This window comes from Cryptomeria japonica, chromosome 2 (assembly GCF_030272615.1).
Source record: "Cryptomeria japonica chromosome 2, Sugi_1.0, whole genome shotgun sequence".
Lineage (NCBI taxonomy): Eukaryota > Viridiplantae > Streptophyta > Pinopsida > Cupressales > Cupressaceae > Cryptomeria > Cryptomeria japonica.
The window spans coordinates 236655167-236727255 of record NC_081406.1 but is presented as its reverse complement, the minus strand read 5'-3'; the positions used below and the strand labels follow the sequence as shown (position 1 = coordinate 236727255).

The window sequence follows — 72089 nt, the reverse complement described above, 5'->3', positions numbered from 1 at the left end:
GAAGGGTTCTATTTTTTGAGAGATTTTATCCAAGGGAGAAATCCAAAATTGCAGGTTCCAAATTTGCAATGAATTTTCTAGTTCAATAATGTTTTCAAAGTTTTAGTTCTATATGTGGGTATTTTGCATAAGATTATAATTGGTTTAGTTGTAGGTCATACATGTGCAAGGCAGGTGTAAAGTGCCATAGAGTTGTGTTCAGGCATTTGTTGTCAGTTTCAATATGATTCAATTTTCAAGGGATCTTGAGTTTTTCCTCTCCAAGGGGGAGTGAAATTCTTGTTCTTAGGAATCTTTTACAGAAAGGATTTAAATTCTTGGAGCAGAAATTGTGGAACTGAATCATTGTTTGGATTATGTATGGTTCTATGAATGAATGTAGAATGTATTAATATCAGGCATTAATGCATGGATATTTTGGTAAGCCATATTTGCAACTTGGTTATCTTATAATGTTATGTATTTGACTCCATGCCCAGGTTAAGGCACTAGTCCATTACAACTAGAGGTTACCTACAAAACTTTTAAAATAAAAAATCAGAATATCTTTTGCTTCTTGTTCTGTGGAAATGTTCCACCTATCTCATGTTCAAGCCCATTGAGTTGTAAATGCAAATTTAGCCTATCTACAGTACCCTCCTTGTTTTGAACCTCTTATGAGATCCATCTGTGTTTATTGATGCTACCATATGTGTGTAGTGGGTCTGAGTAAATGCATCAAAGATATACCCACCTAGGTTTTGCAGAGCTTGAAGAGTAGAAGGATTCATGTCCTTGTTATGTTGTCCAAGCCTTGAAGTTTTCATAGATTGAAATTGGCTATTTCATAGATCAATTGCAGGTGTATTTGGGTTAGCCAGTTTTGGTGAACAACAAAAATGACGATTTTGCTGGGGAAAATGATGGAATTTTTTTGTCAAATTAAAGCCAATTAGTCCAGCCATGTCCATTTGAGGAAAGAGTCATAAAGGGGTTTTAAATCTGTTGTCCTTTTATCTTTGTGGAAGTCCAAATCTATTCATGTTTTATAAATGATTCTATAAATTCTCACAACAGTGAGTGGCGACTCTGAAAGATCTCTGCATCAGTGTGCATTGTGGTAAAATTTTTAAAAGATTTGGTGAACTTACAATAAAGATTTAGCAAATGCTTGGATTTGTAAGATTGAAGATCCCAGAAAATTATTGAAGATATTTTCCTCCGTGAAGGAGGTGGCGACTCTGTATGAAGATCAGTGTACAATGTTAGAAGATCTCAAAAAGATCTTACCAAATAGCAGCAAATTTACTACAGGTATTCCTCATTGTTGAGGTAATTATTTGTTCCTTATTAGGTGAAAAGGTCACAATAAAAAGGAAAAGAAATTCATACTTCACATATTTCCTATTTTGAAAAGTTTCAGTTAAAGCATGGGTGAAGTATTCTGAATAATAGAGAAGATAAACTCTAGCTACAAATAAATTTTATTGGTTGAAAATAGTGAATGTATTCAAGCAAGGTTGCAGTTAGTAATGGATTGCTGTACAAATTTCTCTATTAAAGGTTATGTGCCATTCTGTTTTGATGGCATACCTGGTTACTCGAATCAAATTCCAAGTGACATTAGGAAGCATTTACCATTGTTTAATGGGGACCAGTTACAATCAACAAGAATGCATGTGCAAAACTTTGTTGATTTAATGAATGACTATGATATCTGTCATGAGGATATTTTCTTGAGCAATTTGCTGAGAGAATAAACTTTAATGATGCACTGAGGAAGTTGATGGAGATTAGAGTTGAGGAAGGTGAGTTAGTGCCAGCCTTCAATGTCAGATTTTCCAAAGCACTGGCTGAGATCCCACAAGGGTATAAACGAAATGACGAAGTGTCTTTAGTGATTTATTTGGATGCCTTTGGAAGTAAGATGAGTTACAGGTTGAGGGATAAAGATCCAAAGACATTACATCAGGCATTTGTGACAGCCATGGACATAGAGAAAAATTTAAAATATGACATTCCAAAAAGACTTGTATCTACCGGTGTCTGTTGTCATAGTGTTTGTAATGCTGCAACTAAGTGTGAAGTGAGAAGTAATGTTCAGAGTTTTGGTGTTCATACTTGTGCTAGCAACCACAATAATTTAATTCCCTATGAAAATCAAAGTTATTTGGTGCAAACAGTGGTTGATCCTCACTTAGATATTGATAATGTCAATTGTGTTGAAGATGAAGTAAGAGTATTTTCAGATTTCACTTCTTATAATCATGTTGATGATATTTCTAATATAAAAGTTGTACACAAAGTTAATTCAAAAAATCTTAATGGTACACATGATTGCAATGAAAATATAGCACACATTGATGAACAGTTTTTTAAAGAATGTCACATGGAACAATGAAGTGCAATGCAATTCCAGAATACTGTTGAACTTAGGAAAGCTCTTGAAGTTGTGGACAAGAAGGTTCAAATGTTGGAGAGCCTTAGAGTTACTAATGAATACCTTCTGCAATATGGTGAAGAGGATTCTTCAGAAAAGGAGTGTGAACTGAATGCTTATACATTTGATGAACAACATGCTGATCTAACAGATAGTTTTATGATAGAAAATTTAAGTGAACATGTTGGATATTCATCAGATGAAGTAAATGGTAGTGATATTCATCTTTATTCTTTGACTGATGATGAGTGTTTTATTGGTAAAAAAGATCAATTATGGCAAGATAAGTATGACTATATTGATTTTCAGAATGATGGTCATAGGATGAAATTTTGTGGTTATGAAACATGGAATGTTAAGGATAGTTCCATCCTAGTTTCAATTTCTTCTTTGTCTGATGAAGATGATTATGATGATAGGGTGGATGGTATCTTTAGCAAATTTTCTAATGTTGTATTTGATGTCGATATAGATATGGACCAACCACTTCATTGTCACACTCTTCATAAGGGAATTCTTCATTTGGTCTCTAACCCTTTATATGAAGAAATAATTGATCAGGCAGATGTTGTAAATGATGAACCTTTTCATGATCTTGATACCGTTCCATGCAGCAGTGACATGTGTCAGGATGAAGATGCTTGTAATGCATTGCTTGCTAGTGTGTTTGAACCCCATCTTGAAGTTTTTCATGCGAAGATGAGTGAATGTGAAAATCTTAATTCAAATTATATGCTTGAGCTAGAGGTATGTTCATTTTTTCAAGAGTGGGATATTGAAAATGCTGATTTATTGCACTTAGTAGATGATGAAAAGAATGGATATGTTTCAGTAGTTGATCATGAAAGTAAGGTTTAAAATTATGTTCATGATTCGTATGCATATAATGCTGATTGGAAAAGCATGCTGAAAGATGTGTGCCATAATAGAAACATTTATTTGATGATCAGTGTTTGCTTCAGATTGTTTACATTATTAAGTGATGAGAATCATATTTTTGAAAAGGGAAAGCGTTGGTTGCAACTTTGGTGACTGGGAGCCATTTTATAAATAAGTTATATATTTTGTATAGTTGCTTTGCTTCAGTTGCATGGTTTTCAATAAGGAGCCCTGCTGTTTGGGCGGAATAAGGAGCCCTGTTGTTTGGGCAGAATAAGGAGCCTTGTTTTTTAGAAGAGAAGAGAAGTGTTTTCCATTTTTTGGGTGGTCTGCTCAACCATAGATTCTGAATTCTTGTGTTGACCTTGCAATCAACCATCCCCAGTTAGAACCACTATTGGGACTCATTAAATTTGGTGAATTTGAGAGGCCCATTTCAAATTTTTGCATCTGCACTTTCAAATGACCACCTAACAAATCAACCTAATAAGCCTACTTTGAGGGCATGTAAAATGGAGCCAGTTAATCATCAAGAGGTAAATCTTTGAAACTTGTTGTACACCTTTCATTTGGCCTATGAAGTGTTTTTCAACTCTCAGAATTTAGTTTGGATCAATTTATCAGGTACCCTTTTTAAGGGGTGAGCTAAAAGTCCACATTAGGTGCAAATGCAGATTTTATTAAGTAGCCTACTTTGAGCGCTTATATCTTTTGATCAGTTAATTGTCATGGTGAAATTCAAGGTGTATTGAATTGTATGCATATATGTGAGCCAACACGCAAAATTTCAAGTCCCCATGAATCCATTTGCTTAGTTCGGTAAGCTCAATCCGTTTGCAGTTTATGGTTTGCACAAGTCTCTATTTCGACAACTAGTTAGAGCCTCACTTTGCACGTGTAAAAGTTGCCCTGGTGAGTGTCATATTAGAATGTTTATTCCAAGCTATTTTTGATATAAAAGACAAGCTATGTTTCAAATTTTAAGCTCTTGCCAATCCGTTCGATCAGTTTTCAAAAGGGTTTCTTGAGCCACCTTATTCAGTGTTTCGTATTTTCATTGCTACATCAGTTAAAGTGGCCATTTTCATGAGTGCACTATTTGTACCCTATCAGCTTCCTGGTCGAACTGAGCATTCTAAGTTTTGATCTGTACTTCAAGGTACCTATGCCTAAGCTTTGAGGGTCTATGAAGATGATTTGATATTTTTTAGAAAGGCATCATAAGTTCCCTGCACATTGACTTTATCAGGTCTGCAGTGCTGACAAAGCCAGTTGGTCATCTTTGACCATTAATATTTCTTCACTCAGGATTCATCTTGAGAAACCGCTTGGTAGAGTTCATGTTGGTGTATAAGAGTACACGTCTATCAGTTGGTGAAGTCCAAAAAGATGTTTTGACTAGTTTGAAACTTACATCTTTGTGATTAAATGCGAAAATGTGGCGCAAGCGCCTGAAAGTCGTGAAACTCAGTTTAATGATCAGAAAATGGCACTGATCGATTCCAAAGGCATGTTTAAGGTTCCTGAGGCATTTTGAATGGTCAGCTGCATGAAAATGATTTTTTTTTTGGCTAGACCCACTTTGGGGCCCGATCTGACTTGCCACTTCATGCATCTTTTCAGGCAAAGTTTAAATTATTATTTTGCAATCATATGTTTATATGATTTAACTATGAAGGAATGACATTTATATCACTAAAAAGTAGATATTTGTGGAGTTTGGGATGAGTGTTCAATGATAGTGTTAAAAAAGGAAATGTTACCAGAAGGTGAAATGGTAGCTACCAAAAGAACTCAACAGGGCTCATTGGTTTTTGCATCGAGCAACGAGAACAAATGTTGGTACTTCATGTATATGTCCATCAAGTTTGTTACATATACAACAACTATAGAAAGGGGGCAATGTGAAATGCATATTGGCAGGCATTAAGCCAAATCCTTTGGAGTGTGGCGTGATGGCTAGAGGAGAGAAAATAAAACTTCAAACAAATGAAATGGGCAATTTTAACTTCCAAGCAACATCCTCCTGGAGTAAAACATGGTGTTTGGAGAGGCTTAACAATTTTAAAGAAAATGCAATTTGAAGGTGTGAAGCCAAGTGAAAACCCCAAACAATTGTAATGGTAGGTGAAATCAACTCCTTTCCTGTAGGCAGCGTGGAGTTGGGAGGCATTAAATCTTTCTACAAATGCAATGATGGCTGGTATAAAGAAAATGTCTTGCTGTGCATGAGGTGGAGTGTGGCATTGAAAGCCAATTAAACTGTTAGCAAATGCCAGCCCAACTCCTCCCTGCGTGGAATTAGAAGTGGAGATGAAAGGGCTTTGTAAACATTCAAGCATATGAAATGAGCAGCTACAGATAGACATCCTCCCTCAATGTGAAGCCATCAAGCAATTGCATTGCCAACAAGTAATTTTCCCCTATTGTGGCATGTAGAAAAGAATGTTGTTGGTGGGTCTTTTTTTAAAAAAAAATTTAGGCAATGGATGGCAGGTTTGAATGCCAAATACTCCTCTTCTGCGTTGTGTATGGAGAGGTGACTGGTAAGTTGAAAGGCATTAAAACTTTCAAACAAAAGCATTGGCAGTTGTAATGCCATTAACACTTGCAAAAAATGCATAGTTTCAGGCTAAGAAGTTATCCCACATTCGCTGTGGAGTGGATATTTTTGACATTTAAATATAAGAACACACTCATCTATAGTGTCAAAGCCTTGAGGCTTTTGATGCAAGGTGCAAGATGGGCACCCAGTGGACCCCATGTGTGTGCGTGCGATTCTCGAGGTGACCGAGGAGGCTAGCTGGTGACTAGGTGGACCTCACATGTGCATGGTTCCCAAGGAAAATTTTGCAGAGAAATGGCGAGTTAACTAGTGAGCAAGTTCGCAGTAGATCTACAATGCGCGCTGTTTCACAAAGTGAAGGTGCTCTCCTGTTACCCATCGTGAAGTGGAAAAATGTTAAAGATCATGCAAGTTCGTCGAAGATCTATGGTGCACGATGTTTCGCGAAGAAAAGATTCTCACTAGTTACCCATTGTGAAGCAACGAAAGGTGATGTGCAAGGTCTGAGTGGCAATCCGGCTGGCGGGTCTGAGTGAGGTGGCGATGATGTGATCGACAAGTGGTGGACAGGTGGCGGTCCACGAGGCGGTGACATGGCAAACACGTGGCTGACAGATGAGGTGCCATCCTAGGTGGCGAAAGGTGGATTCATGAGAGAATTACAAGCTACCACGTGGCAGGATGCATGGCCAAAATCAGGCAAAAAATTAAAGTTAAATGTATAGTTGAGACTATAGAAGAAAATTTGAAAAATTTAAATGATGTTCTACATTCAAAGTTTAATTTGCTCAAAGGGTATTTTTTGCCCGAAATAGGAAGTATCATATACTATTGGAAATCTCTCAAGATGAGGAATCTATTTATGAAGTTTGTTTCAACAAACATGAGATATTTTGAGAGTAGTTTCCATGGGAATAAAAGGAGATATTCTTGCACTTATTAAAAAAGGACACTTGGCATGTTCTAATGGATTCTGATCTTTTTCCCTCTCCTTCTTATTCCCATTTCTTCTCTTTTGGAAGGGTTCTAGTTTTTGAGAGATTTTATCCAAGGGAGAAATCTGAAATTGCAGGTTCCAAATTTGCAATGAATTTTCCAGTTCAATAATGTTTTCAGAGTTTTAGTTCTATATATGGGTATTTTGCATAAGATTGTAATTGGTTTAGTTGCAGGTCATACATGTGCAAGGCAGGTGTAAAGTGCCATAGAATTGTCTTCAGGCATTTGTTGTCAGTTTCAATATAATTGAATTTTCAAGGGATCTTGAGTTTTCCCTCTCCAAGGGGGAGTGAAATTCCTATTCTTAGGAATCTTTTACAGAAAGGATTTAAATTCTTGGAGCAGAAATTGTGGAACTGAATCATTGTTTGGATTATGTATGGTTCTATGAATGAATTTTGAATGTATTAATGTCAGGCATTAATGCAGAGATATTTTGGTAAGCCATGTTTGCAACTAGGTTCTCTTATAATGTTATTTATTTGACTCCATGCCCAGGTTAAGGCACTAGTCCATTACAACTAGAGGTTACTTGCAACACTTTTAAAATAAAAAATCAGAATATCTTTTTCGTCTTGTTCTGTGGAAATGTTCCACCTATCTCATGTTCAAACCTGTTGAGTTGTAAATGCAGATTTAGCCTATCTACAATACCCTCATTGTTTTAAACCTCTTATGAGATCTATCTGTGTTTATTGATGCTGCCATATGTGTGTAGTGGGTCTGAGTAAATGCATCAAAGGTATACCCACCTAGGTTTTGCAGAACCTGAAGAGTAAAAGTATTCATATCCTTGTTATGTTGTCCAATCCTTGAAGTTTTCATAGATTGAAATTGGCTATTTCATAGATCAATTGCAGGTGTATTTAAGTTAACCAGCTTTGGTGAACAACAGAGGGAAGAAAAGCTTTCCTCTTGATCTCTCCATCATTCACCTTTTTCACCATTACAATTATATTATCAAGTAATTATATATTTGGGCTAAATAATGCAAGGGAAGATCTCAAATGACACAAGTTATCATTTTTCATGAAATTCTACATGACATCATGGATCTTGATTATGTAGATAATATATTAGCTAAATTCACAATGAGAGAGGACCACTGAAAATATTTTGAGCATATCTTTGATAATTTGAGAGAATACCAGGTGTGAGTCAACCTTGAAAAAATTATCTTTGGTGTCATATCAAGGATAAATTTGGGCTTCATTATCTCCCAATGAGGAATAGAAGTGAATCCTACCAAAGTTATAATCATAGAAATGCCACCTCGTAGAAAGCTAAAATAATTATACATTCTCTAGGGAAATATTTAGGCCATTGAAAGGTTCATCTCACAAATAATAGAAAAATGTCAAACAATCTCCCATTACTCAAGAAAAATAACACATTCCATAAGGAATAATCTTCTAAAAATCCTTCAATAAAACTAAAGAATAGCTTGCATCGACACTAGTACTATGGCACACATATTAGGAAACCATTTCTTCTTTTCATGCCCATGACATTACTCACTTGGGAAAACTCCTAACACAATATGCTTAAGAAGTTTGTGAATGGACAATCTAGCACATGTTAGTAGGAATCTAGTGAGGTATAAGCTTAACTATACTCTAATGGAATGTGCATGCCTAGATATTATTTTCAAAACTTGAAAGTTTTGAAACTACATTCTAAGTAATAAAACTAAGATATTGTAAAAAATTGACACGCTAAGTATCTTCCATCAAGGACTTCTCCCACAAGTCATATGACAAAATTGGTTATACTACTAAGTGAATTTAACATTGAATGTGTAATTCCTTGCCAAGGAAACTTAGAGGATAAGTGCTAAATACAAAAGAAATGCATGGAATTTTTTTTTAACTAATAAAGTGTCATTATGCGTAACATATATGTATAATGTTGAAACCTTAAGATAAGATTAGATTGTCGATAACCAACAACGCTCAAGTGGAAGACCAAACAACTAGAACTCTACATGAATAAGGGAAAAGGTCTAAAAGGTGTTTAGGGTCACACATGAACATGCCAAAATTTATTGAGCTCCAAACAACAAATAGGATAAACTGCTATGTCCTAGGTGTCATAGATGGGCTCTGGTGAGAACCTAACTACAAGAACATGCCACTGAAGCCATCTAAACTCACTCAAAACCTACTAAATACCCCTCTAAGGGTTCTCTGACATCACTACCTTCACAACACATTCAAAACTAGGTCAAACTATGATCCTAGCTCCTATAAACATCACTGAACTAAACAATAATGCAATGGCTCCGAACTTGAAATTGATGTAACAATTGGACACTAGTGTGCCATAAGGACACCATCACAACACACCAGTGTCCTCTAATTATGTTAGCATCCCTTGAATAGGTAATTCATTCTAACATCCCTAAGATGTGCATTCGTAAAAAAATAGACAGATCCTTGGTCAAACTAAGCAAAGTACCAGACACCCTAAACCCCTTAGTGAAGTTGAATTGACCATAAACCACTTGAATCAAAATAATTGGGCAAAAATGTGAGAAATTGAGTCAATAATGGTGTCACCAAGTCATTGGGTGGCACCTACAAGGTTCGCTGAGAATTGGGTGCACTCAAAATATTACTTAATGCACCGATGATATCCCAAAATTGACTTAACATAACTCAAGGGTATTAAAAAATATCAATATAAAGGGTAAAGATACCTTGAAACTTCCATGGTGCCCCAGTTGAGCTCAAAATGACTCCAACATGCATAAAACTATGCTATAATGGTTAAGTACTTTTGACCACAAGAGGACATGGCTAATTCAACCTCCAATATTGATAAGCCACATGTTCATTTTAAAACACCAATTGAAGTTTTCCTATGATAACAACATCATATAACATGAATGCAATTCATATTGGATCAAGGTTGGTGGCTAGTTCGAACACTGGTCCACATAAAGATACACCAACTCATTAAAATTAAGTTACATTCCATTCAATTCCTCTTGGAGTAATCATAAATACATAATTCATCAATAAATATAATGCCTATATCAAATTACATAGATTACAACCTTGCAATAAATGAAGAAAGAAGAAGTCAAGTGTTGAGGAAAAAGGAAAAATTATTTAGGCTTCTCATAATCCAAGTCCTCTGGTCCCCAATGGTGGTTAGAAATGCTACCTAACCATGTGGGACCTCTAGGTCCACCCTACAATGCTTGTGGATATAGTCACACATGTTGAACACACATGAGGGCTGAGAGAGGGGGGTGGGGGGGGTTGAATCAACCCAAATCTCTAACACAAATTTATATTTGATCTAATAAACTTCAAACCACTACTAGCATTTTACTTTAACAAAATCATGAAAGCACAATACAAAATCAGCTCATGAATAGTAGATTTAAGTGGAAAACCCAAGAAGGAAAAAACCACAGTGAGATTCACACTCACAATATAGATATAAATGATTACAATAATTAGTCCATAGGCTAGGAAGCTTACTACTTTGAATTTTCTAGCTAAGGTGCACAACCTTAGGGCAAGATACAAAGGACTTGCACAATTGAAACCCACTACTTCAGGGAAAGATACAAAGAGTTGCCAAGAGAGACACATTGTATTCTAACAAGAATAGCTGAACTAAAAAAGAATAGGATCTCCTAATCATGAAATTTACCTTGAATCACTATGGCAAGTGTCCAATATCATGGTAAATACATATGGCTTCAAACTCCATTACTGAACAATGCAAAGATCCTCTTAGCTAAATGTTTGCATATCAATCACATCCACATCTTATCAGCTTAGACACATCCCATACTTCTATACATCTCAACACACACATTTTCTCTTCCTTATATAAAAATTTATTCATTAAAATTCTTAACTAGTTTTGCCCAAAGCAAAGTATATAAAAATTACATAAACTAGTCCATCTGAACCAATAATATCGAATGAGGTCCACTCCAAGAGAAAGAGGGGACCCCAAAACAACACCACACATATTTCTAAGTTGATTGTAGTGAGGCACATACCCTAACACATCTTCCAAAGATGGTTCCAAATGAAACATGTAGATAAATAATAAAACTCAACAACCAATTGGCCCAAAATAATCTTCTAATGCAAATTACCTAATGTGGATCTTCACACACCGTGATGTGACCCAAAACAGTATTTCAAATCAATGTCCAATGCATATCTAGACCAAAAAACATTATCCAAGCAAGATAATCCATCTGGGCACACTGAGACCCAACACAGTTGACCATACCAAGCATAGACCAACATAAATCACATTTAGAACAAAAATAAAACTAGAGATTCAAACTGGAATATTGTATGAACCAAATAAGAATGTCTGACAAACTAAAATACTTGAATTCACATATCTTAAAGCCAATAGGAAAATTTTGGACTAGTCCGATAGACACTCTCACTGATAGAGAACAACAAGAACTAATCTCATCGTTTGAGAAACTAGAGGATCCACAAACTTGATAGTACACCATTCACAAAACATTAACATAATATCCAAGTATGCACACCATACTCTTCATATTCTGAAATGGAGCATTCTTCTATTGGGACATTAAAGCTTCTGCTACACTGATCTTCCAGAAACTTCCTCATGCAAGCACAACATCTTCACTATACAATGTGACAACATTTAAACACTTAATACCAGATCAAATATACCACTAAACATATGTCACCAACTTTATATAATCTTACTATAACATCAATGACAACACAACCTCAACTAAGATACTAATCTAACTGAACAACAAAACCAAGCAACATATGTTGATATCATACATCTCTAATCATCTTCCACAACAAACTTCAACTGAGGCATCAATCAAACTCAACAACACCAATTTATGACACTCTTAAACAACAATTCAAAATAGAGAAACCTTCATATAATTGTATGACAACATAATAATAGATCACTTGTCACCAACTGTAGCCAAAATTATTTTGCACAACACAAGATAACTCACTTGTCACCAACTATCACCAATAGTATTTGCATAACACATGACTATATCTGGACTAGACCGCATCCAAACCAATAGGTTTGACATCAATGAAAACATACAAGACTATATCTGGACTATACCACTTCTGGACCAAGAAGACATCCAGACTAACATATTTTACATCAATGACAACTCTCAAATTTCCAATAGTCTCCCCCTTTGTCATTGATGGCAACACTTGTACCATCTTCTATTGAAATCTCTCCCCATTTGAAAGTAGTCACCTTCCTTGAAAGCTCTCTCCGCCTTGTAATATTCCTCTGAACTCTTTTATCTTGGCACATTCTCTTTCTCTTATACATGCAATACTCCCCCTGAAAAGGACACCTCTCATTTGCAACCACTTTCTTGAAACCTAGAAAACATATGCTACACTACTCCCCTTGAGAGAAACCACAACATCAATGTACGAGATAGAAGATAAGCTTTGAGTCTCCAAATTAGTGCTTCATATCATGATCTGAGTACCACAAGGAACAACCGTAAAATGTTATGCTTCTATAGTAGATAATGACATTGAATTCTGCACCATTTAAACTTCTCTTGTTATCTGTATTTTAGATTGATTCCATATTCAAATCACCTCTTCTACATCTTCATATAAGATTCATATTCCTAAGCACTTTTTATTAGTCAATAATGCTGAAGACAATTTAGCATCAAAATATTTGAGGGGGGGTTTCATAAGATTTCTAGGAAGATCTCTCCCCATACACAATATTAAGCCTAGTTTCCAAAAGAATTAATACCAACTAAGGGTGCAGATCTAGTCATAAATGTATCTTTATTTAATTTCTTCATCCACAATATCTTTAACTTCTCTTTAAGATCAATCTTGTTTTTTAGATCAGTGGACCTCTCATTCCTTTCTTTGCAATACTTAACAATATGTCCAATCTTGTTAGGGTTATAGCATACCAAACCTTACTATAGCCCACTTCCATTCATTTTGACATCACCAGTCTTTCTAAATATTCTATTAGACCTATACTCATGTGCCTTGTTCCCATACACACTAAAAGTATAGTAGTATCATTTGAAAGACTAAACATTCCTACCATACCCTACATTCATATTTTCATTCCATATTATTCTACTTCTTCACACATTAGCTTTATGAACAAACTTTTTACAAGCATAACATCATTGGTTAATGAATTCGATCCCTTTTGATTTTTACACTCATTTTATGTCCAAATTTATTACATGCAAAATCATTACCATTGGAAGATGATGAGTACCTATTTTGAGCAGGATACTTCCTAAAATTCCTTTTGTTCTAGACCATAGTAAGTTCATCTTGATTTAATTAATTTTTGATCCTTTCTTTTTCTTTATCATCTTTATTCAACTTACTCATGATTTCTATCACTCTTATTTACCACTTCAAGTACATTATGTAATCTTTGAATTTCCTCTATCTGATTTAGATCCTCTTCAACCATATCTATCTAACTTTTAAATTCTAGAGATTTCCCTTCTTCTGCAACAACAAGAATTACCTCATTCTTAGATTTAGGTGCAGTCTAAGTCTAATTTCATTCTCCACAAACTTGCACCATCAAACAGTTGCTTCCACTATTATCTTTCACATAGTAGACATTTCCATCCATTCTCATATCTTCTGCAACTAATCTCTTGGCATCTCCTATTCTAATTTCACATTCAGACTCTTTAAATATGACCTTATAATATTTATTACACATTTGACTTACACTCAACAAGTTATGTCTCATATGATTGACATAGTAAACATCATTAGCCTTATGCTTATCATCAATTGTAATGATTCATTTTCCACAGATAGGTGCAACTTCCTCTCCTACAAATTTCACCAATCCTCCATCATACTTCTCATGTTTAATAAAATTCCCTTTGTCTCTTGTCATGTGATTTGAGAAACCAAAGTCAATGATTCAAGCCTTTGGTTCAACTTTATCATGCAAAGCGACCTTTCCTTTTACAAGGTTTCCATTGTTCTTCATATGTTTTGGTCTTCCTTTATCCTTCTCACTTGTAGCTAATAAAAAATAATATTCATTTGAATCATCACCATCTTCATCTTAAAATATGTGTGTCTCCATTGAACAAAATCCCCCTTTCCCTTTATCTCTACCATCTATCTTCTTATTTTTTGTCACTACTTTTGTATCTATCCTTCCTTTCATCATCAGATCTTTTGTAATCTTCCTTATACATAGATATAGAGGCAAAATGACCAATTCTACCACAATTAAAGCATTTTAGAGGTAACATAACATTGTATTTTCTATTTCCTCTTTTTAGTCTTCTTACAAATTTTGCTTCAAGATCATCCATCTCTTCTCTTGCTTTTAGTTCATCTTTAGGATTCTTTGAAACATAGAATGCAACTTCTCTCATTTCCTTTTCATATCATCCATTTTAGCATTCTCAAATGTAGACAATGAACCAAGGATTTGGTCTAGTGTGTACTTATCCACCTCATGACTCTCCTCAATGGAAAACCTCTTGGGCTTGTAGGGATTAGGCAATGTTAGTAACACTTTTCTTACAATATCACTTTCTTATATTTTTCCACCAACACCTTTGCTAGCATTTAAAACTTCATTTACCCTCTGTACATAGCCTTTAGTGAGTTATTTATTAGACATCCTTACGTTCTCAAAATTGTGCTTCATATTTGTTAATTTAGCTTGCTTTGACTTCTGTTCACCTTCATATACACTTTTCAACTTATCCCAAATTTATTTAGCAGTCTTCAATCTAACCACACTACAAAATAATTCATCACTTAAGAAACTGACATTAATAACCCTATCCTTTGTATTATTCTCAAAATATTTCATCTTATTTGGGGTCTGTGAAGGACTATTCTATGGAGAAATATAAATAGTCTTGATAATCTCCCATATTCACTTTAGTAGAAACTCCAAGTGAAATTCCATTCTCTCTTTCCAATAAGAGTAATTTTTACCTTGAAACCTTAGTGCTTTTAAATTCAAATCCAGTGCCATTCTAGATCTCCTTCAAGCGATTAAGCTTCTCAGGAAGGCACCAAGTTCTGATACCAGTTATTGAACACACAATAGGACTGAGAGGGACAAGTGAATCAATCTGGATCTCCAACACAACTTTAGCTCTGGTGTATTAAACTTGAAACCATTGCTAACATATTACTTTAATAAAAACATAAAATAATAAAACACAATCAACTCATGATTACCAAATTTACGTGGATAACCCAAGAAGGGAAAAACCATGGTGAGATCACACTCATAATATAGATATAAATAAATCTTACAATAATTAGGTCATAGGGCAGGGATCCCACTTCTTTAATTTTGTTAGCTACGGCACACAATCTTATGGCAAGATACAAAGGACTTGTACAACTAAAATTTACTACATCAAGGAAAGATACAAAAAGCTACCAAGAGAGACACACTATCTTCCGACACAAGTAGTTTAACTGAAAAAATAATATGATATCCTAATCATGAAATTGGCCTTGAATAAATATTTCAAGTGTCCAATATCATGACAAATAAATTTGGCTTCAAACTCTATTATCGAAAACTTTCAAAGCTCTTCTCAACAAACTATCACACACCTTTTCAATCAAATCTGTCTGCATATCAATCACATCCACATCTCATCATTTCAAACACATCCCATACTTGTGTAAATCTTAGCACACATATTTTCTCATCCTTATATAAAATGATATTTATTAAAACTCTCAATTAGGTCAGCCCAAAGCAGAGTATAAAAAATTACATAAACTACGCTATCTAGACTAATAATATCCAATGTGATCCACTCCAAGAGAAAGAGTGGACCCAAAAATAGTACCACACATCCTTCTAAGTTGATTCCAATGAGCCACATACCCTAATGTGTATCATCCAAAATCTAGTTCCAAATGAAACGTGCAGATAACTAATGCCATAACAAGGTTGAAACACCAATAATACATCACTTGCAACATAGAGAAAATTTCAAATAAAAATAGGCACATGAGAAATAATAAGTAATATCAAAAGGGGTGGAGTCATCCTCAGATGACAACAATGAAATCAAGGAGGCACCATCAAGAGAAACATCAAACTTTCCATTTGGAATATGTCACAATGAAATAGCCAATCACTTAACAATAATAATACCATGATACTCTACTCATTGTTGTATGTTCTTATGCACAAGAGAACTGAGAGGGGGGGTGGTGAATCAGTTGTACAAACAAATCCAAAACTTTTCCATTAATCAAATCCATAGTAACCTAACTTTATCACTTAATCCATAGAAAGATATGAGCATGAAAGACTATGAAATGTAGAACACATCATACATAATGAAACATCGGATTTTGCGTGGAAAACACTATTAAGAGAAAAACCACGGAGAATGATATTCTCAATATATGAAACCCTATTAGGGTGACATTGATTAAGGTGATTTTTACAAAGAAAGGCTCACTACCTGAAAGAAAGAAAGAGAGGCTCACTACTGGAGGGCTCACTATCTAGATGAAGAAGAATAAAAGAGAAAGAATCCACCAGTGATGCACCTTTGCAACTGTAAGATCTATAGATACCTTCAGCTCACTACTTTTGGTAGCTAAAACATGAAAGTCCACACTGCTCAACACTTTTCACCAACTCAAAAAACACATCAAAACAATTAGGGAGATACATCCTCTTTCACACACCTTCATCACATACAAATATGCCATGACTCACTTCCTTTCCATCTCACATTTCACACACACATCACATATGTCATCCTCAACAAATTATCCTTTATTTATATCATCCTCACAAATGCAAAATCTCCCAAGGTCGGCTAAGTATCTTAACCAAACACAATTATAATTTGGTTGGCACTAAATATTCCTAAGGTAGAAAATAATGTAAAGTGAACCACAACACATCTTAACTGAGACTAAAATAAACATCATACATGTTACAAAATGATCCATAATCATCGTAGTAATAACATGAAATGTAAACACCCGAGGCTGACCAAACTTAGAGTAAAGACCATCAAAATTTGAAACCACACTTCCAAAGCCCAAGAACTTGTGTCAACTAAATAGAATGAAGCTAAGAATATTATCGACTTATCTCCAAAACTGCAACATCATAAAGCATAAAGTGGAGAAAATGTCAAACATCATTACACACTGGTAAATGCAACTTACTTAGCATAATGATCCGAAGAACCAAAATTTGAATCTAGCATCTTGAAACACTACTTAACAACATATCTAAACCACATGATTAGATGTACAATATAGAAAATATGCAGAGAAAATCTCACAACACAACTGTACAATGAAACTCAACAACAACTATACCAACTAGTCAATAATGATAACCAAAGCATATGAACATCAATGATATCACATCAATAGCTCATTCAAACCAAACTTTCAACACTTGTATCTATAGGGATATGTACATAGATAACAAGAGCGAGGAGTGTCATCATGTAGTTCAAAGGGATGACTCACATAGAACTTAGTAGTCCTCTCATATAGATGAGGAGACTCTATCTTTCCAAATCAACACCCCATAGATGATTAGGCCTTCCCAACTCATCCTTAGTCTATACGAGAACTGAAGGCATGAAAGTAGAATCAAATTAATATTTTTGAATGTTCTATCCAAACCCAAGTTTTAATTACTATTTTCACTTGGTTACCCAAAATGCCCAATAAGTTACCCTGACGATCCCTTTGTGTCTTGACCCCCATTGGACATCAATACCATCATTGACCCTATTACCTACCATAGGATCAAGAGATCCAAACATGAAACCAAATGATAAAGATAACAACATGCAAGACCAATTACTTCATCAATTGAGCCCAACGATTGACAATACACATCAAATAACCATATTCACATTGTCATTTTACATACAACCACAATACATTTAATTGACCATATTGCCAAAAAATATATTTGAATCAATCCAGTAATAAAATTTACTCATATAATATCAATACTCCACATAATAAAATCTTATTTAGAACATCAAATTATCACTTTTACAAAATATCCAATTTGGCTAAAAACCAGTCATGGAGGCCATCAACCATTGATGGACCTCCAAAAAGCTTAAAAATTCAAACTTCATAAATTAAAAATCTGAGAAAACATATTGGTTCTCTACTACACAAAACAAAATAAAATAAAATTTTCATTTCACCCATCTAGTAAAATTTGGGCAGAGTTTTCTCATGCAAACTAATGTTTTCAAATTTGAAAGCATAAATTTTTTAAACTCAAACAATAAATTCAAATACCTAATGAAAGATTAAATTGAAATAATAGAAGTGTTATAAATCATCTCATAAAATATTTCCAACAATATTTAAGCACTCAAATTGAATAACAATGGAGAAATTAAGAACTCATACCTTCAAATTGGAGAAAAATTTAAAATTAAAATGAAAGCCAAACCTGCCAGAAGAGGGCCATAAAAATAGGATATCCCAAAGAGTTCACCAACATGATTCAAACGATCCTCTCCCCACAAAATTCCATGCATCCAATCTCCTCGAAAGAACAATTTGACTTTCACATGTAGGGTTTTGGGAGCAAAATTCATGAAAAATAGACGAAGTGCTGAAAATGAACTCCAAAATACAAATATAGACATATATTTTGAAGTGGGAATATAAAAATATTAAAACAAAATTAGACTAATAAAGCCAACTAACTCCCAAAAGACGCCAAATATAAAATCATGCATTCTAAATTAAATCAAATACATATAAGCCATATTTCATAATTAAATATCAATTCAACTTAGCAGCATAAAAATATAATTAATATATGCACATTAAATGACAACAATTCACATATGACCGACTATGCACAAACAATTTTTACTAGTCATTACAAATATGCATTAGGGTAACCTAACATTACCAAATTGGTAGCCAAAGGTATAATCACATGACTTAAGAAAAATCATCCAAATTAGGAACGATGGCTATGGATGTTAGAATCAGTGATCTATCGGAAAACAAATCTACAAACTTATTCTTTATCCACCGGTTAGCTATGCATAACAAAAAACAACATAAACATGCAACAAGGAATCCACAAATCCACAACACTAGAATTTTTACGTGGAAACCTAGAAAGGGAAAAACCATAGTGGGGTTGCAACTCACAATATTCATATACTATGGCCAAGAGTACATAAATATTACATAGATGGGGAATGCACTTGCATTCAGGCTCACTGCTCAAATATAGTTGCCCGAAAGGTTACAACCTTCAGGGAAGTCTCACTAACTTACAATTTGATTACAATGCGAAAATACAATGAAATGAATTCTCAAGTAGCATCTAACTATGCAACAATGAGTTTCGGTTAAGCACTGAATCTCTGACTATCTTCTCTCTGTAGAATACTCTTTTTCTATCTCATTCAACTACCAGATTGTCTGAAAGAAAAGTGTGTAGGTGAAACTATTCTCAATCACACCAAAATAGATCACCACACCATTATTACCACAAAAAACAACCACCAATTCGATCTTATATATCCGGTCTTAGCACAAAAGCAATCTCCTTCAAGCCGGCTTCAAGAAGTGTAACGTGTAGCTCCAAGTTGGCTTTAATCTCGAACAAAACATAGCACAAGATCAAAAGAGTGTATTCACATGCTTCCTAAGGATCTTCCCATTCACCAAGATCACAAAAATAATCACCAAAAACACCGCAATCATCAGAAATCATTCCGAACCAAAACATTATCGAGATACCCTGTTTTACCGGTTAACTACCTACCAGTTAAATCTAGCTTCTGAATAAGATGAATCATGACCACCGGATCGAATATCCAAGAAAAGTTTCCATCAATGACAACCCTAAACCATAAATCAAGCATCAAAGATCACCGAATGAGTGTCAATTGCCAACAATGGATGGGTAACATTAATGCCCAACCAGTGTGCTATCTCTTGAAACCATTGTTTGGGATATGGGCATGCTCAGACCTATGTAGCTAGGTGATGTCAATGCCCTATACTTGTAGGCACTAAAATATTCACGCGTCAAGTGTACCTACTTGTACATATACATATATAGAAAAATAATCAAAGTAATTAAAATCACTAGAAGGGGATTCTAACATTGCATGCATTCTAATATATTCGAATGATGCAATACCATCCCTTTCACATCTAATCATAAATTAAATATCAATGATAATAATCTCATCTAATTTATTTCACTAGTTAACAATATCAATATTATTTTAATTACAACAATAAACATATAATTATTCCCTGAATGGTTGGCATTATAACATCATCTTCATTATAACCATCCACTGAGTCTAACATGAATATCATCAATTCTATTAATAAGCATATAATCTCTTTAAAAAAATTAAATAACATAAACATAACTTTCTACTTTTAATTCAACTAATCAAGTTAGCATCACTTGTTACATTCCAATCATTAATCAAATTAGCATCTCACACATAGTAGTTCTGAATCACTACATCAGTTTATCATAATCATCAAAGACATGATATACAATCACATATCTCAATAAAACTACATAATTACAAATCACCATAATGCAACCCAACACATCACATGTATAGAATGTAATCACGAACCACATATTTCAAACAAAGCATAAGATATGCACTCAAGGCCATACACTGCAATAAAATGATGCATCCATAGTAAGATCAAAGAATCATAGATAGATTTACATCCAAATGTAAATGACACAATAATAGGCACATTGTAGTACCCCTACCCTATTTAGACCCTTTTTGGCCTTGTTGACCAAGGTTGACTTTTCAGTGGATTATGTGGATGGTTTATTGTGACTGTGATGTGTATTCTGGTATTACACTTTGGAGTGTGTTTGGTGAATATGATTATGCATTATATTTCATTGAGGAATAGATATTGAATATACATTATTTCTTATTGATGAGTAGTTGTTAACTTTTCTTCTACATCATATTTTATTAATGAGGAAATGTTAAGTTTATTTATGCGTTACTAATATTGGACTAACACATTTACTTTATGTGCGAGCTGCTTCATGTATATGTCGTCAAATTGTGTGGAAGTGTATGGGGTGCAAGGAGATGATTTTCTGTCACTCATTTTGGTGAGACACAGAAGGTCACGATTCTCCTTGACCAGTGTGTTTATCATGTTTGTGTATATATATGTATGCATGGGTCGGTGATGCAGGGAATTGCAGGTACAAGGTATCATCTCCACCTAGCTCCACAAGTCTGAGCATACCTAATTAACCTAATGGAAGTGGAGGAGGTAATTCTAAGGTCCTAATGTTAACCCTAGCCTTTCTCAATTGTGAGCATCGTTAGTCTTTTGTTTGCCTTGTCAGTTCACCAAGCAGGCCACTTTTTCAACGTTGGTATGTGTGTCATGTTCTATTTTGGTTTGAGTTGAGTGTTGCGTGTTATGCATTTTGTGTGTTCAATTATTATCTTCTTGAGTAGTTAATAAGAATTTAATATGTTTCATGTTGATTAAAGAGAATTAAGAATAAATTATATTAGAATCATTTTTGTGGTTAATTAATTAATCGATTATTTTTAATTGTCTAAGTTAGAGTGAATGTTGAATTATTAGTGAAAGTTAAATTATATTTCGCTTGAGTATTTGTTTAAAAAATAAATAAAATAAGACCATTGTTTTTATAAATTGATAAATCAAATTCTATTAAGCTAGCAAAATTAGAGTATTTATTTATTACCATATGGTGGAATAAAATATATGTTATGCATTTTTGAACAATGAGTATTATTTTCCAAATTTTGGAGATTTCCAACCCTACAATGGATTTTTGAAATTTTGATTGGGAAGGATTTGCTTGGAGAGAATTTGTGGGTAGGATCTTGTTGGATTCGAGTGGGAAAACTATTGTTGCTACTTGGTTTGCGTGAGTTCTTTCAGAGTCTTTGGCTCCATGTTTCATTTTGAAATTCTTCAACTTGAAGGTGAGTTTTATTTGATTTCTCCCTTGTTTCTTAATGAAATTATGTAATTCTTGTTGTAAATGGATAGCAAATGGATTTAGAACCTTTCTCCAACTTGAATTTTGGATTTTAGTTTAGATAAGAATTTGTCTGTTTCAATTTTTAAAATGAGAGCTGCTTTAGGGAAATGCTGCCCAAATTTTTATGTATGCCCAGAAAGTGAATTTTTTTCCAAAAGTGTGATGTTGTTCACCCATAAACCAATGGGTTTTAAGGAATTTTTGATTTGGCAAGTTTTAATTTATTGAGTTTTTGGAGGTCCATCAATGGTGGATTGCCTCCAAAACCTGGTTATTGGTCTCCTTAGACTTTTTGAAAAATGTGAATCTGATGTTTTAAATATGAAATTATTATGTGGAATAATGATATTATATTTAAATATTTCATTTGTGGATTGAATCTGATCTATTCTCCTAGCGTTAGCGCCAATTGAGTAATTGAATACATGTGCTGGAAATGCATTGCTACCATGAGTTATTTGTGTGAATTTAAAAATAAATAAATCAGTCAAACAAAATCACAGTAAATGTTATTGAATATTAGTGCTTTAAATTTGTCATTCTCGTATCATGATGGCCTGTTGTTGAATATTAGTTTATTGTGCAAGTTGATTTGGTTAAGTTTTGGGTGTGGTCGTTCTTGCCTTATTGTGGTTTTGGTCTTGTTTTGTGGATAGAACTGTTGTTTGTTTCAAACCACCAATTGATTTAACCTTGGTAGAAGTTTTGTTTAATCAGGTTGTCCTTTAGGTTTTCTTTTTGAACTCCTTATGTTGGTTGGATTTTGTGATTTTCCTTGCGGTTCTTTGGAGGTTGTGTAGTGTCATAAGGAAGAGTGGCTTTTGAGTTGGGGCCACACCCAAAGAGGTAGCAGGATAACCCATCGAAAGTTGAGTAATAAGTGATAAATTAATTAAAAAATGGGGGGTTGGGTTTTACAAACACTAATCAAGATAAATTGTACCCCGCTCATGGTTGAGTGCTAGTACAGATTCAAGATGTAGTGGGAAGAATTGGAATGGAAAACCAACTACCTTGTCTTCACGAAAGGTTTGTTGGGTACTGTATGAGACATGGATGGGGGCCGGAGGTTTGGGAGAGGCTACCAGGGTAACCCAGGATGGGAGCCGGGGCCTATGGAGGCCTGCCAAAGTCCATACCAACTATGCAATGACACTCTTCCCTTATGTTCACTAGTGTATAGTCATGTGTTGGATTTAATTGGAGCACTCTTGTGAGAGTCATGCTTGTATGCTTATGTCTTGTGTGAGTTCCTGATGTACATGTGAGACCATGTGATTCTTTTCTATGGATTGCTTGAGGGCCTTAATTCTATTTCCTAACATGGAGGGTGGTTCCTTTTTGGACCACATGGTCGAGTGGCAGTGCACTTTCGATTGGGTATTTTGTTCTTGCCTTCTTGTGATGGATTAGCTTTGCAGGTGCTCCAGTTGTTATTTTTGTATTTACTCCATTCTATGTTTCAGATGGATCCTTTTGTTCTTCTCGGATTATTCATGTATCTCTTGGACCCTATGTGGTCATATGCATCATTTATTTATGTATGCCTTGATGGTTGGTTGTAATTGATTTAAACTTTATGTATTTTTCATCTTTTATTTATTAGAATGGTCTTGCACTTGAAGCGGACCTGGAGATGTAGCCCATTAGGGGTGAACTCTGATATCAATTGGTGTTGTATGGTGTATGTGTTCATCTGGTTCCTTTTTATTTTGGATGTATGAATGGTATAATGGTTAAATTGTATAATTTAATTTAGGTGATATTAATCTTAACTGTATGTATGAATTTATTAATTTAAATGCAGTAATATGGATTATGATGAATGTAGCTTTAGTGGCGTAATGTAACAATTGACATATGCATATATTCAATCATGCTTAGTTTAATCTCTTATGGAATTTAATTGCTATGTTCATGTGGTAATCATTCAATCCTGAGTAGGTTTAATAAATCTCATTTTTAATTGGATTAATACACCTTAATGTTCATTGGTTAATCGAGTAATCTTCATTGGAAACCCTTTAGGAGTTTGTGTTAAGTCTTCCACTTGTGCAACTTCTATTGCAATGTATATCAAAAAAAATTATTGGCACTCTTTTCAAGTGTTTATAGTTGTTTCCCTTAGGGTTTCTTGGCGGGGCATTACACACATAGCCAAATCCACATCAAGAAGCAAGAATGTAGAAGAGCACATTGGAGGGGCATTACAAAATGTATAATATAGGAAAGAAATCAAAGGACAAATAATAATAGATTACCTAGAAAATGCAACCCTTGTAGATAATCACCCATTGATCATATAATTTCTTAATGGATTTATGTTTACTTTAGATAATCCAAAATCTCTTTGGTGGTTCCTACAACAATGAAGGATCAAGTGCTGGAATCCTATGAGTCACTCTATAAGGAGATCTCATTCCTAGGGCTTTTAGACTATGTTTTCCATTTATAGAGAGTATAAGATATAATATCAAACCCTAATCAAATAAATCAAAATAAAAATCAAATAGAATATCCAAAATCTCCTAATCTACAAAGATTTTATATTCATCATTTTTTTAGATATCGAGGGTATCCTCGTGACCCAACCCAGTGAACAAGGTGAGCTAAGGTGAGACTAGTCCTTGGGGATAGGATCCATAGCCCACAACCAATGCCCCCTCTTAAACCTGGGAGGGAGATGAACTAGAGACCTTTGGGGAGAAAACCCACAACCCAAGCCAACTCACCTAATAGTTAGTATCAAATTAAGGATAAAAAATTGATTCCCTATAAGTGGATTTCTTTCTTTTCAATTGCATTTATAAGATACAAATAATATATCCAATTATTACAAGAAACTTTAACCTTACATAATATATTAGTTTATGATTTATCAATTTAGTTGATATTAATAAAATAGAATCTAATCAAGTGATCCATACACATGAATGTCTTGAACACCACATCAATTTCAATAGCTATATGAAATCATGAATTTACTTTGTACACCATTATTTAAATTTTTAAATACATAATTGAGTAGTCCAATTCTTTAGGAAGTCAAATGCAATATCTTAGTTATATTTAATTTATGATATTGATTATTAATTATCATGATCAAAGAAACCATATAATCTAAGTATTAAATATTATATATAACACAAACTATTGTAGAGTTAGATTGGTTATTCAATCCCAACTTGACTATATATATATGATATATAGGAACTTTAGCTTAGATTTTTTATTTGTGATTATATTGGTTGACATGAACACAAAATGTAGTAACATATAGAAGTAACATAAGGATATTGATTACTAATTTAATTTTTTATGTTTTGAAATTGTATTCAAGAGTGAATGTGTGCATAAATGACCCTTTATATTATTATTATTATTATTATTTTTGTACATGTTTTTATCAATGAAATGGTATTTATAATTATCATATCTTATAAAAGGCACTTCTTACTACATGTTTTTTATTGATGTCCACCCCAACTTACAAAGTTATGATATGAGGAGAAAAAGTTTCTAAGGCCTCTTTAACAAACCCATGTTTCTCAATATCTAAAATGTGGTGGAAATGGGGTCTTAGCATGAACCAAGAACTTATTCATTTCAACCATTTCTAATTTTGATCATTTCATTGCGGAACAACCAACTAGGTTCAACTTTTGTCCTAAAGGAGAGCTGAACACTTTGGTTGATTGTTCCTTTTTTCATTTTACTTGATTAAATATGATTATGATTATGCAATATGTAAGACCTAGGTAAAGTGATAGGAAATTGATAACATTCAACATAAATAGTATTGTAATGCCACCAAAATGTAATGGTGGGTGAAAAATGTGTGAATAAGAGATCAAGAGGAAAACTACCTGTTCCCTCCAAGGAGAGATGATAGTTTCACTATGGATTTCCCTTCAAACACTTTTCACCTATACATTGGAAGAGGAGAGGAAAATTCACTAGATTCAACCTCCAAAGAAGAAGATGGAATTATGAATGAAATGAGAATGATAAGTTAATCCCCTCTTCCTATTTGAAATGGAAAGGAATTGATTGAATTATGTAAAGAGACTAAGTGCAAAAGTGACAAAGAACTTATTATAACTTGAAATTGGAGTATGGGATGAAGCTGTGCACTTGGATCTGGCAGTAATATGTCGAGATGAAGTCGCCCTGCGAATTTGAGGAAAAGTTTCCTGAACCATGGTGGGAATGTACACAGTCCTCCAAAAAATCCACTAAATGAAAATGGTTTTTTTGCCTCTGCAAATGGAGTCCAAATCCGAAAGTATAGCTATGCACCTACAATCTACACATAGAAAAGAGAGGAAAATGGGTTGGGATTGGGGGTTTGCCTTCAAGTCAAACCCCAGTTTTGGAATTAACCAAGTAATGAAAGAAAGTACTTGGAAGTAAATGTAAATGAAAGACTAATGTAAATCACCTCAAGGGAGGTTGTGATAGCAATGTTGATAGAAATGCTTGTATGGAATTGAATGTTGGAATCAATCTCCTCTTCAATGGTTGATTCCTTGACTTGAATGCAATACCTAGCCTTGAAGGGAGACTTGAGATGCTCAATGCTTGAAAGGGCTACTTGAATGCTCTTGAATGCTTGATCACAAATTTTCACCTTATTGAACTTCTCCTCCCAAAAATGAGAGGGAAAATGCCACTCAAATACATATCAATTAGGGTTAATGAAACTGATTTTCGTTAGAGGCTGACATAGGGAAAGTTTTCCCGCTCACTGCAGAACCTACAATGCAATCTCAAGAAAGGGTCTTTCCCCAAAATAGGGTAGGGACAGGGGCACCACACTCCTATCCTGGGAAAACAGGGGCGCCATGCCCCTATCCTAAGGGGGACAAGGGCACGACAAGGGTGCTACGCCCCTATCGTACCCCTTTCTCTAGGGAAGAGTGCATATAGGGTGGTGCAGAGGCCAAGGGAGAAGCAAATTCAAAGGGTTGAGCAGTCTCTAGTCTTTGACCAGGCTAGAGGATTTGATGTCACATGCATGAGGACCCTAATGTGGTAAACAATTGCTAGGGTTGCAATTTTATGACACTACAAGTACATATAAAATTAGAAGCCAACATAAAAGTACAAATCTAGAACTAGGAGACAAAGAAGAACCTATGATAGCAATCTAGAGTACAATATGCTAGACTGTGGAGAAAGGAACCGTAGTCTAAAGCTAGCTTCATCAATATTAACTTTCATATTTTGGATTAGGAGGCTCTATAGACCTCTCTCCAAAAACCAGCCTAAAAGTTCCAGTAGCTAGAGAAATTTGATATAGGCTAGGAGTTTTTCCTTGTTCGAGGCCTGAGAATGTTTGTCACTATCTTTAGTGTGCAATTTTGTAACTCTTAGTTACATTGAATATGTAACCACACACACAAAAAGATAGAAAAATATTGTGATGTATGGGGGCTTTCTTAAGTCAAAACCTGTGTTGGTGTTTCCACGTCCACTACAATAATCTTAGAGGAAAAGAGAGGTTATCCCTAGTAGGGTAGAGGTTGAAGACCTTATTAGAAATTGTTGAAATTATAAAGATACCTTTTATATGAAACCATTGCCTTGAATTCTCACACAGTGCTTGATGTTGCTTGATGGATTTTAATGTTTTCTTTCATCATGGAGGAACACATAAAACTTGATCATGATTGTTGAAACTTGAATGTTTGAATCCTTTATTGCATACTTGTGCTCAATTGGATTGAATATGCTTGATTGAATTTTTAATAGATGTGTGAGATATGATAGATATGTTCAAATGAGAGAGGGAGTTCTTGCGTGGATCTCAACACCACAGCTTTGGGTTTTTGAATTCTTCGCCTACATAGATATGGCGTCTCTTCAGGTGATATCTGCAATCATTAGTATCATGTTTCTAATAACCTTACCTATAATAACCTTTCAATCTTATTAATTGAATATATGAACACACTAAATTTCATATTAACAAACATTGATATTAGATATACTTTAGGTTATATTAACAAACGATAAAATTGTTTCTAACTTGTTGTCATATCAGGTATGTTGCAACAATTCAAAAGTAAAGATGGACACTTTTTTACTCAGACAATCAATCAAATGAGGAGGAGTTAAGGAGCATTCTAAATTTATTTCGAACTTCACTCATTGAATTTCCTAAGGAGCAAGCTTTGGATAATGCCAAATCCTTTTCTACAACATATCTAAAACAAGATCTACCGAATATGAATAATACTAATATTTCAAAAGAGGTATCCATACCCATTAGTATTCTCTTCATATTAAGCCTATGAATCCATTTATTGATTGTAATTCTAATTTATGTGTTATAGTAGATAAAATTCAATCTAGAGTCTCGTTGGCACACAAATGTGCTTAGGTTGGAAGCAAGGACATATATTGACATATATGGAGATATCCAATCAATTCAACAACACAAGCTTCAAATTCTCTCAAGGTAAAAAATTCATATTATGCAAGATTTTCTAATTGTTTGAAGAATAAATTATTTATGATAAAATTTAAATTGAAATAGTTTAAAAATTAAGTTGATATAGTAATGTGTGTGTGTTTTAGATGGTGGACAGAGTCTGGTCTAGCTAAACTAGAGTTTTCTCACCATCGCCATGTGGAATTTTATTTTTGGGCAGCTGGATTGTGTATTGATCCAAAGTATTCTACTTTTAGAATTGGGTTTGCAAAGATGGCTACCTTTGTCACTTGTTTGGATGATATTTATGACACTTATGGAACTTTAGATCAACTTGAAATATTCACAGAAGCCTTTAAAAGGTACTCATTTACTTATATTCATAAAATGGGGTGATATAAATAAAGATATTAAACCATATTCATGCTAATTTTCTACTTGTTTTTGTAGGGATCATGGCTTCCATGTAAGTAACTAACACATTGATGATAATACATTATAATTTCTATTTGGTAGATAGAAATTGGTTTACCTCTCCATATTTATCATATACTTTCTAAAAAATGTTTCTATTGATATTAATAAATAACAAATATTCCGATTTATTAATATATTGATTGATAGAAAGATAGATGTAGATATTGTGTTAATATATTATTTTGTGCTTTATGAAAGGTGGGATTTACCATCTATGGAAGGACTTCCAAAATTTATGAAGTTGATATTCAAAGCATTTGATGAGGGTGTGAGGGACATGGCTCAAGAGGCTGAAAAAAATCTCAAGGTAGAGACACACTTGACTATGTGTGTAAAGTTTTATGGTTTTATAATATTTATTTTTGATATGTATAATTAAAATTCTATTAATCAAAGTGTATAGAAAATGATTAAGATATTCACTTCACTATGTTTAAAATTTTTAAATGCAACTTCAAGGCTATTTATATCTCATTAATTCATTAAAAAGGATGATAACTATTAAAAAATGAGAACGTAAAATGTATATCTTCATTCAATTATAAAATAAGTTACAAAATAGCTTATGTATAAAAACAATCTTCTCTCAATTCTATTGATCTATTGACCTCTATTTTTCTTGTATATAAAGAGAATATTTTTATTATTATTTATTGTACTTGTTAATCATTATTGATAATAAAAATCTATATTAATCTAGAAATTCATCATTTATTTATTTATATTAGGTTAGCAAAAAATTATTGTAAATGATTTCATATATTGAGTATGAGGGCCTTTTCCTATTAGTGTGATCTAGGACTTATCTTTTATTTTTATTATTTACTATTCTAAGTTTGTTTCATTTTTAATTTTAGCTTTCTAACCTTAGATTTTTATTAATCTTAGAATTATAGGTGTATATAATAGAAGGTTTACAATGAAACAAAATTGGTAGGTGTGCATGACCTACCAAAATATAATTGATTAAAAACTAGAATCAAATAAAAACAACTAAAGTAAGGAGTACATCACCCATCATATCACTAAGAACATGCCAGTGCACTAGGAGGAGGGAGAGATCTCTCCTCCTACTAATGTAGAATTCAATAGGGTGACACTTTAAAATGAATGTTAGGGTATTCCGAGCCATCTTGAGGGTATTGAACTACAATAAACAACAATATTTCTTAGGTAGGTTAATAAAGAAAAAGTAACTCCTTGATATGACCTCACATATTACTAGAATAATTTCTTAAGAGGAAGTAATCCAACCCCTCCACTAAGGAGATGATGATAAAAAACAATTATTGTGCGAGTGGTTCCATTAATCATAAAATGATGGTAGAATTATTTGAGAAGTACTTTACTAAGAGTACAAAAAAAACTCATTTTATTGACTAAGTTTGTTAAACACATAAAAATTATAGTTCCAATTAGTTCGTTTGTGACTATTTATAATGATAAAAATAAGTAAGCATGAAAAAATTTATTATGAAAATAAAACATCCAGCACTTCCATTAAAATAATTCAATTTATACTAATCTAGAGTTGAAAACAAAATAGAACATCTATTGAGAAACTATAAATTATAACCATGTAATTAGGTCAAGGTGTTGTGGCTTCAAATAAAATACATTGGCAGGAAATTGATACTAGATTGAATAAAAAAAATGTAAAATAAATCTAGTTTGAGAACTCCATTAATATAGGCAACTCCAAATGAGGTGTTTGAATGATGCCAATATCTAAGAAGCTAGGAAACTATCATGACCTAAATGAATGCCATGAAGAAAAAAATCTCAATGAAAGAGAAATTATAGAGGGTGAGAAAATAGGATAACAATGGATTAAAAAAATATTTATTCTACAAACCCAAGTGAACTAGAGATATTTATTTCATATCACTTGTCTAGTTATAAAGGATGGAGAAAAAAGGACATCATCTCCATCAATCTCCTGCTGCCATTGACCCACCCACCACAATCCTTTCTTTTTTCATTGGTCATTCTCCCAACTCCATCCTCTATCACCCATTTATCATCATCCAAACCAGCTCAGGTCGGAATTGAACTTAGAACCCAACATTAAGACTAGGCGGACAAGAACCATTGTAGTGCAGGGTCATCCCCAATTTTTTATAGATATTTGATTTAGTATTCATTTTGAATATTATTTTCTATTGTTCTTAGGAATTTAATCAATTTAAAGTATTAATATCAACTTGGAATATTGTTTAAATACAATGGGAAGTTTACATAGATGCTTACTTTCAAGAAGCAAAGTGGCTTGCTATGGGTTATATACCATCTTTGGAGGAATATTAAGAGAATGGAAAAGTAATCTTTGGGGCTCGTGTTGTGACCTTACAGCCTGTACTCTTATTAGATGTTCCCATTTCTAATGATTCTATTAAAGAAATCGATTATCCATCAAGGTTCAATGAGATCTTGTGCTTAACCCTTAGATTAAGAGGTGACACAAAGAATTTCAAGGTATGCTATAAGTTTAGATAATTTATCTTTCAAAACTTCATATTTGTTCATGCATATGATCAATTGGTTTTATTTAAAAAGAATTATATATGAAAATTTATGAAAAATATGATATTATTTTTGAAGGCTGAGGCAGATCATGGAGAAGTAGTATCATGTATAACCTGTTATATGAAAGACCATCCAGGATCTACAGAGGAAAATGCATTGGAGTATCTGAATTATTTAGTTGATGAAAAACTCAAAGAATTAAATTGGGAATATTTTAAAATTGATAATGTTCCAATAATTGCCAAAGATCATGCATATGCTTTATGAAAAGGTCTCTAGCTTCTCTACAGAGAAAGAGACAGATTTAATGTTTTAGGCATTGAGACAAAGAATCTTATAACTAAAACCATGATTGAACCTATTCCTATGTGAATTTTTAATTAGGTTACATATGTGTTATTAATAATGGTGTCCTTTGCATGAGCAAGACCAAAGGTTTTCTTTGCCTGGTTCTTTCCTACTGGTGCTCTTTGAACCAAGATTGTAAAATTTATATAATTAATAAAGTTTAGTGGTATTTTCCACTTTTATAGAATAAAATAAAATAATGGTATCCTTTGATATATGCAATATATCATAATAATTATGATTTATTCATCATCTATGTGTACCGAATGATTGTATACACTTGTGTATGTTTCTCTAAGAAATAAATAGCCATGCAATTTTCATAAGATTTTTTTCCCATGTCTATGTTTATATATATATTGAACATAATTTCATATAATTAAACTTAATTTCATTTATTTTTTTAGTTTCAATATATATACATATATAAAAAATTAATTCATTAGTAAAAGGAGTAGGGTTAAGAAGAACTCAGATGGAGGCTACAACTGGTTGGACCTTCAGAGTCTCTAGGTGGACATGCCATAGTTCATCATTAGGTACATTACCCTCGATGGGCACTTTGCTAGTGTTTTTTGTTACCATTTCACTATTTTGAATCATTTTAGACATGGCAAGAGAATTTCTATTCTGTTTTACTTATTATCATCCCTAGAGTTATCTATTAGAAAGCATGCAAAGAATGAGGATAACCCGATTCTTCATGAAGATTTAATAATCTTAATCATGTATAACCTGTTATATGAAAGACCATCCAGGATCTATAGAGGAAAATGCATTGGAGTATCTGAATTATTTAGTTGATGAAAAACTCAAAGAATTAAATTGGGAATATTTTAAAATTGATAATGTTCCAATAATTGCCAAAGATCATGCATATGCTTTATCAAAAGGTCTCTAGCTTCTCTACAGAGAAAGAGACAGATTTAATGTTTTAGGCATTGAGACAAAGAATCTTATAACTAAAACCATGATTGAACCTATTCCTATGTGAATTTTTAATTAGGTTACATATGTGTTATTAATAATGGTGTCCTTTGCATGAGCAAGACCAAAGGTTTTCTTTGCCTGGTTCTTTCCTACTGGTGCTCTTTGAACCAAGATTGTAAAATTTATATAATTAATAAAGTTTAGTGGTATTTTCCACTTTTATAGAATAAAATAAAATAATGGTATCCTTTGATATATGCAATATATCATAATAATTATGATTTATTCATCATCTATGTGTACCGAATGATTGTATACACTTGTGTATGTTTCTCTAAGAAATAAATAGCCATGCAATTTTCATAAGATTTTTTTCCCATGTCTATGTTTATATATATATTGAACATAATTTCATATAATTAAACTTAATTTCATTTATTTTTTTAGTTTCAATATATATACATATATAACAAATTAATTCATTAGTAAAAGGAGTAGGGTTAAGAAGAACTCAGATGGAGGCTACAACTGGTTGGACCTTCAGAGTCTCTAGGTGGACATGCCATAGTTCATCATTAGGTACATTACCCTCGACGGGAACTTTGCTAGTGTTTTTTGTTACCATTTCACTATTTTGAATCATTTTAGACATGGTAAGAGAATTTCTATTCTGTTTTACTTATTATCGTCCCTAGAGTTATCTATTAGAAAGCATGCAAAGAATGAGGATAACCCGATTCTTCATGAGGATTTAATAATCTTAATCATGGAGTATGTGAGGGCCCATGAGGTAAAGCCTTCCCCCTCTCTGAAAAACCCTAAGTCTTTAGCCAGCCAAGAGGTGCATGATGTGTCGCATATGGAGTTTGATGATACATAGGGTGGGAAAGCTATGGATTAGAATGATGTCCAAGTGTTAGAGGATTCAAAATATAAACCCTCGAAGGATGAGGGTCCCCTAATAACCACCACCCTTGGTACTAGTAGCAGTAGAAAAACTCCTCTGAGATGGGCTGCTAAGCAGAAAACCCCTTTTTCACGGACCCACATTGTGGGACCACAAAATATGAAAAAACAAAAGACTGGTAAGGCATTGATTTGTGACAAGGAGGCTAATGAAATAAAGCTCGACATCCCTCTCAATGTGGACCCAAATAAGAACAAAGATAATGAAAAGGATGTTGATTTTCTTCTGGGGAAATCGCAGATGTATCAGGAAAAATATTTTTGATGGTTCTTTGGGGAAATTAATATTCTGAAACAGTAAGATCTCATAGCCATGTTCACTGAGATTCCTACACTAGATAAGACTGAGGAACTTTTTCTTTCCCAACAAATTGTGAAGGACATCGAGACTATGAAGACTGAGAATGAGGTGAAATTTGACAAGATGGAGAAAGAAATTAAAAAATTGAAGAGAAAATTAAAGGGTTTGGTGGAGGTCAGTAAGGAAGCCATGCACAACAGTGCCGATTTCCTTAAGAGAGTCAATGATGTAACTACCTTGTAGAAGGAGAAGATGGTTAGAGATGAAACATCCCCAGATACCAATTTAAATTTCTCATTTAATAAATTTAAAAAGTTACTCGAATTAGAAATTATATTCTTCTTTTCTATGCAATCTTAGACACTTGATAATTTTTTTTTTTATTTAAAAAAAATAAAAAATTGAGTTATGTTGTTTAGATATATTTCATGAAATTCAAATGAGTTAAATGGAAAGATCCCATGTGTTTCAATCTAATATCATATTAATTAAAAATTGTAAAAGATTGTAATTAGACTTTCTTGTGTACATTATAGTTTGTTACATGTTTCTTCATGTTCAATTTTCCTTATTCTATTGCGCTTTTCTTTTAACTCTATTTGTGTGGAAGCTAATAAAGAAATAGTGGTTATTTGAGGATTTTATCTTCTTGATCAAGTTCTAATTTTATCACTACAAAATAAGCTCTCTCCCCCTCTCTCTCCCTCTCTCTAGGCCATCAGGTAATATCTGTTAGCTATTCTCAATTGATAAACATTTCCACATGTCCTCTTTCCTGTTGCAATCACAGTTCTAGACCTTTTTATGATCTCACACCCATCATCCAAAAAAAAAGGATTATATCCATTTCAATACATTTGACCAAGACCTCTGATCTCATTTACCACAATATCCATCTTCTGTAGGTATCTAGTTATATTGTCTTCTTCATCCATCTACAAGCATTCATATTTAGTTTTAGCATTTTGCAACTTAGCTTGTTTAATTGTATCGTCTCCTTCATAAGTCTTTTCTAATTTATTCCAAACCTTATGAGTAGATTCTAAAGATACAACTTTTGTTCATTCAGTCTAAGAAAGATAACTAAAGATAGAAAATGTTGCCTTTTCATTGTCTTCAAATAAATTTATCTCATTTGGAGTGTTCACGAGAGTCAACGACTTGATATTATTTTGTGTAACAAAAATCCAAAATTTAAAGCCAAGAGAAATTAGGTAACCTTGCATCTTCATTTTCTAGAATGCATAGCTGGGTTCATCAAACATAAGGATTGTCAGTTTGTGTGCCATCAAGATCTTCTCAAAGGGTTAAGATCTTCTCCAAGGAACCAAAACTCTGATAGAAATTGTTGAATGTTCTTACGCACAAGACAACTAAGAGGGGGGGTGAATCAGTTGTACAAAGAAATCCACATTTTTTCCTTTAATCATATCCATAGTAACTTAACTTTATCATCTAATCCACAAAAAAATATACATGAGAATGAAAGAACATGAAAAACATACCATATCGTACATAATGAATGACTAAATTTTACACGAAAAACCCTATTAAGGGGAAAACCACAAAGAATACTATTCTCAATATATGAGCACCTATTAGGGTGACACCTGTTAAGGTGATTTTTACAAAGAAAGGCTCACTGCTGAAAACAAAGAAAGAGAGGTTCACTACTCTGATGGAGAACAATTAAAAAAGAATACACCACTGATGCACCTCTGCAACTGTAAGATCTGTAGATACCTTCAACTCACTTCTTCCGGTAGCTGCCACATGAAAGTCCACACTGATAAATACTTTTCACCAACTCAAACAACACTTATCAAAACAATTAGGGAGATAGATCCTCTTTCACACACCTTCATCGCATACACATATGCCACGACTCACTTCCTTTCCATCTCACATTTCACACACACATCAAATATGTCATCCTCAACAAATTATCCTTTATTTATATCATCCTTATAAATGCAAAATCTCCCAAGGTCAACTAAGAATCTTAACCACATACAATTCAAATAAGGGTGGCACTAAATATTAATGTGATGGGAAAGAATGTAAAGTGGACCACAACACATCTTAACCGAGACCAAAACAAGAATCATACATGTTAAACAATAATCCATAATCATCGTAGCAATAACATGAAATGTAAACACTCGAGGTCAAGCAAACTTAGAGTAAAGACCATCAAACTTTAAGACCACACTTCTGAAGCCCAATAACTTGTGTCAATTGAATAGAATTAAGCTAAGGACATTATTGAGTTATCTCCAAAACTGCAACAATGCCAAGCATGCATTTCACATGGAAACATTGTCAAACATCATTACACACTAATAAATACAACTTCCTTAGCACAATTATCCAAAGCACCAAATTTTGAATTTAGCATCTTGAAACACTGCTTAAGAACATATCTAAACCACATGAATAGATGTATAATATAGAAGATATGCAGAGAAAATATCACAACACAACTGCACAATGAAACTCAACATCAACTATACCAACTAGTCACTAATGACAGCCAAAGGATATTGATATCAATGACAACACATTAATATCTCATTCAAACCAAACTTGCAACACTTGTATCTATAGGGCTAGGTACATAGAAAACAAGAGCGAGGAGTGTCATCACGTAGTTCGAAGGGATGACTCACATAGAACTAACTAGTCATCTCATATAGATGAGGGTACTCTATCATTGCATATCAATGCCCCATGGATGATTAGGCCTTCCCAGCTCATCCTTAGTCTATATGAGAACTCAAGGCATGAGAGGGGAATTGACTTAATCTTGTTTAATATGTTATCCCAGCCCAAGTTTTAATTACTATTTTCACTTGGTTAACTAAAATGCCCAATGAGTTACCCTGGAAATCCCTTTGTGTCTTGACCCCCATTGGACATCACTGCCAACATTGACCGTATTACCTACCCTAGGATCAAGAAATCCAAAAATGAAACCAAATGATAAAGTTAACAATATGCAAGACCAATTACTTGATCAATTGAGCCCAACAATTCTCAATACACATCAAATAACCATATTCACATTTCTATTTTACATACAACCAGAATACATTTAATTGACCATATTGCCAAAAAATGTATTTGAATCAATCTAGTAGTAAACTTTACACATATAATATCAACACTCGACCTAATAAAATTATATTTAGAACATCAAATTATCACTTTTACAAATATATCCACTTTGGCTAAAAACCAATCATGGAGGCCATCCACCATTGATGGATGTCCAACAAGCTTAAAAATTCAAACTTCATAAGTTAAAAATTCAAGAAAACCTATCGGTCCTCTACTAAAAAAAATAAAAATAAAAGAAAATTTCCATTTCACCCATATAATAAAATTTGGGCATAGTTTCCCCATGCAAAGTAATGTTTTCAAATTTGAAAGCATAACATTTTTAAACTCAAACAATAAATTCAAATACTCAATGAAAGACTAAATTGAAACAATATAAGGGTTATAAATCATTTCAAACAAGATTTAAGCACTCAAATTGAATAACAATGGAGAAATTAAGAATTCATACCTTCAATTGGGAGAAAAATTTAAAATTAAAATGAAAGCCAAACATGTCGAAAGATGCCATGAAAATCGGATAGCCCAAATAGTTCACCAACATGATTCAAACGAGCCTCTCCCCATAAAATTCCATCCATCCAATCTCCTCAAAAGAACAATTTGACTTTCACATGTAGGGTTTTGGGAGAAAAATTTATGAAAAATAGACGAAGTGCTGAAAATGAACCCCAAAATACAAATATAAACTCATATTTTGAAGTGTGAATATAAAAATATTAAAACAAAATTAGACTAAATTAAAACAATAGAAGGGTTATAAATCATTTCATAAATTATTTCAAACAATATTTAAGCACTCAAATTGAATAACAATGGAGAAATTAAGAATTCATACCTTCAATTGGGAGAAAAATTTAAAATTAAAATGATAGCCAAACATGCTGAAAGAGGCCATGAAAATCGGATAGCCCAAATAGTTCACCAACATGATTCAAATGAGCCTCTCCCCACAAAATTCCATCCATTCAATCTCCTCTAAAGAACAATTTGAATTTCACATGTAGGGTTTTGGGAGCAAAATTTATGAAAAATAGACGAAGTGCTGAAAATGAACCCCAAAATACAAATATAAACTCATATTTTGAAGTGTGAATATAAAAATATTAAAACAAAATTAGACTAATAAAGCCAATTAACTCCCAAAAGACACCAAATATAAAATCATGCATTCTAGATTAAATCAAATACATACAAGCCATATTTCACAATTAAATATTAATTCAACTTAGTAGCATTAAAATATCCTTAATTTATGCATATTAAATGACAATAATTCACATATAACTGACTATGCACAAATTTTTTTTACTAGTCATTAAAAATATTTATTAGGGTAGCATGACATTAAAAAATTGGTAGCCAAAGGTATAATCACATGACTTAAGGAAAATCATCTTATTTAGAATGATGGCTATGGATGGGTAACATTAATGCCCAACCAGTGTGCTATCTCTTGAAACAACTATCTAGGATATGGGCATGCTCAGACCTATAGAGTTAGGTGGAGTCAATGCCCTATACTTGTAGCCACTAAAATGTTCACACGTCAAGTGTACCTGCTCAAACATATACATATATATAAAAATAACAAAGTAATTAAAATAACCAAAAGGGGATTCTAACATTGCATGCATTCTAATATATTCGAATGATGCAATTTACCATCCTTTTCACATCTAATCATCAATTAAATATCAATGATAATAATCTCATCTAATTTATTGCACTAGTTAACATCAATATTATTTTATCACAACAATAAACATATAATTATTCCATGAATGGTTGGCATTATAACATCATCTTCATCATAACCATCCATTGAGTCTAACATGAATATAATCAATTCTATTAATTTGGATTTAATCTCTTTAAAATAATTAAATAACATAAACATAATTTACTACTTTTAATTCAACCAATCAAGTTAGTATCACTTGTTACATTCCAATCATTAATCAAATTAGCATCTGACATATGGTAGTTTTGAATCACTACATCAGTTTATTATAATCGTTAAAGACACAATATACCATCTCATATCTCAATGAAACTGCATAATCACAAATCACCATACAGCAACCCAACACATCAAGTATCTAGAACAATCATGAACCACATATATCAAATAAAGCATAAGATAGACACTCAAGGCCATACACTGCAATAAAATGAAGCATCCATAGTAAGATCAAAATACCATAGATAGATTTACATCCAAATGTAAATTAGACAATAATAGGAACATATCCATATCCACATAAAGAAGCAAGAATGCAGAAGAGAACATTAGAGGGGAATTACAAAATGTGTAAGATAGGAAATAAATCAAAGGACAAATAATAATAGATTAGCTACAAAATGCAACCCTTATAGATAATCAACCATTGATCATAGACTTTTTTAATGGATTTATGTTTACTTTGGACGATCCAAAATATCTTAGGTTGTTCCATCAACAATGAAGGATCAAGTGTTGGAATCCTATTAGTCATTGTATAAGGAGATCTCATTCCTAAGGATTTTAGACTATGTTTTCCTTTTATAGAGAGTATAAGATATAAATATTGAATCCTAATCAAATAAATAAAAATAAAAATTAAATAGAGTAGGATCCATAGCCTGCAAGCAGTCCCCCCTCTTAAAACTGGGAGTGAGTTGAACCCGAGACCTGTGGGGAGAAAACCCACAACCCAAGCCAACTCACCTACCTGTTTGATATTCATCATTAAATAGCTTAATAGTTAGTATAAAATGAAGGATAACAAATTAATTCTCTATAAGTGGATTTCTTTTGTTCCATTTGCATCTATAAGATACAAATAATACATCCAATTATTACAAGAAACTTTAACCTTGTATAATTTATGAGTTTATAATCAACCACTTAATCTAACAAGCAACCATTTAATCTAAGTATTAAATATTATATATAACACACACTATTGTAGTGTTGGATAGGTTATTCAATCTCAACTTGACTATATATATGATATAGGAACTTTATCTTAGATTTTCTATTTGTGATTATATTGGTTGACAGGAACACAAAATTTAATAACATATATAAGTAACATAAGGCTATTGATATAGAAAACAAGCTTGGAAAATTTTTAAATGACGCTGCACATGTGAGAAGCAATGAAGGATAGGGTTGCAGGCGAAGTTGCTGGTGAAGATGGTGAGGGGCGTGTTGGCAGTCGGTCTGTGTGTTGGCCACCCTTGTTTCTTATTCCTTGTGGCTTGGTTGGAAAGCTTTGTGGATGGTGGGAGCCCTTGTTTTGGCTGGTTCATGCTGTTCTTTTATAGGGACTATTGATTGTGGTGGTTGTGCTTGGCTTATTGATGACCCCTCATGGTTGTGCCTTCCCATGTATGTTGTTCCCTCACTTTCTCTTTGCAGCTTGGGTTTGTGGTGGTGGTTTTTTCAATTCCACCACAGGGAGTAGGATTTCCTGTGAGGAAGATGGTGTTGCAAAGGTGGTTGAAGTTACGAATGTGGACGTGGATGCGATGCTCGTGAGTGGGTACGATAGGTGTGTTTGGGATCGAGGTGGAGTGGTCTTTATAGCCAAAGGCTTTTCTCCCCCTTTTTTTGATGCTTTGGTGGGTTTCCTTCCATTTTGGTTTTGGGCTTTGGGGCTGTAGGGGGCCTTATGCACTGTTGTTGGTTTTACCTTGTGTGTCTTTCTATTCCTGGTCTTGTCACTTTTATCCCAGTATTTTGGGTTATTTTCAATTATTCCTATTGAGGTGGCCCTATCTTTTATTGAGGTTGAGATGCTGGGTATTAGAGATAACCTTTCTCCTATTGAGGTGGAGATGGATGCTGTGGTTTTTAATGGTAGGAGCTGGTGGGAGGCTGTTGAATCTTTTGTAGTTGGTTGTGAGGATGGATGCGAGCTTTCTCATGGGGGCTCTGTTCTGTTCCTCAACATTGGGCTCTCTCATGTCACATATTTTTGGATGTTGATGGGTAGGTGACATGTGATCTTTTGTCTTGGGGCCTTCCTTGGTGATGGGATGGTTTTGTCCTTTTCCTCTTCTGTGGGTTGTGAGAAAGGGAGGATGTACTAGTTTTGGGGTTTCCAAATCTCTTCAAGCTTTTCTATTGTTCTCTCATGCCTATCTAATCATATGATTTTTGACAGTGAATGGGGGTTTTGGGTAGCTAGTTTATGCTTTCTTAAAGCCTATTGAGGTGGTCTTCTTTCCTATAGAGGTAGGGAGATGGTTTTTTGGAGCTTTCCAGCTGCTTCAATTGACATTTCTGGGTGAGGTTGCCTTTATTCCCCCCTATTTTGTTATTTTCAAGAGGTTCTCGGGTCCTGGTAGAAATCTAGAGGTTTGGTTTATGGTGGGTGTGGTTTTTTTTTGGTGTATTTTTTCCACCCTCATTATGTCTTTGTGGCTAGCCTTCTTGTGTCTTTCCCAGCTTCCTCCTATTTCTCTGGTTCTTCCTATTGAGGTGGATGGTGCTGGAGGTTACCTTTCTTCTTTTGAGGTGGACTTGGGTGTTATGTTTGTGACTGAGAGGTGTTGTGGGGACTTTGAGGAGGCCCTGTTTCTTGGTTGCTTGGGAGCTGCGAATAATCTTATTAATGGTCTTTCTCCTTTCTCACCTATGGAGGTGGTGATTCTAGAGAATTTTCTATACGCTACCCTACTTGTTCTCAAGAAAAAGGTTATGGGAGCCTCTAAAAAACACATGGTTTCAGGTTGTGGGAGCCTTAGAAAACCCACTCTCTTCAGGGTTGAGGGAGCTTGGAAAATCCATATGCTTTTTACTTTTATAAGGGATAGGTTGGATGCTAGTAGTTTTCAAGGGTTCAGTTTGGCTAGTTTTTGTTTTTGGTTAGGACCACTCTTTGGTTATGGCTTGGAGATTCTTTTATAGGTTTTGGGAGCCCAGAAATACCTTTTTATGTGGGTTTTGGAAGCCCTTTCAAAACCCAAAATGTTGATGGTTGTGGGAGTCAATTCAAAACCTAATTCTTATTGTGGGAGCCTTGTAAAACCCATTAATTAGGTTATGGGTGCTTGGAAAAACCCTTGGTTTCTATTGAAGGTTGAGGAAGCCTTGATAAAACCCTTGTGCTAGTAGTTATTGGCTTTATCCGCTTCCTGTTTCAGCTAGGTTTCATTGATTTATCTCTATTGTGTTGGAGTTGTTGGATATGGTTTTTCATTGCTGCTGATAGGGTATGTTGTTATCATTGATGTCAACATATTCTCGTGACTTATTCCGATGAGTTTGGGAAGATCTTCTAATCCGGTTTTTTAGTTTGGTTATGTTGATCACTATTTTGTAGAATTTGGTATGTCCTCTGGTATATTCCGGTGTTATCAAATCTTGTATTGAGGTTTTGGGATATTGTTTGGGATGATATTATGTATCTTCATTTCGGATGGTTTGTGATTTGGTGCTCTGCAAGTTATCTTTCTTTGTGGAAGTTGTTGATTGGTTATGTTCCGAGCTTTCTAATGTTGATCGACAAAGATTTGATAAGTGGTGTTGGTGCAGCTACTGGTGATGATTCTAACATGGTTTTTGGTGTTTCCTAGTCATGTCCTATTTTTTATGGTGAACTGCATTGATCATTGTGCAAGTTTTTGGCAGTTTTCATCAACCGGTGATGATTTTCATGTTATGTGATATTTTTGGTGGTGTACCATGTTGTGGTTGATCTTGGTGTGATTTTCAGTGGATGTGATCACTTGGAAATTTGAATTAGGTCCATGGTATGTAATGTAAATCATTGTATTGGTTTGGTGGTTGATCCTTGTATCATGTAATGTAATTTTTGTAATTATGAGTTGAGGGTTGAGGGTTTAGTCGACCTTGTTATCAAAGTTGATGAATTGTATATATAGGTGAGTTATTTACTTAGTTTTGGTGTCAATTTTGTAGATATTTGTGTGCAGATAAGTTATTTATCCTCCAGTGTTTAGTTTATGCTAAGATTGGTGTTGTAGAGAAGACAACTGTGGTTGACCGAAAACGTCATCAGGCATTTGTAGATTCTATCATTGCAATTCATTTATTCTAGATTGTAGTCTGAATCATATTGTAAGTCAGTAAGAATTCCCAAGGGTTGCAGCCTTTCGGGCAAATATCTTTTGAGTAGTGAGGTCTAGGTAGTGTTCCTGAACGCATGCACATTTATCATTGTAATATTTTCACATACTATTGCAGAGTATCATCTTACTATGGGTAGGTTCCCACCATTGTTTTTCCCTTAACCGAGTTTTTGACATCAAAATATTTGTGTTTTGTGTTGTGGTGTTAATTTTCTTATCTATTTATTGCTATAGTTTATCAGTTTATGTTTTGAAGTTTAATTTTTCTATATCCTGTAAATATTGATTCACCCCACCCTCTCAGTCTTCATTCTTGACTACTGCAAACAGTTGGTATCAGAGCTAGATCCTCTGGTAGAATCTTAATCGCTTGAGGAGATCCAAGATGATAGCTCAAGGTATTCTTTTCAAGAAGGACACTCTGAGGTTTGATGGAAGTAACTATACTATATGGAAGAGCTGAATGGAGGTGCACTTGAAATGCTTTGGAGAGGATTATTCGAAGATTACTAAGAATGTCTATGTTGCACCTCAGAATGGACCATCTACTCCTGATGAGGTTAAGGAACAAGAATATAACATCAAAGCAACGAAAGCATTTCTTAGTGCCCTGACTGATTTTGAAATGATAAATGTTATGGGACTTCAAATTGCACATGAGATCTAGGAGAAGCGTGAGATCCTATATGAAGGTGATAGTCAAGTGAAAGTTGATAAGTTGCAGAGTTTGAAAGGAAAGTATGATACATTGAATATGGGAGATGATGAGAACATACATTCATACATGGCTAAGGTGAATGTACTTGTTCTTGGTATCAAGTGTGTAGGTGGAAAGATTGAGGAAGATGTAATTGCTGTTAAGGTGCTAAGATCTTTGCCTCCTACTTATAAACATAAGGTTGCTGCTATTAATGAGATCCAAAGTGTGACTACAGTGACAAGAGATGTGTTGGTTGGAAAACTTGGTGCATTTGAGATGAGTGAATTCAGAGAATCACATGGAAAGTCTGATACTGCATTTAAAGTATCAACATCTATATCTAGTAAGAAGAAATATGATCCAAATGAGTGCATGATATCTAGATATGAAAGAGAAAGAAGAGAAATAATAGAGCAAGAAAAAGAGCTTGATGAGCTTGAAGCATTGATTGCCTGGAGATTGCTTAAAGGTGGAGGTAAGTATGATGGGAAGTTGCCCTTGAAATGTTTTTCTTGTAATAAGATAGGAAATTTTGCTTCTATATGCCTAGAGAGAATGGCTAAGTATGGAAGACATGATAAGTTTGATAAGAATGATAGGAATGATAGATATGAGAAGCATGAGAAGTATGATAAGCCTTATAAGTCTAACTGAAAGTTTAGGAACTAGAAGGACTGTTATTATATTGTAGATGAAGGTGTTAAAAATGATGAATCATAAAGAGATGAAGTTGTGTTTATTGCCATCAAAGAAGATAGACCTGTACCTATTGATTCTACTAGTTGTTCTATTTAGGAGAAAGCTTTGGATGCTAAGGTAGAAGAAAAGTGTGAATGGTTGATTGACAATGGTTGCTCACATGATATGATCAGTGATTAAATCAAATTTGTAAGCATGGAAAGGTGTGGTGGTGGAATAGTTAGATTTGGAGATGACAAAAGCCTGCGTGATGCATGAGAGAGGTTCTATTTATTTTGATGGTAAGCATAACACTAATGATGTCTTGTATGTTGAAGGTTTGAAGCACAATATTTTGAGTGTTGGAAAGATGGTTGATAAGGGTTATGATCTACAACTTAAGGATGGAAAATGCAAGATCTTAAATGCCTCTGGTGTAGAGATTGCATGCAGGACTAAGACTGAAGGTAACATTTTTCATTTGAATGCTGGTGAGAAAAGTTGTTTGATTGCTAAAACAGATGAGAGTTGGTTGTGGCATAGGAGGATGTGTCATTTAAACTTTGTTTCATTGATTAAGATCAGTTCTACACAAGTTGTTAGAGATCTGCCTAAGATTGTTAAACCTGTTAATCCGATATGTAAGGAATGTCAGTTGGGTAAGCAAACAAAGATTTATTTCAAGAGTAAACAATATACATCTAATGGATTGCTAGATCTTGTGCATACTAACCTATGTGGACCTACAAATGTTAGAAGTGTATAGGGTGATAGATACTTTATGGTGCTAATTGATGATTATTCTAGAATGATGTGGGTTGTATTCTTGAAGGAAAAATTAGAAACATTTGAGAAATTTAAGATATTCAAATCTAAAGTTGAAATTGAGTCTGGATTGAAACTGAAGTGTCTGAGATCTGATAGAGGTGAAGAATTTTGTTTCGGTGAGTTCATTTCATTTTATAAGATGCATGGAATCGGAAGACATCTATCTGCTCCTAGAACCCCACAACAAAATGGAGTTGTTGAGAGGAAGAACCGTACTATTTTGGATGCTACAAGAACTATGTTGATTGAAGGAAATGTTCCGAAGGTCTACTAGAGAGAAGCTATTAGCACCGCAGTCTATACATTTAACATAGTTCATATCAAAGGTGATACCGATAAGACCCCTTATGAGCTTTGGTTTGGTCACGTTCCTACTGTGAAATATTTCAAAGTTTTTGGTAGCAAATGTTATATCAAGAGATGAGGATATTGGAAAGTTTGATACTAGAAGTGATGAAGGTATCTTTTTTGGGATATTCTACAAAGAGAAAAGCCTACACGTGCTATAAAAAGAGACTGAGAAAGACAGTTCAAAGTGCAAATGTGAAGGTGGATAAGAACCTTGGAAAATAGATTAGAGCTTATGATGATGGTCAACACATATTTTAGCTCCTATTTAGCCTAAAAAGCCTAAGCAAAATGATCCAGTAGAGAATGTTAATCCGGATGCTTCTGCTGCTGGTGAATATGTGGAGGAACCTGAGGATCAGAACAAACATAAGACTTTGAGGTATGTTAAATTGAATCATTCTAAGAATCTGATTATTGGTGATAAGAATAAAAGTGTGATTACTAGAAGAAGGTTAGCTATAGAAGAAGTATGTTTGATTACTTTTGCTCTAGTTTCCAGAATTGAAGCTGTTAGATTGTTACTTGCTTATGCTTCTTATAAAGATTTCAAGGTTTATCAAATGGATATCAAATCTGCATTTTTGAATGGTGATCTAGAGGAAGAGGTTTACATTGAGAAACCTGATGGATTTTCACTATTGGATGATGGAGACATTGTATGTAAGCTGAAGAAAGAACTTATGGATTGAAACAAGCTCCTAGAGCCTGGTATGCCAGATTAGAAAAATACTTGTTGAAATTGGGGTTTACTAAAAGTGCCGCTGATAGTAATTTGTACTTTAAGATTGAAAATGATAAAATTCTAATTGTTAAAGTCTTTGTCGATGATATTATCTTTGGTAGTGATGATGATATGAGTGTGAAGTTTGCCAGTGATATGCAAAAAGAATTTGAGATGTCTATGATTGGTGAGATGAAGTTTTTTTTTAGGTTTGCAGATTGCACAGACAGGAGAAGGTATCTTTATATCTCAAACCAAGTATGTGAAGGAACTATTGAAGAAGTTTGGATCAGATGATTTTAAACTGGTTGGAACTCCTATGGTTACTAGTTGCAAATTGTAAAAAAATGATGAATCTCCGAAAGTTAATCAAAGTTTGTACAGATCTATGGTTCGTGGACTACTATATATTACTCATACTAGGACTAACATTATTCATGCTATGTGTATGGCTGCTAGATATCAAGCTGTTCCAAAGGAAGGTCATGTTGCTGTTGTTAAGAGGATATTCAGATATCTAAAGGGAACTATTGATTATGGTTTATGGTATCTAAAGAATGATGATTTCATGTTGTGTGGCTATACTAATGCAGATTGGGCTAGTGATGTTAGTTACTGGAAGAGTACTATCGGTGGATCATTCTTTTTAGGTAAGATAATGGTTTCATGGGCTAGCAAGAAACAAGATTCAGTATCCTTATCTATTGCTGAAGCTAAGTACATTGTTGCTCCTAGTAATTGCACTCAGATAGTTTGGATGAAGCAAATGTTGAAAGATGTCAGAGTTACCCATGATGAGTCTACTGTTATATAATGTGATAGTTTCAGTTCTATAAACATGTCAAATAATCTGGTGCACCATTCAAAGACTAAGCATATATCAATAAAATATAATCACTTGAGAGAGTAAGTCAGTGAAGAGAAGGTGAAGATGGAATATGTTTCTACAAAAGAACAAATTTTTGATATTTTCATTAATCCTTTGCCTGTTGATACATTTATTTACTTGAGAGACAAACTAGGGGTGTCCACCCTTCCCAATGAGAACTAGATGCATTTAGTTGCATCAATCCAATGAATTTTAGAGCCTTGTTCATTTATTTGGATTGATGAGATGGTGTTGCTCCTCTGTTGAAGTAGTTTGTTGATTTGGTTATGTGTCTTAGGGGAGATAGATTCATGTTTCTATTTTGGAGATCTTTGGCATTGTTGTCAAAGGAAGAGAGAGATCATGTGAAAAACGACATTGTCTATCTTGATTTTATGGGGAGTTTGCTGGTGATATCTTCTTTCTTTGCATTAACTATTTATCACATTCATATGTTGCCATCAATACCAAAGGGGGAGATTGTTGGCGTTGTTGGATATGGTTGTTCATGGCTGTTGCTATTATATGTTGTTGTCATTGATTTCAACATATTCCTATGACTTATTCCGGTGAGTTTGGGAAGATCTTCTAATCCGGTTTTGTAGTTTGGGATGATCTTGTGTATCTTCATTTCAGATGGTTCATGATTTGGTGCTCCACAAGTTATCTTTCTTTGTGGCAGTTGCTAATTGGTTGTGTTCTGAGCTTTTAGATGTTGATTGATGAAGATTTGATTTAAGTGGTGCTAGTGTAGCTGTTGGTGATGGTTCTAACGTGCTTGCTAGTGTTTCCTAGTCGTGTCCTATTTGTTTTAGTGACCCACATTGATTGTTGTGTGAGTTTTTGGTGGTTTTCATCAACCAGTGATGATTTTTGTACTACGCGGTATTTTTGGTGGTGTAGCGTGTTGCGGTTGATCTTGGCATGATTTTTGGTGGATACGATCATTCAGGAATTTGAATTAGGTCCATGCTATGTGATGTAAATCCTTTTATTGGTTCGATGGTTGATCCTAGTATCGTGTAATGCAATTTATGTAATTATGAGTTGAGAGTTGAGGCTTTAGCTGACCTTGTTATCAAGGTTGATATATATATAGTGAGTTATTCACTTATTTTTGGTATTGGTTTTCTGTCTGAATTATCAAAGAGATATTTTTGTGCGAACAAGTGATTTATCCTTCAGTGTTGAGTTTGTGGTGAGATTGGTGTTGCAGAGTAGACAATTGTGCTTAACCAAAACTGTCATCAAGCATTTGTAGATGCTATCATTGCAGTTCATTTCTTCCGGATTGTACTCTGAATCATATTGTAAGTCAGTGAGATTTCCGTGAGGGTTGTAGCCTTCTGGGCAAATATCTTTTGAGCAGTGACCTCTAGGAAGTGTGCCTGAGTGCATGTGCATTCCCCATTGTAATATTTTCTCATAATACTACAAAGTATCATCTTACTATGGTTAGGTTCCCACCGTGGTTTCCCCAAACTGGGTTTTCCACATCAAAATATTGGTGTTGTGGTGTTAATTTGCTTATTTGTTTATTATTGTATTTTATCAGTTTATGTTTTGGAGTTTAATTTTTTTGTATCTGGTGATGATTGATTCACCCCCCTCTCAATCTTCCTTCTTGACTACTGCTAACATGTTGCTAGATTGGTTTTTGGCTCCTTTTTATTTTTGATATATCTTTTGCAGTTGTTTATTTCGGGTTTTGGATCATGATAAAATCCAAGGGTTTTGGGTCCCTTCAAAACCTAATGTAAGGGGTTTTAGGTCCCCTCAAAACTTGTTTATCCTAATAAAAAACATATGCCTATTGATTACTACTTTAAATTTTTATGTTTTGAAATTGTATTAAGGAGTGAATGTGTGCATAAATGACCCTTTATATTATTATTATTATTTTTGTATATGTTTTTATCAATGATATGGTATTTGTAATTACCACATCTTATAAAATCCAATTCCTACTACATGTTTTTATTGATGTCCACACCAACTTACAAAGTTATGATATGAGGAGAACAAGTTTCTAAGGCCTATTTAACAAACACATGTTTCTCAATATCTAAAATGTGGTGGAAATGGAGTCTTAGTGCAGACCAAGAACTTATTCATTTCAACCATTTCTAATTTTGATTATTTAATTGGGGAACAACCAACTAGGTTCAACTTTAGTCCTAAAGAAGAGGTGGACACTTTGGTTGATTGTTCCTTTTTTAATTTTACTTGATTAAATATGACTATGACTATGCAATATGTAAGACCTAGGTAAAGTGATAGGAAATTGATAACATTCAACATTAATAGTATATATAAAATTAGAAGCCAACATAAAAGTACAAATCTAGAACTAGGAGACAAAGAAGAACCTATGATAGAAATATAGAGTATAATATGCTAGATTATGGAGAAAGGAACAATAGTCTAAAGCTATCTTCATTAATATTAACTTTTGGATTTTGGATTAGGAGGCTATGTAGATCTCTCTCCAAAAACCAACCCAAAGGTGTCAGTAGCTAGAGCAATTTGATACAGGCTAGGAGTTTTTCCTTGTTTGAGGCTTGAGAATGTCTGTCACTATATTTAGTGTGCAATTTTGTAACTCTTAGCTACATTGAATCAATACCCACACACACAAAAAGATGGGAGATTATTGTGATGTATGGGGGATTCTTAAGTCAAAACCTGTGTTGGTGTTTCCACCTCCACTACAACAATCTTAGAGGAAAAGAGAGCTTACCCCTGGTAGGTAAACTTGAAGACCTTTTTAGAAACTATTGAAATGATAAAAGATACCTTTGATATGAATCCATTGCCTTGATGTCTCACACAATGCTTGATGTTTCTTGATGGATTTTAATGTTTGCTTTCATCATGGAGGAACACATATAACTTGATTATAATTGTTGAAACTTGAATTCTTGAATCCTTAATTGCATACTTTTTCTCAATTGCATTGAATAAGCTTGATTGAATGCTCAATTGATTTTTTAATAGATGTGTGCGATATGATAGATATGTTCAAATGAGAGAGGGGATTGTATTTTTATGTAACTTGCATATTTTTGGGTTTAATTTTTGGTTAAGGCCAACATTGGGGAACACTTTATCACTACTCACAAAGCTACCCATTTTGATTTCAAATTTGGGGCCAAAATACTTGTATAGTGGCATTAGGTGCCCTAGTCTCAACATTCTAGGTTAGAAAAAGGTCATTGAGTAGGATTGCATTGAAATTCTAGAAACAGTCCTAAAACTGAGGTCAATCAAACATGAATCGAGAATATTATGAATAACAACCAAAGTGAGTCCAAAGTGAGTGTGAAATAGTAGAGGTATACAAATTACTACACTATAATATTAAAATTAAAATATTCAACCACGGAGTAAAAATTTCATGAAACATGACCATGTTAATATAATATGCATATAACTAATGTCAAGACTAGTAACTATTATGCACATGTTTTCTAATAACCCAAAAATCCAATCACTATGCCAAAAAATATTTGCAAGCAACACATTAAGATTTATATTCATTGCTATATCTTATTTTTGGATTAATACTATAATACCCAAAAAATATAATGGGAAACCAAATATTGAGTTCATATTTGATTAATAGGAATTTTGAGAAAATGTTTTAAGGTTATTTAATTTTGTTTAAATAATTAATTAAATAATTTTCTTCATTCATATTATTTTTTGTTATCATCTTGATGTTTGTAAAGGAGTTGATTAAGGTGTGATATTTGACAAGATCAATATGGCCTATGAGGTAACCCTACAATTAACCTTTTTGATAGTTTATAGAGTAATGTCCACGTCTACAAATAACTAAGGAAGATGAGTATTACATTGCCAAGAGTTACATGTGGTGTCATCTATGGAGACAATGGAGGATTTCAAGCTAATTACCCCAGTAGAGATTATTTTAATCATAAATTAACTATTTCATATAATTATTATCAATTTATAAAATTATTTTTATGATTTGATCATGTAATTACTTTCACATGAAAACCCCTTAAGACTTCCAATGTTGTTGTAACATCCCTTGTAATAAAATATTTATAATGTATACATCTTATATTTTTTTTTTGGCTTAGCATGTTAGGATAAATATTGCAATAAATAATCATCCTATTAGTTGCTCCATTTCCCCTTAGGATTACAAAATCAAATTTTATTATCTAAAGCATTTTTTGTGTTCCCTAATTATTATTGTAAATAACACTGTATAAATTGTGACATTTTTTACTTTTTTAAAAAACTTAATACACATTTATTTATATTTCTAAATTTATCTTTATAAAAAAAAAATTCTATGTATTTTTCAATTGCAATAAAAGTATTTAAATAATTTAGACAACTTTCTGCTGTTAATTAAAATAATAGATATTTTACCAAGTTCTTTATAATTAATGCATAATATTTTATTGGTTTCAAGGATTGTGAAAGTATTTGTGGGCAATTCTAATCCATAAAGATCTCATAAACTATTAAATGGACATATCAAGAGATATCATTAATGATTATTTTGAGTAGGAAAAAAAATTAGATCCTCTATATTTAAAATATTATTTGAATTTAGAAAATCTAAGTGATAATGTTTTTATATTGTAGACATTATATTATAGAAACTTGATACTTGTTATGAATCTAGATTGTATCTAAATCACACATGTTCTTCTATGTCAATCTATAAAAATGTGTACAAATAATCAAAGGCAACACTTTTTGGTCATTCATATGAGAGTAAGATAATCAATGAAATATAGGCTTCCTATTACGTCAATTATATTATTTTCTTTGGTAAATAGAATTGCTTTGGTTTGGAATGTTCAAAGAAGGTAATATGAGATTATATACTTAATTATATTCTTTGATAATAAATTAATTCTAGTAAAGGCCTCTATAAATATAAACATGTAGAATTAAATTTTATAAGGTTTATACTTATCGACTTAATGTAGCAAATATAGTCAAGGATTAAAAAAAAAATTAATATATGTAAAATCATGAGAAGGTGATGGTAGAATATGTGTATAGAGTTGGATTAAGTTTAGGAATAATGTATTGATACATGTGGATTTAAGATAATTGCAAAAAACTATATAAAAATTTAGACAAATTAAAAGTGTACGAGAAATATTTGACTTTACAATTGAATCTTTTTTTTTTAAAATAAAAGTGGGCATGCCACTAAACTATTTTTTACTTATTCAAAATATACTTTTTTACAACAGGTTCAAAGGGCATACCGACAGGAAAGAACCCATAAGAAAACCTTTGGTTATGACCCTTAAAAAGAAAAAACTGACCAAAGATCCCCATACAAAAGCAGTCTAAATCCACCTTTTTGATAGATTTTCAAATATGCCAATCCCCCACCCTAAATCCTACAAAATATTGAGGATATATAATCAGCCCCTCTAAGGGAAGATACAATAATCTGCAACATATGAGTTCTTTCAATGCAATATATATGCAAATCAATTCCAAACCAAAATGCACAGGAAACTCCAAGTGCCATACTCCCCACACCATCTTTCATCCTGCCAAAAAAGAATGTCAAATAGAAATTGTTGAAGAAAGCATAATTGTATCATAATTCAATACCAAGAAGTTGAGCTTTCCTCCGAGGGAATGCCTGAAAAATTAGGAGGAACAACATGTAGTGGAGCTGCAAGGAGAGGAGGAGTAGATGAAACAAAACAAAAATTTAGCACATCGAGAGCCCTATTCACAATCTGAGGAGAAACAAAATCTAATGGCTTTTCCAAACCTTTCAAAGCATCATCAATCCTATCACATATTAACACACCATTAGGCAAATAACCCACATCAAACATGTAATTATCCAAAGCTGACTCAAAATTATCCAAAATGTGAAATGTGCGAGGTAGAGATGAAAAGACAAGCATCAAATAAAACTACACATACGTCGCCATCCCTTAATCATTATCATTAACCATCCTTACTAGTTACATCAGAAGGTAACCATATTCATTTCCAATGTACACTTACCACTTAACCATAATGCAAAGCAAAGATGATATGACAAGCATCAAATAAAAACCACACACACACCGCCGCCCCTTAATCATTACCACTATCCATCCTTACTAGTTATGTCAAAAGATAACCAAACATTATAAAAATGAAGGAGAAGCCTTCACTTACCATGTAAGCTTACCTCTTTTACTTCAAATATTCCAAAACCAAGGAAGGGATCTCTTCCAAGCTTAACTCTTGCATATTAGCATCACTGTCAATGGCTAAGTTAGCCAAGAAATATGCAATCTTATTCACTTCTCTATAACAGTGGGAAATCAAGAAGGAATCAAAAAAATCTATTTTTTGTAAAATATGATAAAGTATATATTGTAATTGCCAACAGTTCGACTTCTTTTTCATGACACTTTGAATAATAACCATATAATCACCTTCAATTATTGAGTCCTTAATTCCTAGAGATATAGCCATATCCAAACCAAAAGACAAAGCATATAATTTTGCACAGTTGTTAGTCTTGAAACCAATCACATGACAACGAGCCTAAATAAATCTTACCTTATGATCATAAATTACCATACCTTCCCCTGCTAGGCCAGGGTTCCCATGAGAAGCTCCATCAAAATTCAATTTAAAGTTCCCTTAAGGAGTAGGTTTCCAGCTGCCAAAATTTCTCTTACTTATAGCATTAGTCTTATTCAAAATAGATCCATGAGTAGGTAAAACTAATAACATCTTCCAGACTCGAGTTACCCTACTATCCCAATGAGAAAAAGAGGTAAGATTTTCCAAATTCTTATAAATAAAAGACAAAGCAACTTCAGAGATGGAAGATTCAATCCTCAATAAAACCTCAGCCAAGGGAGAACTTGTTTGTTTGAAAATCCTATTATTACGCTCTAACCAAATATTCCAAATCACAATAGATGAAGAAATAATCCAAAGACATGCATAAAGATATGAAGCAAACAGGAGAGGCCAGGATCTGAAGTGGGAAAGGAGATCCTTACCAATAACAAAGGATAGATTTATCTTTTCAAGCAACCTTTGCCAACAAGCATAGGCAAAATCACCAGCCTGTCCAACCTCAAACCTGTAAGGACCCTATCCTGCACTGCTAACCAAGCAAAAGCACCAGCCTTTGGGAGACAAGCCATATGCTAAAATAGCTTGCATGGCCAAGTAGATAAATCTTTAGCAACCAAGAGAGAATTATAGTCATCCTTAACTGTTTACTTACTAGAGAAGTTCACCCTCAGCATTAGAAATAATTATTACTCTCTCTCCCAACTGCTTTTCATATTCCAATTTCACATTTTGATCAATATCTAAAAACTCAATTGATTTCCATCTTGCCACCTTAAGATTTCCACTATACTCAATCTCAAAATGATCTGCCACAAAAACACCCCAAAGGGAAGAAAGAGTGGAAATTAAAGGAGACCAATCCCTTGTATTCACCAGAGGGGGATGTCCATTCCAAACTTCCTCCCAAAATTTGACCTTCCTACCATTATGAACAATCCATGAGAGATGAGGCAAAATCACTGATCTACATTTACATAGAAAATTCCAAATAGCTGAACCAGATGGTAAATTTGAAACTTTAAAAACATCCTCTCTTGGTCTATTATTTAAATATTTAGCAAACATAATTTGTGCCCAAAAAGAGATCGGTCTCTCATACAATTTCCAAACCAGCTTAGCACCTAAGGCTAAATTCTGACTTTCCCGACTCCTAATACCTGTGCCCCCAAGGTCTTTAGGTAAAAAAACTTATACCATTCTACCAGAGGGAGTTTCTTCTTACCATCTTTATTATTACTCCAAAGGAAGGACCTAAGAGTATCCTGCAAACTAACAATAGCTTCTTTTGGAGACTGCAAAACAAACATGAGATAAATAGGAACAACATTTAGGACAAACTTAATAAGAAAAATCTTACTAGCCAAATTTAACCATCTATGATTCCAAGATAAAATCCTTCTAGAGATAACTGAAATAATCTTATCCCAAAACTCTCGTTTATCCTGCTTAATGAAGAAAGGTATACCAAGATAAGAACAAGGAAGATTTCCAGATCCAAATCCCCAAAAAATATTCAATCTATCTTGAACCAATTGTGAAGTATGAAGGAAAAAATTATTTGAATTATCAACATTTACTTTCTGACTGGAAAAGGATGCATAATTCTATATTATCCCCTTTATCACTCTTGCCTCACCCAAAGAAGCCTGACCAAATAAAAGGGTATCATTTGCAAAAAAAAATGGGAAATGCTTTGTGGAACATTCTGAACCCTAATTCCCTTCCAAAGTCCTCCCAGCTTAGCGGCTCTAATAGCCCAACTGAATGTTTCAGTGAGGAGAATGAACAAGAAGGGAGACAAGGGATCCCCCTACCTCAAACCCCTAGAGGAGGAGAAAAACCCACAAGAGGAGCCATTAATTAAAATCGAGAACCTTGCAGAAGAAATACAAGCACGAATCCAATTGACCCATGCCTTGGAAAATCCCAATTTAAGTAGAACAACACACAAAGCCCCCCATTCTACTCTATAATATGCCTTCATCATATCTAATTTGAGGATCATGGTTGAGATTCTCTGAGTAGAAATAGAATGCAGAACCTCATGTGCCACTATAGCTCCCTCTGCTATCTCCCTTCCAGGAACAAAGTCACCTTGTTCTAAAGAAATGACCCTAGCCAGAATTTTAGCCAACCTTAAAGAAACAGCCTTAGTAAAAATCTTCTACAAAGTGTTACATAAAGCAATAGGGCAAAAATCAGCAAATGTCTTAGTAACCTCTTTTTTAGGAATAATTGCAATCATTGTAGTATTAAGCTCTTTCAAAATTCACCTATTCCTTCTAGCTTCCTCAAGGGCCAATAAAACTTCATTTCCCACAAAATCCCAACATTTCTAAAAAAATAAAGGAGTAAAACCATCCGGTCTCGGAGCCTTATCAGGGTTCATTGCAAAAACAACATTCTTAACTTCATCCAAAGAAAACTGAGACATCAGCATTTTATTATCTTCTGAAGATACCAAAGAAGGGATATTAGAAGAAATGTTATTATGAAGATCTCCATGCTCCGAAGATAATAGTGACTTAAAAAACCTAACTTCCTCTGCAACAAAATCCTCCCGGTCTGTTAATAGTTTGTCATTTGGACACTCAATACAAGATATCCTATTCCTACTTCTCTTAATTTTTGTTGAAGAGTGAATTTTTTTTGTATTTCTATCACCATCTGAAAGCCAATCCTCCCTTGATTTCTATCTCCAATAGATTTCTTCTCTGGTCAAAACTTCTTCAAGCTCTTCATTTAGAAACTTTAGTTCATAAAAAACAAGTGGCACCATACCATGTTGAATCACATGTGAATTAAGACATTCAATCATATCTTGAATCCTCTATTTTTCCTGAAAGATGTTCTTAAAATGCAAGCTATTCCATTCTCTAATGTTCAATTTCAAAAAACTTAACTTCTTAGCAATCTAAAACATTCGGGATCTAGAACAATAAGGAGCAAAATTCCACCATTTTTTGAGCAAAGGCAAAAAGGAAGAATCTCTAAACCACATAGGTTCAAATTTAAAAGATGACTTAAAAGTAGCTTTGTCTTCCAAAATTGATAGGGAAATTGGAAAATGATCTGACCCTGAAACTGGTAGAATAGAGGAAAAAAAATCAAATCCTGAATCAATCCAAATATCTGATAACAAAAACTGGTCTAACCTTTTTGCAATCTGTGAAAAATCTCTTCTCATATTTGTCCATGTGAAAAACCCATTCTGAAACTGACAGTCAAAAAGACTCATGTCCTTAATGAACTTCCCAAAGTCTTCCATGATTTTTTTATTAGGGAGAATACCTCCTTTCTTTTCTCCCAAATTAGTGATAGCATTAAAATTCCCCCCAAAGATTATAAAAGGACCATGCCTTAAAGGGGTGGAAATCCTCTTAAGCTCTTCCCATAATTTAATCTTCCTTTGAATACCAGATAGAGCATAAATATTAAAAATCCAAAACTTAACCTCTGAAAACTTGCTTTTAACTAAGGCCAACATCCAATTTACAGTAGAGGCAACTAACTCAACCTCAATGTTATAGTTATTCCAAAGCAATGCCAAACCCCCTAACACACCATAAGCTAGAGAGGAGAGGAAATCCCACCTTCTCCAAGAAGAAAAAACCAAATCAGTAGACTCCTTTGACAATTTTGTCTCTTGTGACATGAAAATATCACACTTAACTAGGTCTATTTGGGACTTAATTAAGCACCTCTTGTTAGGGGCATTTAATCCCCTAACATTACAAGATATAATTCTCATCTCTCAAGGGGAGACCGAGGCTCCCCTCTTTCCTTTAGATGAAGAAGGCTTCCCTTCTCCAAAACTACTATGAAGATTACACTTCACAGCCCCCGACCTAGTGACAGGAGGGCTATTGATAGACCTCTTACTCCTCTTACCTTGAAGAGTAAAACTTGCTTTTATAGTGCTACCAAGAGAAACCAAATGCTTCCCTTTCCCATCACCAAGAGAAAGAGACAAAGTCTGCTGAATCCCAGCATAAATTTCCAATTGAGTCTTCTGATTTTTTGGAGGCCTACCCCTACCAGGAGAAACCATAGGAAGACCTAATTAGAGTAGTTTGGACAATTGGTAAACTCTTACTTGACTTAGGAGAAGTCATGACTAGATTATCGATGATGCCCACTTCTATTCAAGCCAAAACCTCAAAAGGATTAGCAGGTGCAAAGATAGGAAGGGTCGATTTAATTCCCCCCAGGTTATTCTTAATGGAACAGATAACCCTATTCTTAATGTCCTCATCCATCTGATGCTCATGATCTTTAAAAAGATCATTTACTTGCTGAACCATATTTTCATCAAACACAATAACAGGAATGTCCCCCGACTGAATATTATTTCCTAAGGTGGCGTTATTATCCACATTCACATCAACATGTTGCAAAGAATTATTAGACACTAATCCTTTGACTTGTTGATTGAGGGTACCATCATCAGGAAACCCTAGAGAAGAAGACCCAACATTAGATTCTAGAACAACCCCATCATTCTTAGCTAAAATATGAACACTCCCCTGGGAGTCCTTACCCTCTAAATATTCTTTTGGCTTCTCAGAACAAACAAGATTCCCACCACCATCATTTGGTGATAATAAATGAGAGACATTATCCAACAAATTCGAGGTATTGATATTTGGAAGCAATTCTTCCACATTGTTACCCCCCAAAACCACAATATTCTAGTGAGAGGTTACCATCTTATCCTTACTTGCAAATAACCCTATAGACTCTGGATTGTGAGACACAACATAATCCTCTCGCTACCCAACATCCCTCATAACCTAGTTAACCTCAGAAGCAGTGAGAACTTTCCCTATGGAACCATTAACTACAGTTTGTCCAGAAATGGATTATCTTTACTACCCAAACAAGGTTCTGCCTTATCTAGAATAGAGGATTTCGAGAAATCCATAAGCAAAGGAGCATCCAATTGCAAGGATGTTTTACCACTCTTTCTCTAGCTTATTAATTGGTTGTCTCCAGAGACCCTCATGAGATTCGATGTTACAGGTCTGAGGGAAAACATTATTAGGGTTAGTTAGAACACAAATTTCTACCAGAACCTCCCCCTCCACAAAATCAAATCTAGATGATAAGAAAGAACCACAAGTATTACCAATTTGTTCCAAAACTTCTAGGTTCATAAATTCAAACGGTAATTTGGGCGAGCCAAACTAGAAAGGAGCTAATTTAAAACTTGACCAAGAAGGAACATAAAATGGTTTCCAAGCTGAAACAAACACTAAATTTTTACCAAACTAGTAATGTGAAGATTTTAAAACTTCATCCCTAATAGAAGAAGAGTTAAAAATAATAATAAATGCATTTGCAGAGAGTAATTGAAAATATCGCATATCAGTCCATTTTTTCTGCAATTTATGATGAAATTTAGATAAACTAGTTGTATCCCGCCATATTTCCCCAGAAATAGCATGTGTATGCAACCAACGAGCTTTGAAATCCACATAAGAATCAAGTAAATCAATGCATGGAACATGAGAACATACCTATGAAGATGACCCACCTCCTAAATCAGAGCCGATTTGATTTTCACTTACCTTATCCTCTTTTCCTCATGTAAAAGATTCCCTTACCTTATCCCCCCTTTGATGTGATGAAGATAGCTCAAGCAGGTTACTGTTAGATTGTTTCTCCACTGTCTTTTCATCAACGTTCAGCCGAGGGACCCTATTTGCCTCGTTTACAAATGAAAACTTCACAACCTTAGCATAGGAAACCTGTCCTCCCAGCTTTGTAGATTGTTTTCCCGAAAGCTCCATGAAGCGATTTTCAATAAGCTTTTGCCTCGAACCCTGACCAAGATGCCTACAATCCAAAAATCTTTTCTGCCCTTCACCAGATTTGTCCATACTCCACCAATTTCCCCTGTTTGGACCTCTGAAAAAACCCCGAAAATACTTGGAGACCGACCTGAAATTCCTTGTGTCTACCCTCAACCAGTTCTGCACCACCATATTCACCCATTTACCCTTCGTAAAGACCAGCTGTGGGACATGCGGTTGGTCTTCCCAACCCACATCGGCCCATGCACCAACAACCCTATTTTCGCCCATATCGAGTGAGAAATTGCAGAGTAAAAATACCTTTAAGATTGATGTCGACAGAAGACTTTACAATTGAATCTTGTTATGATAAAGTTTATTTAATATATTATTTGATGTTGACCAATAAGAATGATATCTAACTACAACTAACTAGTAATATTTCACACATTCTCTTGTATGAACTTTTTAACAAACCAAAGCACCCACTTTCCAACATAATCCTTTTTGAAGAATGAATTAATAACCATATGCACAATTTAATATATTTCCTAAGTAGTTATCCGATGACTACTATTACCACATGTTTATAATCAAGCTGGCTTGTTTATAGAGTTTATATTAAAAAAAATCAAGTTATAAAACATCTTTAAAGGTCATATATAGAATAATTTTTTTTTCCTAGTTTTATTTTATTTTAGAATTAATCACCTACCTTTCACTTTACCCATCTAATTCACATTTGGTGGCATATTATCAACTTGTATTAAGATGGGGTCTTTACATTCATCAAATAATACTAGATCATAAAAGTTTATTGGGTGTGCAATTTTCACTTCTTCTTTTTTCGAGGTAAACATCAATGTGAAATGGAGAAGCATGTACAAGATACTAAAGAGTGTTGATTGTCATTTGATTAAAAAATGTGGAACAACTTTGAGCTACGAAGATATATGAATCTGGGAGGAAATGGATGTATCAAGGATTGCTAAACTAATTTGTTTGGGTTATGTTTGATTCATAATTCTGAAAGGTTGATAAATAAAAGTTGTTAGATTGACTATTTATCCTTTTCCAGACATGTCAAATGGTTCCTATTATGGAATTATATTTAGTTATTTACCAAAAGGTTGTGCCTGCAAACATTGATCAAAAAGCAGATGAAGTTGTTAATGATTCTATAATGGTTCCATTCTATTTTGAGATTGACAATAATATTGTAACTTTCATGGGTGAGCCAAAGACATTGAGCAATGCCAAGGAAGAGAACTACTCACAAAAACAAATGATGTAGTAATAAAGTAATCAATTCTAAAGCTAATCATGGATATAGTTTAAAAACCTATTGAGGAGGCAACGATGTAGGGACTAGAACTAGAGAAAGTGAGAGAAAAAGAAGTAGCTTGCAAGTTAGTATTTCAAAGTCTATATCCATATGATCCAAAGTTATAAGCAACAACAATAGATTTAATTGTTGATTTTATTGTTTTGAGATTTCAAGACATCAATAATCATGCAAATAATAGATATAATAAAAAATCGAACAATTCAAAACTATCAATTTGTAACAAAAATTATAATAATTATAAAATGTTCAACATCCCCTTTGAGCCAATGGGTTCAATTGCTATTATAGACCTTCAAATATATAGGTTTCAATAGTTCCAAAGTAGGGAGAGAGATGCGCTTTTTGGTAAGTTGCAATCCTATGGAGAGGGCTTTCTAGAATAGCTCAGCATTGTTGTTAACAATTCTTAAATTTATCTATAATAATGGTTAAGCTTAAAAATTTAAGCTATAAACCTTTAGGAAGCTATTGGTCTCACAGTTCGTTTTAAGCCCCAACTTAAAGACATTCACTTAAATTTTTTTTATGAAATCTCGACTTATTTTTTTATAAACATAAGTAATGCATGTGTTTTATATGTTAATTGTGTTTGACATCAAACTATTGAAATAACTGAATATTGAAATCAAAAGAACATGGGAATATCTTTTTTTATGTGAAATGTTGAAAAGAAAATCAATGCATTGTTTTGACATTAAACTGTTGAAACGAGATAGAAAATTGAAATCAGAAGAACACTCTCCCATTATCAAGGAACGTGGCATGACATTTTCAAGTTCGAGAGAGAAACCCAAAATATGCCACAAGAAATGCGAAGACTACGGAAATCCTGAATATAACATATGAATTCTCGTGCTCCAAAAGTCCAAAATATAACGTGGCATAGTTGGGCTTGGCTACTTTTCCATGGCAGATACTCCAAACTCCAGAATATAACATTACAATCCGAATCTGTTGGAAAAATTGATCAGTCAAGCTTGACATCAGCCCTTCAAGATATGACGTAAGCTAATAGATTGGATCATATCAGCCGTTCAAAATTTGATGGAAATACTATAAATTGGAGTGAATGACAAGCTTCACCATAGCAAAGAGAAAGGCCCTTCTTGCTAAGAAGAATACCTATTATTAGAGAGCCAAAATGTCTCTACAATGGTTGGACAGAAGCTACCACTTCGTAAACCGAGCACGCCGCAGTGTTGCCCAAGTTCCAATCAGTATGGCGTTAATTAAAGATGCTGAAGGCATAACACGGCGCATTGGCAATCATCACCCCAACCTGTGGGATGATGATTTCCTACAATCCCTCTCAAAATCTTATGATGTAAATTACTTTACTGTGTTTTAGTTTCTTAAAAGTTACTGTCCTCATCTATTTTGTCTTATAAGTCTCGATTGGTTTTCTGATCTGTGCAGGATCCCTCTTATGGTGGACGTGCCGAAAAGCTGATTAAGGAGATAAAGGACATGTTCAATGCCCTTCATCTAAACTCTTCATCTGCAGACGATCTCTATCAACGTCTTTCAATGGTGGATGATGTAGAACGCCTTGGAATTGACCGCCATTTTCAGGTGATATCTGCAATCATTTAATCAGAACTCATTTACTCATTTATCTTGCAAGATACATTTAAGAAAGCAAATTCTAAAGAAGAAAAAAGTCATCCACACCTCTTTTTTTTTAATTGTAAAGAAATGATTGATGATTGATATGTAATGTATAAATCTATTATATTAGTTAACTTTTTTCTCATTGTAAGAAAATTCAATACAATATGATTGACTATTGATGATTGATAAATGTGCACTGCATCTATTACACTTACTCTTATCTATAATAACCTTCCAATCTTATTAATTGGATATATGAATACATTAAATTTCATTTTCTTAAAAGTATCAAACATTGATATTAGATATACTTTAGGTTATATTAACAAAGGATGAAATTGTTTCTAACTTGTTGTCATACTAGGTATGTTGCAACAATTCAAAAGTAAAGATGGACAAATTTTTTACTTAGACAATCAATCAAATGAGGAGGAGATAAGGAGCATTCTAAATTTATTTTGAGCTTCACTCATTGCATTTCCTAAGGAGCAAGCTTTGGATGACGCCAAATCCTTTTCTACAGCATATCTAAAACAAGATCTTCAAATTCTCTCAAGGTAAAAAATTCATATCATGTAAGATTTTCTAATTGTTTGAAGAATAAATTTTTCATGATAGAATTTATATTGAAATAGTTAAAAAAATAAGTTGAAATAGTAATGTGTTCGTGTTTTAGATGGTGGACAGAGTCCGGTCTAGCTAAACTAGAGTTTGCTCACCATCACCATGTGGAATTTTATTTTTGGGCAGCTGGAGTGTGTATTGAGCCAAAATATTCTACTTTTAGAATTGGGTTTGCAAAGATGTCTAGCTTTGTCACTTGTTTGGATGATATTTATGACCCTTATGGAACTTTAGATGAACTTAAAATCTTCACAGAAGCCATTAAAAGGTACTTGTTTACTTATATTCATAAGATGGGGTGATATAAATAAAGATATCAAACTATATTATGCTAAATATCTACTTGTTTTTGTAGGGATCATGGCTTCCATGTAAATAACTAACACATTGATGATAATACATTGTAATTTATATTGGGTAGATCGAAGTTGGTTTATTTCTCCATATTTATCATATACTTTTTAAAAATATTTCTATTGATATTAATACATAACAAATATTTTGATTTATTAATATATTGATTGATAGAAAGATAGATGTAGATATTGTGTTAATATATTATTTTGTGCTTTATGAAAGGTGGGATTTAGCATATATGGAAGGACTTCCAGAATTTATGAAGTTGACATTCAAAGCATTTGATGAGGGTGTGAGGGACATGGCTCAAGAGGCTGAAAAATCTCAAGGCAGAGACACACTTGACTATGCGCGTAAAGCTGTATGATTTTATAATATTTTTTTTTGATATGTATAATTAATATTCTATTAGTCAAAGTGTATAGAAAATGATTAAGATATTCGCTTCACTATGTTTAAAAATTTGAAATGCAACTTCAGGGCTATTTAAAAAAGTGAGAACTTAAAATGTATATCTTCAATTCAAATATGAAATAAGTTACAAAATATCTTATGTAGAAAAACACTCTTCTCTCAATTCTATTGATCTATTGACCTCTATTTTTATTGTACATAAAGATAATATTTTTATTATCATTTCTTGTACTTGTTAATCATTATTGATATTAAAACTCTGTATTATCATTTATTTATTTATATTAGGTTACCAAAAAAATATTGTAAATAATGTCATATATTGAGTATGAGGGCCTTTTCCAATTAGTGTGATCTAGGACTTACCTTTTATTTTTATTATTTACCATTCTAAGTTTTTTTCCTTTATTTTTTTTTATCTCCCTAACCTTATATTTTTATTATTTACCATTCTAAGTTTTTATTTCTTTATTTTTAAAGTCTAACCTAATATTTTTAAGTAGTAGACTAGTGATATTCTATGAGTGTCAAATATTAATCTTAGAATTATAGGTGTATATAATAGAAGGTTTACAATGAAAGCAAATTGGTAGGTATGCATGACCTACCGAAATATAATTGTTTAAAAACTAGAATCAAAGAAAAACAACTAAAGTAAGGAGTACATCACCCATCCTATCACTAGGCACATGCTAGTGCACTAGGAGGGAGAGGTGAGTCCTCCTACTAATGAAGAATTTAATAGGGTGACACTTTAAAATGAATGTTAGGGAATTCCTAGCCATCTTGAGGGTATTGTACTACAATAAACAACAATATTTATTATGTAAGTTAATAAAGAAAAAATAACTCCTTGATATACAATATTTATTAGGTAAGTTAATAAAGAAAAAATAACTCCTTGATATGGCCTTACATATTACTAGAATAATTTCTTAAAAGGAAGTAATCCAACCCCTCCACTAAGGAGATGATGATAAAACGCTATTATTGTGCAAGTCATTCCATGAATCATAAAATGATGGTAGCAGTCTTTGAGTAGTACTTTACTAAGAGTGCAAAAAACACTCAGTTTATTGACTAGGTTTGTTAAGCACATAAAAATTATAGTTCCAATTAGTTCGTTTGTGACCATTTATAACGATAAAAATAAGTAAGAATGAAAAAAATTATTATGAAAATAAAACATCGAGCACTTCCATTAAAATAATTCAATTTATACCAATCTAGAGTTAAAAACAAAATAGAACATCTATTGAGAAACTAGAAATTATAACCATGTAATTAGGTGAAGGTGTTGTGGCTTCAAATAAAATAGATTGGTAGGAAATTGATACTAGATTAAATGAAAAAAATAGAAAATAAATCCAGTTTGAGAACTCCATTAATATAGGCAAATCCAAATGAGGTGTTTGAATGATGCCAATATCTAAGAATCTAGGAAACTATCATGACCTAAATGAATGCCATGAAGAAAAAAATCTCAATGAAAGAGAAATTAAATAAGGTGATAAAATAGAATAACAATGGACTAAAAAAATACTTATTCTACAAACCCAAGTGAACGAGAGATATTTATTTCATATCACTTGTCAAGTTATAAAGGATGGAGGAAAAAGGACTCAAAACTTTGTAAAGAAAGTTCAAAATATAATTCTTTGACATAGTTTGAAAATTCCACCAATAATCAAAATATTATATTAAAAAATCAATTTTTATGTTTTGTTTGAAAATAATTTGGATGCACTTAGTCCTAAAACCCATCAAATTCGTTCTTCAATTTCTTACTAAAATAATGTGTAGATTTTGTTTTATATATTTTAACTAATATTTAATTGAAAATATGTTTCTAAATATTAAGTTATTGTTTGTCCTACATTCAAAGGAAACCTAGTGTGAAAGGCGGAACAAATAATACCCATATCTATCTTGTTATGGTTTATAAGATACACTTTAATATAAACATTTTAATTCTTGTGGCAATAAAAATTAAATATTAAAATGTTTTTTTTTTTCTTTTTGGGTAAAAGGTTTAAAGCCTAAATAAATGTTGATATGTTAACTATTCTATTCATAGTTATTTTTACCCTCTAATATATTTTCATTTTTTATAGAGTACTATATTTAATTAATGTTATTCTCTTTACTAGTATCAATAACTATTTTTCCTTGACACAATGGAGGGATTTAAATTTTATCGTTTTAAAAATTTTACGAATATATATTTTTGATTGGTGAACACTCTTTATTGGAGCTATGAAAAAGTGGGGCCACAATGGGGGACCCCATCCCCAAGATTAGGCCAAGGCATTAAAACCTTCCCAATCAACACTAGTGAGTTTTTTTCACCTTCTTCCCTCGTCTGACATCCTCCTTCCTCTTCTTTTCCCTTCTTCTCACCTCCACAATCTTCCTTCCTCCTCTTTGAATCTTCACCTAGTTCTCTAGGAATCAAAAACTATGATATACGAGACCTAAACACCTCTCTCTTATTTTTCAATCCATACTATTGACGTGGCATCTCTCTCCCTCCATCAATCTCTTGCTGCCATTGACCCACCCACCACCATCCTTTCTTTTTTCATTGACCATTCTCCCAAATCCATCCTCTATCACCCATTTATCATCATCCAAACCAGCTCGGGTGGGAATTGAACTTAGAACCCAACATTAACACTAGGCGGACAAGAACCATTGCAGTTCAGGGTCATCCCCAATTTTTTTATGGATATTTGATTTAATATTCATTTTGAATATTATTTTCTATTGTTCTTAGGAATTTAATTAATTTTAAGTATTAATATTAACTTGGAATATTGTTTAAATACAGTGGGAAGTTTATATAGATGCTTACTTTCAAGAAGCAAAGTGGCTTGCTATGGGTTATATACCATCTTTGGAGGAATATTTAGAGAATGGAAAAGTAAGCTCCGAGGCTCATGTTGTGACCTTACAACCTGTACTCTCATTAGATGTTCCCATTTCTAATGATGTTCTTAAAGAAATCGATTATCCATCAAGGTTCAATGAGCTCTTATGCTTAACCCTTAGATTAAGAGGTGACACAAAGAATTTCAAGGTATGCTATAAGTTTAATAATTTAACTTTCAAAATTTCATATTTGTTCATGTAGATGATCAATTGGTTTGATTTAAAAAGAATTATATAAGAAAATTTAGAAAAATATGATACTATTTTTGAAGGCTGAGGTAGATCGTGGAGAAGTGGTATCATGTATAACTTGTTATATGAAAGACCATCCAGGATCTATAGAGGAAGATGCAATGGAGTATCTCAATTATTTCATTGATGAAAAACTCAAAGAACTAAATTGGGAATATTTAAAAACTGATAATGTTCCAATAACTGCCAAGGATCATGCATATGGTTTATCAAAAGGTCTCAAACTTCTCTACAAAGAAAGAGATGGATTTAGTGTTTCAGGCATTGAGACAAAGAATCTTATAACCAAAAACATGATTGAACCAGTTCCTATGTGACTTTTTAATTAGGGTACATATATTTTATTAATAATGGTGTCCTTTGCATGAGCAAGACCAGAGGTTTTCTTTGCCTGGTTCTTTCCTACCGGTGCTCTTTGAACCAGGACTGTAAAATTATATTTCCAAATTAATGAAAATAGAGATTTCCAAAAATGATTAATATGTTTTTTTATTGAGAATTCAAGATTTTGCCTAAGAATTGTAAAAATGATCAAATTAGGAAAATATCATATGTGGAAACATGTCATTAGATATATTCCCACTTTTAAAAAAATATCAAGAATAATTGTGTTCAAAATTTATTTATCATTTTATTTATATTAGATTCATTGGTATATAAAATTGGTAATTATATTATAACCACTAGATTTAAATTTAAATTGCTTATTTAATAATTTTAACAAGGTACTTGAATTAGAAATTCTATTATTCTTTTCTATACAATCTTAGACACTTCATAGTTTTTTATTTTCTTTTTTTCTTTTAATTTTTATATTTGAGTTATGTTGTTTAGATATATTTCATGAAATTCAAATGAGTTAAATGGAAAGATTCCATGTGTTTCAATCTAATATCATATTAATTCAAATTGTGAAAGATTGTAATTAGACTTTCTTGTGCACATTATAGTTTGTTACATGTTTCTTCATGTTCAATTTTTCTTATTCTATTGTGCTTTTCTTTTAACTCTATTTGTTTAGAATCTAATCAAGAAATAGTGGTTATTTGAGGATTTTATCTTCTTGATTAAGTTCTAATGTTATCACTACAAAATAAGATCTCCCCCCCTATCTCTTCATTTTGAATATCTTATATAATTTTATGTATACAATTAGTTTTGGTTCAAATTTGAAGTGTACTTTCATAAATCTAAAACTTGATTCATGGTCGTAATTTTTAGTATTAGATTCTCATTTTCATATACCTAATTAATTCAATGAATTGATTCACAACATAATCAAATTAATTTTGCGACTATAAATTTATTTATTTGTTTTGTATAATAATCATTTCATTTATCTATTTTTGTTTTCAAAAAAATATAACATTTGAATTAGAACAAAATTTCATTGGTTTTAATGTCTTTATAAATACTAAATTTCAATGGTGATAAGTATCTTGCAGTACCAAAATTATCTCCAATACATGTTCTTATAGTTGAAGGTAGGTTGTGCTATTGTAAGTAACTCACATAGACTTGGAAAAAATAAAATCTATCATTGCAATTAACTCCATATCTTGTAATTGGTTATAAGTAACTCTACAATTATTTTTTGTAACATCTATAAAATTTAACTCTACCTATTACTCTGGGTCAATGAAATTGCAAATAAAGTCATTATAGTTCCACATGTACAAGAAATAAAATGGACAGATACCACAAAATTACAATCAAATACACATACAATGAAATAAGATGTAAGTACTCATATAAACTAGCACAATAATAAGAAAAAAATTAAAACTAATGTAATGCCCACCAAAATACCCTAGAGAAACTAACCATCTAATATGCAAATAGAGATGTTTTTTTTTTAAACATCTCCTAATACAACATGTACAATTAAATACTCATATACGTTTAACATTCAATTACAAGATATACATGTATCCATCATAAACATTATCAAAAGCAAAATCATATAATCTCATTATGCAAGCGGAAATAAACACAACTCACAACATCTATCCCTAGGGTATCTCAACGTCATTACTTAAAATATTCATTATGAAAAAATCAACATAATCATAACATCATAACTAATATCATAATACAAGAGAATGCAAGAGAAACGACCCAAAATTACAATAATTTTCAAAAAGGGTTGGAATAAAAGCACATTGACCATTGGGAGCAGGAAGCTCAAGGTGACTGAAACCATGATCACTGAGGCAACAGGTCTTTCGATGGACAACATCAAGTTCTATAGGGATAGGAAGATTTAGATGCTGTTGTGAAGAAATTTCCTAAGGATGAGGAGGAGAAAACCAGATTGGTGAAGGGCATCCATACTTACTACTCACCAAAGGTAATTAAGTTAATTTGGCAAACGGTTTTGCTTGCTATTATGGAATTTATAACTTTCGATGGGAGATTTACTAGGGTTTACAACTATCATTTTGTCATTCTTAACCATTTTTGATATAAAGAGAAAATTTCCATTCCATATTATCTTTTCTGTGCCCTAAATGTTGGGATTAAGGATGCAATTTCCAACCCCAATACCAATCCTGCAATGCATGAGGGTCTGATGGGGATTTTGTATAATCACATCAAGAATACTATCGTCCATCTGAACATTGTCAAGGTTTCCGAGTCGGAAGAGGATTTGGATGAGCTACAGAACAAAGGGTCGGCCAAAATAAAGTAGAGGGGGGAGGATGATGATAGCTGGTATGAGGAGGAAAATGAGACTGATGATGGCATGGATACTGAAAGTGAGAAAGTCCAAATCCTCTCGAGCCAGAAGAAGAAAAGGAAAACTCCTAAAAATGAGGATGTGGGAATGAAGAACCGGTCGCCTCTCACAACTCGATCTAGGGATAAGGGTCTGGTTGGGGAGGACATAAGAATGAAAGAAGCTCAGAGCTCCGATGTCAGGGAGGTAGCTCTTGAGGTGAATTTGGAGCCTATTGAGGATGAGGCCCAGGAAGGCCATCATCTGGATATTGACCTTTGCATAAAAAATGACACAGATAGCTTCAACAAGGTTTTCCTCTGGCTGAAAAAGGAAATTACTAGCATAAAAACCAAGCAAGCCCAAGAAGCTAGAAAAATTGAGACTTTAGAAGCTATTGGCATGGGTAAATTTAACTCCCTCCCTGAATCTCTCAGTGTGCTTAGCAAAGTTATCAATGTTGACGAGATCATTAATGCTCATTGGAATAGCTTCCAAATCTTGGAGAATAGAGCTGGGGCTACTGAAAAAAGACTTGAAGGAGTTGAGAACATGCTCAAGAACATGGGTGAGAAAAGTCATAAGATCCTTCAGGCCCCCTTTGCTAGTATGAAGGCTCTTAAAAGTAAACTTGAGAATGAGCATGCGGATAAGGGCTCTACGAGCATCATTGATGTGAAGGAAGACACCCCTGATGATAAGGAGACATGGCTTGGCAGAAGAACCCAAGTGAGCACTAGAAAGATGCAAAGCCAAAGCAAGGAAATTGATGATATCAAGATGGCCTTTTTGTTCGTCAACTATCCTTTTCTTTTTTATTGTATTTTGCATTTTGTTGCACTTTAATGTATATCTTATGATATTTTATTTGTAATGGGTTTCAAGGGCCCATCAAAACCTGTTTTCCCTTATTCAAAAAAAAATATCTGTTGGATTGTTGGCATTGACAAAACCAGTTAATCCAGAGAATCGATATATGTGCTAAGATTTGTCACTGATGTCCAACATTTACCGGTGAAGATACTAACTAGTGAAGTGGTATAGATAAAGTGGTGTTCTTTCAGTAACCAAAAGTGATGACTTACAAACACATGGAAACAACATTCATAAAAAAAGATCAAAGCTTCAATCAACTCAAGGAAAGATAGACTAAGCCAACTAGTCTGTCATTCAAGAAGATCGGTCACTGTGATGATGATGAAGTCACAAAATGTGACTCAGGCAAGAAAACTTAAAGTTGTATGCAAACAAGAATCACATTAGAAAATAGGGGAAGAGACTTGCTACTAGCACAACAAACCAACAATCAAAGGATGAAACGGTAATATAGAAGTGCAGTGGCATATCAGTATGTCGGTATAACCAAAGGAAGAGAGGTGATTAGCATCAATTTCAGAGCGGTGATTATTCAGTTGTGGTGGCAAAAGATTAGTTGGTGAGCTTGTGTCTATGCCAAATCACTTGTTGGTAAGGTCAACTTGAGTTATGATGTAGTCAAGCATGATTACTAGCGGATTTTTTGGTGTGCACTTAATTGACTGAACACGACCCAAAAGTTACTATCTTTGGGAGATGCGGTGACAGAATTTATTGAACACTTGGCAGAATTATTGTAAGGCACGCAGAGAAAGAGTGGGAGATTTTTGAATTTGAAATCTTCCAAAATCCATGATTGGTTTGATTAAGGGAATGCCTGAAAGTGTCGGCAGAAAATGTATAAAGTATTTTTTATTTCATTTAGAATATTTTGATCATGAAATTTGTAACAAGAAGATCTTGTTGAAGGCAATCCAAAGTGAAGAGTAGAGATAAGAGAAGTGCTAAAAGGTTTTAGCATAGTAGAGTGATTTTGAGGCAGATCAGCAGAGTACAGAGCCGAAGGACAGAGAACCGACAAAATGGAGAGACAAAGACAAGAAGATCAACAAAGTGTAGTACCAATGGATAGGCGACTGACTGAGTGAAGAGCCAAAGGTGTAAGAAGAAAACCAGTGTTGTGCAAAGAAGACACAACCGGTGTGGATTGAGTGTGATGCATATTGAGATCTGATCAAGCTATTAGTAGCTAATATAACAGATCATCCATCTGTTGCTTTCTAACCATTGCAACATAAATCCCTTAACCAGGTGGACTTTAATAGG

The 72089-nt window shown here is 33.5% G+C and overlaps 1 protein-coding gene and 1 pseudogene across 1 annotated transcript; both read left to right on the top strand.

Annotated features, from left to right (window-relative positions):
* Positions 1–27810: 27810 nt before the first annotated feature.
* On the top strand, positions 27811–31662 carry LOC131046575 (alpha pinene synthase, chloroplastic-like). The gene is made up of 6 exons (XM_059214073.1): positions 27811–27825; positions 28298–28419; positions 28539–28754; positions 29068–29176; positions 31222–31344; positions 31471–31662. The coding sequence occupies exons 1-6, from the start codon at positions 27811–27813 to the stop codon at positions 31660–31662; spliced, it is 777 nt and encodes a 258-aa protein (XP_059070056.1).
* A 30518-nt stretch (positions 31663–62180) lies between these two features.
* Positions 62181–67651, top strand: LOC131046585 (alpha pinene synthase, chloroplastic-like; annotated as a pseudogene).
* The last annotated feature ends 4438 nt before the right edge of the window (positions 67652–72089 follow it).

Coding starts and splice junctions, on each gene's coding strand:
- LOC131046575 (XM_059214073.1), top strand. Junction 29,177..31,221: donor AGGCTGAAAAAAATCTCAAG/GTAGAGACACAC, acceptor GTGACCTTACAG/CCTGTACTCTTATTAGATGT. Junction 31,345..31,470: donor GTGACACAAAGAATTTCAAG/GTATGCTATAAG, acceptor TTATTTTTGAAG/GCTGAGGCAGATCATGGAGA.